The sequence below is a fragment of the Ostrea edulis genome, chromosome 6 (genome assembly GCF_947568905.1).
Source record: "Ostrea edulis chromosome 6, xbOstEdul1.1, whole genome shotgun sequence".
Taxonomy (NCBI): Eukaryota; Metazoa; Mollusca; class Bivalvia; order Ostreida; family Ostreidae; genus Ostrea; species Ostrea edulis.
The window spans coordinates 11105861-11177949 of record NC_079169.1 but is presented as its reverse complement, the minus strand read 5'-3'; the positions used below and the strand labels follow the sequence as shown (position 1 = coordinate 11177949).

General features: G+C 36.9%; 7 protein-coding genes across 11 annotated transcripts in view; 5 read left to right on the top strand and 2 right to left on the bottom strand.

Moving 5' to 3' along the window:
* Positions 1-19051, top strand: part of LOC125683884 (signal transducing adapter molecule 2-like) — a 21058-nt gene extending 2007 nt beyond the window's left edge. Inside the window, exons 2-15 of one of the 4 annotated variants that reach the window (XM_048925387.2) lie at positions 769-850; positions 3814-3889; positions 5533-5631; positions 8122-8207; positions 8381-8447; positions 9365-9431; positions 10976-11097; positions 11612-11697; positions 12902-12996; positions 13381-13460; positions 13670-13815; positions 14035-14179; positions 15605-15849; positions 17298-19051. In XM_048925387.2, the coding sequence (XP_048781344.1) occupies positions 769-850; positions 3814-3889; positions 5533-5631; positions 8122-8207; positions 8381-8447; positions 9365-9431; positions 10976-11097; positions 11612-11697; positions 12902-12996; positions 13381-13460; positions 13670-13815; positions 14035-14179; positions 15605-15849; positions 17298-17496 (1595 nt within the window). In that variant the 3' untranslated portion in view covers positions 17497-19051. Of the gene's footprint in view, positions 1-768; positions 851-1094; positions 1166-3813; positions 3890-5532; positions 5632-8121; positions 8208-8380; positions 8448-9355; positions 9432-10975; positions 11098-11611; positions 11698-12901; positions 12997-13380; positions 13461-13669; positions 13816-14034; positions 14180-15604; positions 15850-17297 lie in introns of those variants that run through there. The other 3 variants (XM_048925386.2, XM_056141533.1, XM_056141534.1) reach the window with 3 other exon arrangements.
* A 1897-nt stretch (positions 19052-20948) lies between these two features.
* On the top strand, positions 20949-23215 carry LOC125645519 (AAC-rich mRNA clone AAC4 protein-like). Its single transcript, XM_048871069.2, has 3 exons — positions 20949-21756; positions 21945-22107; positions 22381-23215. Exons 1-3 carry the CDS (start codon positions 21634-21636, stop codon positions 22569-22571), a joined length of 477 nt encoding a protein of 158 aa, XP_048727026.2. The 5' UTR covers positions 20949-21633; the 3' UTR covers positions 22572-23215.
* Positions 23216-23348: 133 nt separating this feature from the next.
* On the top strand, positions 23349-25639 carry LOC125646616 (acetylcholine receptor subunit alpha-like). The gene has a single exon (XM_048873019.2). It carries the CDS (start codon positions 24324-24326, stop codon positions 25557-25559), a length of 1236 nt encoding a protein of 411 aa, XP_048728976.1. The 5' UTR covers positions 23349-24323; the 3' UTR covers positions 25560-25639.
* Positions 25640-31825: 6186 nt separating this feature from the next.
* LOC125646897 (glucoside xylosyltransferase 2-like) lies at positions 31826-62829 on the bottom strand. 2 transcript variants are annotated; one of them, XM_048873498.2, is made up of 8 exons: positions 62772-62829; positions 43954-44178; positions 43126-43291; positions 37000-37128; positions 34564-34756; positions 34247-34396; positions 33198-33370; positions 31826-32328 (listed from the first exon to the last, which is right to left on the bottom strand). In XM_048873498.2, exons 2-8 carry the CDS (start codon positions 44151-44153, stop codon positions 32185-32187), a joined length of 1155 nt encoding a protein of 384 aa, XP_048729455.2. In that variant the 5' UTR covers positions 44154-44178; positions 62772-62829; the 3' UTR covers positions 31826-32184. The 2 variants fall into 2 exon arrangements, with proteins under 2 accessions (XP_048729455.2, XP_048729454.2); XM_048873497.2 differs by lacking the exon at positions 62772-62829 and adding an exon at positions 49911-50090.
* Positions 47352-49124, top strand: LOC125651811 (uncharacterized). The gene is made up of 5 exons (XM_048880590.2): positions 47352-47607; positions 47842-47976; positions 48125-48200; positions 48374-48438; positions 48535-49124. Exons 1-5 carry the CDS (start codon positions 47392-47394, stop codon positions 48709-48711), a joined length of 669 nt encoding a protein of 222 aa, XP_048736547.2. The 5' UTR covers positions 47352-47391; the 3' UTR covers positions 48712-49124.
* Positions 50316-51667, top strand: LOC130047194 (uncharacterized). Its single transcript, XM_056141794.1, has 2 exons — positions 50316-50747; positions 51317-51667. The coding sequence occupies exons 1-2, from the start codon at positions 50316-50318 to the stop codon at positions 51665-51667; spliced, it is 783 nt and encodes a 260-aa protein (XP_055997769.1).
* A 3894-nt stretch (positions 62830-66723) lies between the features above and the next one.
* LOC125647888 (alpha-1,3-mannosyl-glycoprotein 4-beta-N-acetylglucosaminyltransferase C-like) lies at positions 66724-70998 on the bottom strand. The gene is made up of 2 exons (XM_048874723.2): positions 70900-70998; positions 66724-68997 (listed from the first exon to the last, which is right to left on the bottom strand). The coding sequence occupies exons 1-2, from the start codon at positions 70991-70993 to the stop codon at positions 67841-67843; spliced, it is 1251 nt and encodes a 416-aa protein (XP_048730680.2). The 5' UTR covers positions 70994-70998; the 3' UTR covers positions 66724-67840.
* Between the last annotated feature and the right edge of the window lie 1091 nt (positions 70999-72089).

Sequence of the window (72089 nt, the reverse complement as noted above, 5' to 3'; positions counted from 1 at the left end):
CACACATCAACAAAGAATAAATGTCGTAAAACATCACTTCCGACAGCGACTTATTTATTAGAACTAAAAATGGAGATTTTTGTAATCACGCGGTTTAAAATTGCTCACAAACTCTTTACAGTTATTTTTGTCAGTTAAGAATAAGATATCTTATGGTTTAAACTAATGTTTCTTGTTTATTTTTTCAACACGACCAGTCGGACTAGTAAATCGATATTTTACCCGACCTGACCTATCATTTAGTAGACTCGGTCGGTCGGACGTGCCTTAGTGTCAAACCCTGACACCTTAAAATGCACTTGTTGAAAAATAAAGCTGAAAAATGCAAGAAGAGAATAAGTATTTTGCATTTTCTTCATCAGTACTGTATGAAATTACTTAAATTTTCAGAACATGCTATCTTCAAATTCTGAAGATGCTTAGCAATTGTACATTTCACTACCCTTTTCTCTAACTTTCGTATTTGTGACAATGAAACAATGTGATTTTGTAATAATACAACAATTAATGAATAGTTCATTGGCATATAAATACATGTCCCATAGAAACATTGACCAGGACAGCTTTAATGTGTGGTAAAGCATCTGGATAGTAGTTTAGAGAATTTTCCTCCGACACTACCGCTTCTCAAACAGATTTTCTTCTCTCATATACTACAACTTTAAAAAAAAAAAATAGAGGGATCGGGAATATTGTTTTAAAAGTCAATTTAACAAATTAGTGGCATATAATCATAATTTAGAAAGTTTTAATCAATTACAATTTCAGAGAAGGCAACCAGTGAAATGAATACAGAGGAGAACTGGGGTGTTATAATGGACATAGTCGATAAAGTCAACACAAGCAGTGGGTAAGTTGATAGTTATAATGGACATAAAGTCAACACAATGAGTGGTTAAGTTGATAGTTATAATGGACGCAAAGTCAACACAAGCAGTGGGTAAGCTGATAGTTATAATGGACACAAAGTCAACACAAGCAGTGGATAAGCTGATAGTTATAATGGACATAAAGTCAACACAAGCAGTGGGTAAGCTGATAGTTATAATGGACATAAAGTCAACACAAGCAGTGGGTAAGCTGATAGTTATAATGGACATAAAGTCAACACAAGCAGTGGATAAGCTGATAGTTATAATGGACATAAAGTCGACACAAGCAGTGGGTAAGCTGATAGTTATAATGGACACAGTCAATAAAGTCGACACAATGAGTGAGTAAACTGATAGTTTAGAGAGTAGAGTAGCAGTTTGTCATTTTCATTCTTACAATAAAATGGTAGAAGCATACATATAATCATTGTCTTTGTTAATGATGAATAACAAATGTAGGCTGTCTCCAGAAGAAAACTGTACATGAGCATAATTATTTCAATAAATGTACTTCATCTTCCTGTTGACAGTTTCATAGCACAGTGGATTTTATGATTTGTTTGGGACAATTTCATATTGCACACAAATTTCCTTTACTGAACCTTTCATTACAGAACAGGAAGCTGAAAGACCTGCTAACTGAATTGTATAGATCAGATGTGTTGGACGTATGTCTTTGAGAGAGACAATATGATGTCATATCATTTGTTTTCAATATAATAGCTTCTTTGTTTACAAAGAGGTCCTTCTGCAGATGACACTTTAAGTGTATTGAGCAGTCCATCCAGTTGCTCTATATATTTCAATAAAAACATGTTATGTTAGGAAATTACGTTGATTAGAAGTCATTTGTTTGTAATGTATCTTCAGTGAGGAGCAGTCCATCCAGTTGCTCTATATATTTCAATAAAAACATGTTATGTTAGGAAATTACGTTGATTAGAAGTCATTTGTTTGTAATGTATCTTCAGTCAGGAGCAGTCCATCCAGTTGCTCTATATATTTCAATAAAAACATGTTATGTTAGGAAATTACGTTGATTAGAAGTCATTTGTTTGTAATGTATCTTCAGTGAGGAGCAGTCCATCCAGTTGCTCTATATATTTCAATAAAAACATGTTATGTTAGGAAATTACGTTGATTAGAAGTCGTTTGTTTGTAATGTATCTTCAGTCAGGAAGCCGATTGGTTGATTAGAAGTCATTTGTTTGTAATGTATCTTCAGTCAGGAAGCTGATTGGTTGATTAAAAGTCATTTGTTTGTAATGTATCTTCAGTCAGGAAGCCGATTGGTCCTTTTGTTGTTATCTGTTGCATTAGATATGTATTGAAAAATATACATTCATGTAAGTGCAAGAATCATCTTGATTGTCAATCTATTTATAACCCAAGGAACTGTCGTGATTCTAGGCCAAGATCAAATGAATAGGTCAAGGTTAGGTATTTACTGTGGGAAATCATTGTCTAGACCACTCTTTTGTATTAAACAGAGAAATGTTTTGCTCCCATGCTTAGTGTTGATTATGACCAATTATTGTGTATGATTCTCAACCAAGGTAGAGGTGAAGGTTAAAGGTTAGAATTTTTCATTTCTTTCAGAACTTTGTAATGCAGGGATTGTAGAGGTCCATACTTAATCCTTCAGCTGATAATTAAAAGTTTCTACTTAATAACATCCTCTCTCCTATTTTAAATGTGTCCCACAAAGATGTTAGTCTTTATAGGACAGCCATAGTTAAAGGGGCATGGACACGATTTGAGATGAAATTTTTCAAATTTTATTTTTCCATTTTTATTGTTAACAATGCTTAACTAAAGTATTTCTAATGGTCAACCAAAATTTGATTATCAGTTTTTTAGTTACAATTGAGATATATCACTCACAATTCTTTGTTATGTAAACAAGGCTCGTGCCCATGTTTTTGTTTACATATATAGATTACTTAATAGAAAATAGCATGTTTAAAACAAAATGAGATGTGCTAAACGCTAGAAACTATTTAACTGTGCTCAGAATTAAAATGTAAATTGAAAAATCTGCTTTAAACGAACTTTTACTAGTATATTTAACCTACATGTATGTAAACAAAAACATGGCTCAAGCCTTGTTTACATAACAAAGAATTGTGAGCTCTGTATCTCCCATGTACATTGTACCTCTGCAACTGACATTCAAATTTTTGCTCATCATTACAGATACCTTAGTTAAGCATTCTAAACGTTAAAAATGGAAAAATAGAATTTGAAAATTTTCAGCTCTGCCTAAAATAGTGTCCATGTCCCTTTTAAGCATCTCTTCTTCTTGAAATTTACTTTAAATATGCATGTAGGAAGTTGTTTTCAGCTTGAAATTAAGTTAATGGCTTAAAAAGAACACAGATTGGTTGATTTGATGTAAGTATTGCCTATGGACACTGGTTATTTTTGATTGGTTGATTTGATGTAAGCATTGCCTATGGACACTGGTTATTTTTGATTGGTTGATTTGATGTAAGCATTGCCTATGGACACTGGTTATTTTTGATTGGTTGATTTGATGTAAGCATTGTCTATGGACATTGGTTATTTTTGATTGGTTGATTTGATGTAAGCATTGCCTATGGACACTGGTTATTTTTGATTGGTTGATTTGATGTAAGCATTGTCTATGGACATTGGTTATTTTTGATTGGTTGATTTGATGTAACAATGGTTATTTTTGATTGGTTGATTTGATGTAAACATTGCCTATGGACGCTGGTTATTTTTGATTGGTTGATTTGATGTAAGCATTGCCTATGGACACTGGTTATTTTTGATTGGTTGATTTGATGTAACAATGGTTATTTTTGATTGGTTGATTTGATGTAACAATGGTTATTTTTGCAGTGATTTTGTATAGTGATTCAGGTGACTGTGCAGAGTAAAATGTGTAATACATGTAATTTTTTTTCTATTGTAGATCAAAAGATTGTTTGCGATCCATAGCTAAAAGATTGAATCATCGTGTACCCTTTGTTGCAATGCAGGCATTAACAGTAAGAAACAACCTCAATGTATCTACATAGTCACCCTATTGTAATCAAATAATGATCTGTATAATCTTACTGTCAGGAAATGTAACCAGACAAGTAATAATGGGTATATTCCTACTGTAATTGAAAGTAAACAGAATTCCAGTGCTGTACAGCCGACTCTCTATAAACCACTACCTTTCGTTCTTTTGAATTTATGGTGTTATAACGAATTTGGCGATGTATTGAATTTACGCCATCTCGGTGAGAAAGACTAGTACTATTCTTGTATATGTAAAAGGAGTTATCTTTCCTTTACGTACAAACTTAATGTAAAAATATCACGTAATTTTTTCCCCACATTTTCTAACATGATTAAAAGTTTTATCAATGATACAGCTTCTTTTCAAAACAATACACGTACAAGACACATATAGACAGTATGTTCCAAGCTATTTAAAAACCTTGTCCAGTGTCAGTATTTAGCACACTGCATGGCTGTTTCCTGGCAGGTGAGCTTTTATTAGCTGGATGAATATTGAGTATTTCATCCTTTGCAGCCAAAATATCACCTATCATCTGCTTTTTTTATGGACTTTTCCCATAAAATGGTAGAATGATCGGTGATTTCTTGTTGTGTACATTTCGGATGGTTTCCATGGTATGTAATAATTTGCTTATTTTCTTTAAAAAGTCAACAGAAACCTCTTTTGTGGCGAAGCCATAGCTAAACTGAAATATTTTTCGACGAGGTAAAAACAATAAGACTACGGTTCATATTAAGTGATTATCTTGTTTATTTAATACTGGGTACCTTCTGCCCAGGTGTACGCCAGGGATCGATATTGACCAATTTTCCACATCACTGATAACGTGCACCCATGGTGGTTTATCGAGATCATTAACAGTTTGAAATAGACTTTTGTAATAAAAACAACGTGGCAAATGGTGATAGCAAATTTGACGTTTTAACGAGAATTTTAAGTAATAGGAAAAACATTCTTAGAAAAATGAGGCTTTGTAACAAAAATGGCAATGAATTGAGTGGCAATAATTTGAGAATTAACTTTAGTTTATACAGGTATTACATATAGAACTTTTAATTATTTTAGATTTAAAAAATTTTTGTAAGAGCATTTTTAGGTCCTGGAAATTATCCTCAAGTATCATATATTATTATAATAATGTAATGATCAAATATCATTTTACATCATATCGTATATTATATAATTATTAAATGTCATATAACAATAAAAATGTCTTCTTTCACAGTAGCACTGATATTATTCAAAACTATGCATGACCATTGCGAAGTTTGTATCATTAGATGTGGTTGATATCATTGTTTAATACGTCTAAGAAATATCAACTCAGTTGCAGCAAAACACTCTTGTAAAGAACATGATTATAATGAATTCATGCTTTTTGCAGAGTGATATTTATTCCCCTATGAGGGAAAAATAGAGAGAATTTTGTTTTTGATATAATGAAGTTTGGTTTTTAATAACATTTTTTTTTTTTTGCTGGCCCTGGAGGTTCGCTATAACCATATTTTACTGTATATTTGTCCTCATTGAGACAGCATAATCTGGGGTTAGATATAATTAATTGTCCTCCTTGGCTGCCTTGTCTCTGATGGGTGTTAATATGATTTTGTTTTGTTGTAGCTTTTGGATGCCTGTGTTAACAACTGTGGTAGACCTTTCCATTTAGAGATTTCATCCAGAGATTTCATCTCAGAATGTCGAACCCTGATCAATCAAAAAGTAGGTTACAGTATGTTGGAATTCAGCTTGGGAATAAGCATGTACACCATCAAGCTCTCCTGGGAGTATTGCATATATCCATAAAATATGAATATATTCGCAACTCACTTGTGATGAATCATGAAATAAGATCATTTTTGGGTTTGTTTTTGTTTTTTTTAAATAAGACTCCACTCACTATATGTTAGTCTGCATAATATGCTTATGTTTTGATGCAATGTTAAGAACATTGTTTTGGCTTGTTCCAAGCTTATCAGAAGTGGTATATAAACCAAATGCTCCTATATAGGTATCACATCTGTGCCTGCATTGACTTGTGAAGCATTGTTCTGACCAATAAGGATTTTTGTCTCTTGAAGGTCTTTTTGCTTTTCACAAGTGGTGTAAAAATCTGCAGTTTATGCTTTGACTGCTGAACTGTAGATCATGGATTTGAGTCCAGCTGAGTAGCTCATTAGGTTAGCACGTTAACTGCTGAACTGTAGATCGTGGATTTGAGTCCAGCTGAGTAGCTCATTAGGTTAACACGTCGACTGCTGAACTGTAGATCGTGGATTCGAGTCCAGCAGGGATTTTAAATTATTTTCTTTGCTTTCTACTAAAACTGCATTTTTTGACTAAATAAAGTAAATTTGAAAATTTTCAATTTCAAAATATTGGTATACATATCCTTCTCTTTTCATCCACATCAAAATTTCTCTGGCGTAGCATTCCTCCTTAAGATAGAGATTTCATATTTGGTGAACTGAGAAGTGAAAGCTCCGTGATCGATAAAGGTCACGGTCTAAGAATGAGTTGAAAAAACAGATTGAATCAGGACCCTAATAAAAAAAATTGTAAAATAAAACCAATAATAGCTTTAAAAATTTGTAGAGTTTCATTATTTATATTCTTCATACTGTTTATAAAGCAAAAAAGATCTGTAGATTAACAGAACACCAGAAATCGAATATGTAAATCGAATATGTAAATAGGATTTTTTGTTTACATACATTAGTTCTTTTTCTACTTAGTTTAGTGATTTATTTTTCCATTTATTCCATTCAGTTTACATTTATTAGAAAAGACATGACAATTTAAAGCAAGATCTAAAACCCCCACTTTGATTTTTCTTCTTCATCAAACGTGAGTCATACAAAGTAGATGTAGACAGTTGAAGCAGGTAGCCCTGCCCACTAAGTGACTGACAGCTCTGAAGCAGGTAGCCCTGCCCACTAAGTGACTGACAGCTCTGAAGCAGGTAGCCCTGCCCACTAAGCGACTGACAGCTCTCTCTAATTTATTTGTATAAGGTAATGACTTGATTTCCACTCGGCATGTTATCATTTATGATTTGTTACCACAGCTGGGGTGTAAATTTATAGTTTATTTGAGTCTGTGATCAACGTTTTATGAATGAAAGAAAACCTGATAAACAGCATTCAGAATACCAAAAATGGTAGTGAACTATTATCATGTTGTAATTCTGAATCTAGGTCATTTTGAGCAAATTAAGAATAACAACTGATTTGTTTCGAGATTCTTTTTTTTTTTTTTTTTTTTTTTTTCTGATTCAAAACTTTTTTTTTATTATTTATTATTTTTTATTTCACAAACATTGACATAAGACAGAAGAACATTTGCCATTTTTTTCTAACCACTTTCACACACTTTCATACTCACACTCATACATTTGTTGGTAAGTGCTTGCATTTTTAATATAATTGTAAGAGAAAAATGATAACAATACAGAGCTTGAGTAAATAGATAAAAGTACATGTGGCTTCAAAAGTAGGGGGAAAAAAAACATTGCTTGAAATAGCAAAATTATGATTTTTTTTTAAGTTGTCAAAAAGTGTTTTCCATACATGCCAGGTATTTTAAAATTTTTGTATTTCTAAATTCTGATACGCAATACATTTTTCAACCTTGTATTTGTTGTATAGATAGAACAATAGTTCCAAGAATCTTGGCAATTTGGTTTTTTTCAAACAAGAAAAAATATATTGTTTTGTATAAAGGATAAGGAAGTTTACAATTCTGTTGCCTTTCGACAATGGGAGTTCACCTAATAAAATATTAAGTACATTAAAACCTATTCTTTTGGAAGTTGTTTCGAGATTCTTGCAGAAAACACATTTACCAGAAATAAAAAGCATGTCTTACAATTTTAGGGACCAGATAGAACCCTTTTCGTATGTATTTCTTTGCCCCAGTTAAAATGTGTCCAGCAGGATATATTTGTCCCATTAAGTCAGCTCTAGTTTGTTTAGGAAATGCTATATTAAGCCTTATTTTTGCTGCAGTTTTATTTTTGCTGAGAGATAAATCCATGAACTGCAGTGAAAATTAGGTATTACCACTACATTTGAGTAAGGAAATTAAAATCTTAAGTTGGAAATTCAAAAGTTGGGAAAATAGATTGAATTTAGAAACATGAAAATAACTTTCTGATATTGAAGCTGTGTAAAATATCTGTCCAAAATGTACATGGAGATCCTCTTTTGACAGGCTCACCCAAAAGTAGCTCAAAAATTGAAATCAATGATCAAGAAATGGGCTGAATCTAAAGAATTTAAAGAGGAACCTACATTGAGGTATGTGGTCTAATGAATTGATTACCTATTCCTGTTATAGACCAATGATAATAAGTTATAAAAACTGAATACCATGTGCAATTTCAAAAAAGAATTTTTTCTGAACCATATTTTATACATTGTAGTATGTTTGATCTTTGTTTTGATGAATTTCCCCCCCATTTTCTTCACAGTTTGATTCCATCATTTTATAGCAGTTTGAAATCAGAGGGAGTGGATTTCAATGACCCAGATGGCCCTGTAAGTTTCAACTATTGTTTTTATATACATGTATATATTTTTTTGTGTCGCCTGCGTTACGCAGTGGCGACATATAGGGATCACTATCCATCGTCTTGTGTCGTCGTCGTCACAAAAAATTTCTGTCACAGTTTTCTCAAGAACCACATGGGGCAACTCCCTGATATTTGGCACAGAGCATCAGTGTGGCCAACTGTATTGTGTAAGACATTTTCGAATCTGTCGCTTATCAACTTCCTGTTTGCCGGGACTTAGAATTTTTTACAGCAAAAAAATTTCTGTCACAGTTTTCTCAAGAACCACATGGGGCAACTCCCTGATATTTGGCACAGAGCATCACTGTGGCCAACTGTATTGTGTAAGACATTTTCGAATCTGTCGCTTATCAACTTCCTGTTTGCCGGGACTTAGAATTTTTTACAGCAAAAAAATTTCTGTCACAGTTTTCTCAAGAACCACATGGGGCAACTCCCTGATATTTGGCACAGAGCATCACTGTGGCCAACTGTATTGTGTAAGACATTTTCGAATCTGTCGCTTATCAACTTCCTGTTTGCCGGGACTTAGAATTTTTTACAGCAAAAAAATTTCTGTCACAGTTTTCTCAAGAACCACATGGGGCAACTCCCTGATATTTGGCACAGAGCATCAGTGTGGCCAACTGTATTGTGTAAGACATTTTCGAATCTGTTGCTTATCAACTTCCTGTTTAGTGACAAAAACCATTTCAATAATTTACTTTTTCAACATTATACGTGATATATTACATATAGAATGAACTAGCAGGCGACACATGTCTTCCGGGGAAGACTTAATACTGCGTTTTTGCATGTAAATATCTATTTCTCTCAGTATCAGCTACCAGTGGAATTGAACCATCGTGTTAATTTGATTGATTTTCTTCTGAGGTCAAAAAGACCACACAGCTGAGCAGTAATCCTGATGTTGTCAATAACCAACAAGAGGAGGACGACATAGCTAAAGGTTTGTAGTATCACGACCATATAAAGAAAAATGTAGTTATACAGCAAAATGTGCAACATAGTACCATGATCGTATAAAGAACAATGTAGTTTTACAGCAAAATGTGCAACATAGTACCACGACCATATAAAGAAAAATGTAGTTATACAGCAAAATGTGCAACATAGTACCACGACCGTATAAAGAAAAATGTAGTTATACAGCAAAATGTGCAACATAGTACCACGACCATATAGAGAAAAATGTAGTTATACAGCAAAATGTGCAACATAGTACCACGACCGTATAAAGAACAATGTAGTTTTACAGCAAAATATGCAACATAGTACCACGACCATATAAAGAAAGATGTAGTTATACAGCAAAATGTGCAACATAGTATCACGACCATATAAAGAAAAATGTAGTTATACAGCAAAATGTGCAACATAGTACCACGACCGTATAAAGAAAAATGTAGTTATACAGCCAAATGTGCAACATAGTACCACGACCATATAAAGTAAAATGTAGTTATACAGCAAAATGTGCAACGTAGTACCACGACCATATAAAGAAAAATGTAGTTATACAGCAAACTAGGCAGCATACACTTTACTTATACATGTATATTAAATGTATGGATAAAATCAGGTACGGTATATGTACATACATGTGAAATGCATGTCAGCACACGCACAGATACCTTACGTTTCTTAACATACACAAATAGACTTACCTTTTCACTGTTTTTTTCTTTGATATCTCTACGTATTGTAATGATAGCCATTTTCTCATGAATGCACTGCAGTTGTAAACAAGGTGTGTATGAATCTTAATGAATTCAGTATGTCCATTTCCACAGCTGACAATTCTTACAGAAATGATTGTAGAATAGAATCTTCATGAACAGTATGCTGGTGTATGATCATGTATTTTTAAAAATAGCATTTATTTCTTAAGTATCACAGTTGTTTTCAACTTTTGTGAATTCAGAAATGTATGTTGCACATTTTGCTGTGTACGGTAAATCCCGAAATTTGAATGGAACTTTATGTTGTGAGACCAACACTTGTTGATTTATTCTTAATGAGCTGTGTTCACTCTACTAAACAAATAAAAGCCTGATCTTTAGTTTTACATGAACATGTGAATATGTTTCTCATCATGATAAACAGTGAAGTGGAAAGCCATAGTCTTTTTCACAAAAAAAATCTCAAGACTACTAAATATGTAAATTTAGAAACACTGTAATTTCTTTATTTTCCATCTCTTGCAAGTTTTCAGAATGAATACATGAAGTACATCCATTGATAATAAAACTTGTATAGTTCAAAAACAGAACATTTTTATGGTAATCGTAAGATATTTTGTGAAAAGGGCTACTGGATTATATGCAAAACACAGTAATGAGAGGGTCAAATTACACTCGATTACTAATGGAAATATGACTGTGATTTGACTGTTGCTAATATTTGTTTGAACGATCAAATGATAAAAAGGATTCAGTTTTAAAAGGACTAAATTTTTGTCCGTTTTCACTTCATTGTATTTTTTTTAAACAGCCATAGCTCTTTCACTAAGGGAGAATGAGAAATCGAGCGTCAAGACCACCAATTTGTATCCTGCAGGGTTTAATTCCTCACCTATTTATGCCACAAGCAGTAAACCCAAGGAAGTTCGGAAGGTGAGTGTTTAATCTGGAGGCTGGTCAGCTGGTCTCATACACAGAGGTGCCATACAGAAATGTTAATGTGCATGTTTTTGTAGAACTTGTAAAATAAAAAAATAGTAAAAATAATAGAATGAAATTGATGCTTTTTCAGAAGTACATGCACTGAGCATTTTCTTTTTGACAGACCCATCATTAAACATACATACAGAGTATGTGTATGTAGCAAATGATTTGACATGTTTGAAACTACAGAAACACCAGATATACTGTGTCTGTTGTGTGGATACCATGTCTGTTGTGTTGTAGGTTGGAGCTTTATGACTTATAAACAACGTCTGTTGTGTTGTAGGTTGGAGTCTTTATGACTTATAAACAAGTCTGTTGTGTTGTAGGTTCGAGCTCTTTATGACTTATAAACAATGTCTGTTGTGTTGTAGGTTTGAGTCTTTACGACTTATAAACAATGACTGTTGTGTTGTAGGTTTGAGCTCTTTATGACTTATAAACAATGTCTGTTGTGTTGTAGGTTCGAGCTCTTTATGACTTTGAAGCAGCAGAGGATAATGAACTGACGTTTAAGTCGGGAGAATTTATCAGTGTTACTGATGACAGGTATGTGAATTGATTAACTGATTCAGGGTCTTCATTAACATGTGAGTTCTGCAGTTATTATGCAATTATCTAATTATAATGAATTCTTGATTGTTGTGCAGTGTCCTCCCATTTCTTATTTTGAACATAAGATTTATAAAAAAGGATTTCAATAAAGTGTCAACAGAGTTCACTTAATAATTACCTAATTATCTCAATATTGTGGTGACCCCTCCCACGTAGATTTCCTATGGGAACCCTGGTTTTCTCTGACATCAATGACCCCTTCACACCAATATCCAAGTCAATGAGAAACATTCATTAAAGTTATAGAACTTGTTTTTCAATTATCATAATGTAGATAAAGTTTTGTTGTTGTTTTTTATAATTATCACACGATTAGTCCTCTTTATTTTGCCATTGTTATCAGCAATTGTTCATTTTGTTAGTGTTAACAGACTACATGTATTTACTTTTCAGTATCAAAATTTGTGTTCATGAAAACATCTGTCACAGTGTCCTGCACTTTACTGTGTACATGGTGTGGTTTTGTGACATGACAGTTGTCCTGACACTTTACTGTGTACATGGTGTGGTTTTGTGACATGACAGTTGTCCTGACACTTTACTGTGTACATGGTGTGGTTTTGTGACATGACAGTTGTCCTGACACTTTACTGTGTACATGGTGTGGTTTTGTGACATGTCATACCTGTGCTGGCACTTTACTGTGTACATGGTGTGGTTTTGTGACATGACATATCTGTCCTGGCACTTTACTGTGTACATGGTGTGGTTTTGTGACATGACAGTTGTCCTGACACTTTACTGTGTACATGGTGTGGTTTTGTGACATGACAGTTGTCCTGACACTTTACTGTGTACATGGTGTGGTTTTGTGACATGTCATACCTGTGCTGACACTTTACTGTGTACATGGTGTGGTTTTGTGACATGTCATACCTGTGCTGACACTTTACTGTGTACATGGTGTGGTTTTGTGACATGACAGTTGTCCTGACACTTTACTGTGTACATGGTGTGGTTTTGTGACATGACATATCTGTCCTGGCACTTTACTGTGTACATGGTGTGGTTTTGTGACATGTCATACCTGTGCTGGCACTTTACTGTGTACATGGTGTGGTTTTGTGACATGACATACCTGTCCTAACACTTTACTGTGTACATGGTGTGGTTTTGTGATCTCTCTCATTTGTTGTAGTGATGCTAACTGGTGGAAAGGCTTTAATCATCGAGGAGAGGGGTTGTTCCCTGCCAACTTTGTTACCTCAGACCTGACAGTGGAACCTGAGGAATGTAAGAAACCAAAGGAGATTCAAAATCGGAAAAACAACCGATAATGGATTCTATAGATATAAATGTTGAAACAAGTTAATAACGAGAGATTGTATTGTTTCGTTCATTGCAGATCTTAATTGGGGTCTCTTATATATATTAGAAAAAAGTGAAATCTGTTTGTGTTACGTGTATATGTCACTTTGGATTTATGATCTGGTCTTCTCAAGTACAATCTACTAGGCTTCAAAGAGATATTAATAAAGTTCGCTGAAATGAAGGTGGATTAATAGCAAAACATTCAAGTAAAGGTTCTTGGTGAAATATTTTTTTGTTACTATGTAACTAGTGTCCACCCTCAGCTCACTGGTCAATGCTGTAATCTAGTTTATCATTTGATTCCAGCTAAAGCAGAAAAGGCTGTTTCATTTAAAGAAGAAGTCCAAGTTTTGGATTTCGAATCAGATGATGTAACGATTGATGAGGTAATGTTGATTATCTGCAATTTTATTGACTCATTTGATGATGCAAAAGCTCAAATATACATGTAAATGATGTGAATGTACTAGCAGAACTTCTGATATCAACATCAATTTTCAGAAGAAAAGTCCACAAGCTTGGGGGATTTTTATTTTGTTTTGTTTTTTCTTCAGAGACAACAGATTTTCTGTTATTTTGTTTGTGTATTTTTCAGAGTAAGATCGACGAGGTCTTGCAGTTGATACAGAATTCTGACCCAACAGGTGAAACACAAACCGATTCCACTGAAATGTTACGATTAGAGAACCAGTGTTCTAGAATGGCCCCTTTAATCGACACAGAACTGGAGAAAATTGACAAGTGAGTTTATACTTGCCATTTTTTAAACACCTTTGTATTTGAGTTCTTTCCGTATCATTAGTCTTACAACACAACTAGAGCGGTAGAATCACGACAATCTTAAAGGTAAAGGTATGTTGTCGGCAATGACACATATCCTTAAATATAATTGTAAGAAAATGCAGGTGTTTTTCTGACAGAGTTTATGGAACATGTTTAATCTGTTTGCATCTTTACCAGAAAACATGCCGGTTTGTGTGAATTAAATTCTAAAGTGGTTGAAGCTATGCAGATGTACCACAATCTAATGAAGGAGACTCCAGCTCCTTACGGTTACAAAGCTCAACACACTGCACCTTCAATGAGTTACAACTTCCCCAGTCAGGTACAATTCATGTTTTCCTACAAAATAGCTTCATTATAATTTTTAAGCTCACCTGAACCGAAGGTTCAAGTGAGCTTTTCTGATCACATTTTGTCCGTCGTCCGTCTGTAAACTTTTCACATTTTCGACTTCTTCTCCAGAACCACTGGGCCAAATTCAACCAAACTTGCCACAAAGCATCCTTGGGTGAAGGGAATTCAGATTTCTTCAAATGAAGGGCCATGCCCTTTTCCAAGGGGAGATAATTAAGAATATGTGAAATTTTGGTGGCATATTGTAAAAATCTTCTTCTCAAGAACCACTGAGCCAGAAAAACTGAGATTTACATGAAAGCTTCCTGATATAGTGCAGATTCTAAATTGTTAACATCATGGCCCCCGGGGGTTGGATGGGGCCACAATAGGGGATCAAAGTTTTACATACAAATATATAGGAAAAATCTTTAAAAATCTTCGTTTCAAGAACCACTGAGCCAGAAAAGCTGAGATTTATATGAAAGCTTTCTTATATAGTGCAGATTCTAAATTGTTCAAATCCCTGCCCCCAGGGATCGGATGGGGCCACAAGGGGAGGGGGGTCAAAGTTTTACATACAAATATATAGGGACATTCTTTAAAAATCTTCTTCTCAAGAACCACTGAGCCAGAAAAGCTGATATTTACATGAAAGCTTCCTGATATAGTGCAAATTCAAGCTTGTTAAAATGATGGCCCCCGGGGGTAGAATGGGGCCACAATAGGGGTTCAAAGTTTTACATACAAATATATAGAGAATATCTTTAAAAATCTTCTTCTCAAGAACCACTGAGCCAGAAAAGCTGATATTTACATGAAAAGCTTCCTAACATAGAGTAGAGTTAAGTTTGTTCAAATCATGGCCCCCTGTGGTAGGATGGGGCCACAATAGGGGATCAAAGTTTTACATACAAATATATAGGAAAAATCGTTAAAAATTTTCTTCTCAAGAACCACTGAGCCAGAAAAGCTGATATCTACATGAAAGCTTTCTGACATAGTGCAGATTCAAATTTGTTCAAATTATGGCCCCTGGGGGTAGGATGGGGCCACAAGGGGGAATCCAATGTTTGCATACAAATATATAGGAAAAATCTTTAAATATCTTCTTCTCAAGAACCATTGGGCCAAAGAAGTTCACATTTACATGAAAGCTTTCTGACATAGTGTAGATTCAAGTTTGCAAAAACTATGTCCTCCAGGGGTAGGTTGGGGCCATAATAAGGACTAAGGTTTTATATGCAAATATATATAGAAAGTCTTCTGATATGGACCAAGGTGACTCAAGTGAGCGATGTGGCCTATGGGTCTCTTGTTGTGTAGATAGAGATCTTACATGAAATTGAAATCTTTTTGTTTTGGTGTAAATCCAAGTCATTTTAATGTTGTTGGAATATTCTGTTTTCTACAGTCAGTATATAATGGCCAACCCCAGTTTCAGTCAGTCCCTGGTCAGATTCCACCTGTTTCGGTTCCTCAAGGACCAATGCCAGTCAGCCAGATGTCAATACCCCAGGTGCCGATGCCTCAGAATCCTGGCATGATGCCAGCTAATGTTCAGATGCCTCAGAATCAGATGAACTCGTCAGTTCCACCACAGATGACAATGAATCCACAAGGTTACATGCAACAAGCACCAAGCAGTCAATCCTACAGGTGATTAGACTGAAATAGTTCAACTCACTATGTACAGTAAAACACGGTTATATAGCGAACCTCCAGGGCCAGTGAAAAACAGTTTGTTATTACCAAACTTCATTATAGTTTTACAGTAAAACATGGGTATAGCAAACTTCCAGGGCCAACAAACAAAAAACAAAAAAACCAGTTCAATGTAAGGGCTGTTCCAGAAATGATCAAATGGGGGGGTCGGGCGGCAAACAATATTTTTTTGCATGGGTGGTCGTATTTTTCCATATTTTAATTGGTCCGTGGTTGGACTGTTAAAAAAATATTTATTATGGGTGGTGGGTAGTTTCTATTGTTTTAATTTGTGCCATGTGGGTGTTGAGTTTTCAGAATATTTTTATTGTCGCTCTTGTCGTGTTGGTTACAAAACGTCGGAGGGAAAATTGAAAACGAGCTTTCGAAATGCTGCTTTCGAAATCGGAAATCGGAAGTAACATAGAACTATTCGAGTTGTCGCTCTTTGCAGCGCATAACTTTCCATAACGGCACTCTTCAAATTAGAGGCGCGTTTAGTAGGGTCCCTTTGGACGTGATGGCGGCGAACTCTGTTCTGTAGATTATTACAGTTTACAGTGCATCGATTTTGGGAATATTTTGAAACCAACAGGTATTCCGTTTTCTAATAAAAATAGGCAAACCTTAGTTGATTTATACGAGGGTACCGATGCGTTATATTTATCAGTCGGTGTGATGGTGATATAGAGGCCTCCGGGCGCGGGCTCCATTAGAAGACGAACGATTCGTAGAAAAACATATCCATACCCATTTCATGATAATAGCATCGTTTGAACTCCCAATCTTTCCAACATTCCCGCCATAGATGCCTTTCATTGTTGCTGTGACATCGTTTCTTCAGAACTACTGTGATACAATGTCGCACAGGCATTACCGCATCATTGACTAGAATGTTTGTCCCGAAAACCTCGCGAGATTTGTACCGTTTTCATTTTTAAAAATATTTTTGTGGTGGGTCTGGTTAGTTTTTTTTTTTTTTTTAGATGGGTCATTGTAAAATGAGTTTATTAATTTGATGGGTCATGGGGTAATTTTTTATTTTTTTTTTATGGGTGCTTGGTATATACAAAAGGTGCCTCCCAACCCCCCCATATATTTATTTCTGGAATAGCCCTAACCAAACTTTGTTATATATATACAATACAATATTTGCGATTTTCCTCCCTAGAGGGATAAATTTCTCTGTGCAATAAGTGAAAATCCGATATATGCATGTTTGTTATAAGCATGTTTTATTGTACATGTAACAAAAGAATCCCCCCCCCCCCCCCCCAAATAACAAATCAATGAACGATGTAACTAAATGTATATGCTTTCAAGAATTATGAAAACTAGAGACTTGAATATCACTGGTGAATTTTATGTTTCGTTATTGAATTGTGCATATTTCTTTTCAACAGTGTGTCGGATTCAAACATGAACACTTATCCACCAGATCAATCCCAGAATGCAATACCGCCATCCCACAATCCATCAATGCCACAGCAAGTGTCCTCCACGCCGAGTGGGGTTCCCCAGCAGAACTTTCAGTATACTATGTCACAGGTGGACGGCAGACAGTTTTACCACCCCCCTCCCCAACAACAGCCCCTCTTATGAAATCAATGATATTGTTTTGTTATTGAATTCTTCTATTGTTATCGATGTATTACATGTGTGTATATATATATTGCTGTAAGCATGACACAAAGACTAAATGTTTACAGGCAATTAAGTTATAGCATGTATTCGTCCGTGCATTACGACAGAAGTAACTGTTGAAAAATAACTACATTTTCGTTGTTTGCAATTAAGTTGTGGCTTATTCTTGTCCATGCATTACTTATGATATAACAGTAGAGAGCCAACTACATTAAAAAATTTGTTGTTGGCAGTAAACATGTATCAAGTCATTTTATATCAAGGAATCATCTCTGGGTTTTTTAACATACTTTGTGGTGTTTTATGACACTAGTGAGATATGTTTTAAGAGTTCACTTGTACTTGGTGTTTAATTGTTAGATAACTGCCATTTGTTATCATACATGTAGATCAGGAAGTATACCCAAATTTACGCTATTAAGCTTGCAAGATATTGTTTAGTAGCTACGGTAGGCAAAATGTTTTTGTTACATGTATGTCAGAAAAAAAATAGGATTTATATTGTGCTATCAGTAAAGCAGATGGTATTGCAAACAGAAATTTTAAAAGTGTTCATTGCCACAGAGACACAGGTTGATCTACTTCAGCAATGTTTCATGTCTGGAATGCAGTAACAATTTATTGATTCCATTAGTCCATTCATTCATTATTATTCATTAATAGATGTTTTTACTTGGGAAATCAATTAAATGATATTTTACTGTACACATATCTGTGTATATCATTGTATGTTGTTCTGTATATAAGGTGGGCGTGACAGATATTGCGCAACCATTGGGACTGTGATATAGATGAGTGATACTTGAGTTAGGATCTTAGATTTCAAAAAAAAAAGAAAAGCTTATGGCATGCAGAGAAACTGATAATGAAATACACCATTTTTAACTTCATGGAAAAATATGTGGAGAGCACAAATAGTATGGTAGTTAACACTCTGTTTCTTGACTAATGGAAAATGTAAATAGTAAATACCTATACTTAGAATATCAGTTTTATCTGGTACTTTACCAGTATTTTTTTTTTTTGTACGGGTCACATTTCGCAGTTTTAGTTAAGCATCTGACTAGTCTTCTAAACAAACATGGAAAATTGTATTAATCTAAATTTGTTGTGTGTCTTTGACATTAAGTTTTAGTTTATTTTCTTGGCTTTAGCTGAAAACTTTGTATTAAAAATTATTACCACTTTGAACATTTTGATGTGAAGTTTTAAAACTGTATTTGTTGATTTGTGTCAGTTGGTTGACACCCAAACTAGTGTTGTGTAAATTTTATTTGCATACTTTGACGCAGCCAACTTGTTTGTCCATGTGTCGGTGATATGCGACTGTGTAAACATAGTCCTCCCACTTGTCACTATGGCCTTTGTGTAACTGTATGGATTTGTGTAACTGTATGGATATTTTAATACCTTGTTGCTTTTTGTTGTAAGTCAGACTTTTGAAGAAGTAAATGTATGACCATCTCTCTGTAATCCGGAACACACAGTGATTAAAGCATAAAAAAAGACTGTACACAGCTATCAGATCTTCTTTGTGAGAATTTGTAATATTGCATTAAGTGTATAAGAGGACACACTTGAGATATCAGGGATCATTGTATATTCCTAAACTGAAATCAAGTGCAGTGGTTTACTCCTCTGTACACTTTTCTACACGCAGTCCGAAGCATCTGTTGAATCGTTGAGGTGTGTTGTGCAGAATCCAACATGATGGAAAAAGTGGAACCAGCAATTAGGACATGTGACTTTTTGTGAATTATCATAAAGGTGGCATTTCTCTGCAACTGCAGTGTTTTTTCCAGAAGCTTGGATATACTTTATATTTATGCCAAAGATTCATCAGGACATTTAAAAGCTTTGCTAGATACACTCTCTTAAAGCAAAATGTACAACAACAAAAAAAGTTGAAAACCGAATTTAAGTAAATTTGAGAAATTGCTCACTGTCGATGCCGATGTGTACTCCAAATGACTAGTCTGTACATATTAGTCTTCATAAAAAAAACAAGTTATGTAAAACTGTATGGACAAGGAAATAAAGAGATCAGATGAGACTCGGTCTTTCTTAAAAGCCTCCACTGTTAGTAGAGACGGATCAATACTTATTAGAAATGGATCAATACTCGAGCTACATTATAACTCTGGGTCTGACCCCACAGGCACCTGACGTTTGGACCCATACTCTCTCTGATCACCCCCACCCATTTTTTCAGTTCCCAATACCAATTAGCACTACAATCAAATTCTAAGTCATTCAGTTTCGAAGCTTTACAGGATTAATATTACATGTACAGAGTAACTTAATAAGGAGAAACTGGCAAAGACAAAGTATACAGACCTTTAAAAGATCAAATCATTTCTAAATACAAATATATCAATACGCAACTCCAAAATATTGAATTTTAAAAGTTAAAAGTCAAGGCTATGTACTGCAGAGTACCTGAAATTCCTAATCGATGGTTATGGATCAATCCATACATAACTTAGAAATCTCATAACCTTTGGAAATTGAACAATTACAGATATTAGTATCTCGCATGTGGTCATCTCAGAAGCTTACAGAAGGTAGAAACTGACTATTCAGAATGACTTATAAGGGTGATCGGTGGGGAAGTAACATATTTTGGATAAATTATTGGTTCTGTATAAAAATCTCATTGTAGAAGGGAGGGGGTATGTACATAAGATTTATACAGGGTATCCACATTTCACGTTTATGGGAACGACTTTTGTCCTCCTAATGTACTTTCTGTCCTCACAACTTCTGTCAAATGGTTAAAAATATACACGTTTTATAATCTCTCTCTCTCTCTCTCTCTCTCTCTCTCTCTGGGACGTCCTCACAATATCTTTAGGAGAGAATACACTCATACGTTGTTGTTTTTGTTTTTTGTTTGTTTGTTGTTTTTTGTAAAAGGCAAAAAGTACTATGTTAGGTATATGGTAGCTATAGGGACACCTTAAGCTCTTTCGATTTTTGAAGAAGAAAAAAATGAGAGCATGCCCACATTCCTAATATTTTTTGATTAAATTTGAAAAGTTTGCTGATGAAAGAAAATCTTTTTGTGGTTCTATAGAAAAAAACAGTTAAAAATTTTACCAAACTCAATGATGAACAAAAATTCATTTACATACTATGCTCTGAAGAGCCATCCATTCTAAATATAACTGGAAAATTTATTTTGAACAATATATATGTACACTGTATTTGTATATAACTATGTGTTATGTAATCACTTCTTTCTTTACTTGTATATGTATATGTACATTATTTGTATGTATTTTCATGCTGCCCCTTGAGGGCCCTTGATTGGAAAATAAATATAGTTAGTTAGTATTGTAAGGACAGAATTCCACTTTTGTCCTCATGACATCCGTCAAATGGTTAAAAATAGTTCTCACTTTACAAGTTTTATCAGCTAGCTCTCTCTCTCTCTCATACAATAAAAACGGGTATTTTCCCTCGGTTTATTTCGCCCACACCCGTCTCTTGGATGTATGCATATGGATGTGGTTCAATATTATTAATTATATAGGCTATTCTAATTAATTATATAGGCTATTCTAATAGGCTGCTATATTTAGTGAGATAAAAATAAACATGACCGCATGACTACAGTATATAAACACTGCGTTTCGCGATATTTCATCATGCACTGAAACGCAAGAGAGTTAATATTAATCGTCAGCAGGAATTTAACATTTTGCAGTCGGACTGATATGATACACAAATTCTTCACAATGGCTCACGAACAAAATCATCACCATTCTGCTCGACATCACAGGCAGGCGCAGGCCTCCCTTCACGGGCCTCTTCCGCCCCACCGTTTTTTCTCAGGTCCGCCACACCAACGGGTCTCTAAATACTCCTGTGTCAAACAAGAGGAGGGTGACTTTGAACTTATTATCGAAGCATGGGGGTTACGAGAAAGTTACACCCCAGTCACAAGTGAAATCTCCCCCCTGTAATCTGTACATTGGGAATCATTTCTGCATTCGAATTTACGACTACTTCGCACTGCAGAAGTCGATACAGAGCAACAGGGATGGAGGTTTATTTCACCTAGATTTCGACCCAGCGGTGCACTTCAAATGTATGAAGCTGTCAGAGGCAGCGGAAAAAATCTGGAGTGTTCCGAACGCTGGGGGAAATTCTGTTATTTCGGAAGTCCTGTCCTTTGAAACGTTTCACAAGAGTTTCCACGCCAAGCTTCTCAAGGTGAGGATATACTTTCATGAATTTATTGTACCATGTAACATTTGAATAAATTATATTAAATGTACTAGATTTTACGGATAAAAATGGCACGCTGTACTCTGATTTTAAAGAATATTTTAAAAAGTCTGGCATGGCATGTTTAAAATTTCATGAAACCCTGTTTTCATTACGAGACATTTCTTTTCCAGACTGAAATGGAGGTGTCTTACTTTCCGGAGGGAGGATCAATAACAGATTATGTGTGTGAAATTTTCGACACAAAAGTGGGTGTGTCTGTCACACGTGCGATGAAGTACCGTGGTGACTTTACACAGGAGGACGCTATGAATCTTTTGATGAAGAAACTCAAAGGTAGGCCTATATTCCTACCAAGTCCATATAAAACAACAAAACAATAAAAACTTTTTGATTGTATCATATCATTAATAATTCTTAGGGAAATATATAACTTTGATTTGCGTGTTCATCTCTGAGAACGATAAATGTGTTCTTATCAAAACACAAATCGTGAAAAAATTGCTTTGCCCCGTAAGAGAATGTAGCTTATGGTAGTAATTTGGGTTACCAATTCTTGTGTTAAAGACTTAATATACACATTAAAATGATTTCCTATATATCACACAGGGGTAAACCAGGCAAACAGAAATACATTAGAGAAATGGAGCAAACAGATATTGCACGTCTGGGTTCAAAACAAGGAAACGGCTAATCTAATCACCAAAGCGTTCCACGACCTTCCTACCGACCTCGTGTCCAACACAGTGGTGGTCATCTCCCGGACCCGCCGGTCAGACTTCATCTTCTACAACCCCTGACAGAAAGGCTTCTCAGGGCTCAACCCAAGCCCAGGATATACCGATATATCTCATTATAGGTGCTCAGGGGTGTACTCACGCACTTCGAAAAGCGATCCAGAATTAGAAACGCATGATTGTCTCTCAGAAGTTTTACACCCACAGTGCAAAATGAAGCTGGTATCCTAGAAAGGACTTCATTCAGCTCAGAATCAAGCACCGAAAACCCCAACAGAACCGTGTCCAAGCACCGAAAACCTCAACAGAACCAAGCACCGAAAACCCCAACAGAACCGTGTCCAAGCACCGAAAACCCCAACAGAACCAAGCACCGAAAACCCCAACAGAACCAAGCACCGAAAACCTCGACAGAACCAAGAACCCCAACAGAACCAAGCACCGAAAACCTCAACAGAACCAAGCACCGAAAACCTCAACAGAACCAAGCACCGAAAACCTCAACAGAACCAAGCACCGAAAACCCCAACAGAACCAAGCACCGAAAACCCCAACAGAACCAAGCACCACCGTGTTCGGAGAAAACCGGAGACATGATCTGCGGAAGACAGGACAGAATATAGGTATACAGCTGCTGTATCAGAAAGCACGTGACTGCACATGTTTCTCTGGTATATTTGTATTTTTAATAAAAGAATACAGTATGACGTCTTGTTTGTCATGTTCAGAATTAAATAGAAATCAACATAATGGGCATCGTGAAACTCTGCCTTAAAAATACGGCGCGATCACACATTTTACCAAACATGATATCACAACTTATAATTCAGTCTTAGGCCTACGCAATATTACCAATCTATTTAGAGAATCTGATATCAATAGGGGTAATACCGGTATTAGACTTTTATTAAATCGAATAGTTGATGTGTACAAGACAACATTTGTAAAACCGTAACCGTCTTCAATATAAAACCGTAACCGTCTTCAATATAAAACTGTAACCGTCTTCAATATAAAACTGTAACCGTCTTCGTGTGTGTGTGTAGAGAAAGAGAGAGTTGAATGAAAAATACTGTTTTTTCTTCAAAAAACACGAAGCAGTCTCAATAACAAACACAGCTGATTCGCTACAGTAGATGGAGGTGAGTTTAATTAAGTACGTTGGCTCCATAGTGAGAACATGCACGGAGTAGCAGCTCGCCAATCATTAACGATATTGTCAAGTACGTAGTTCTAATCGGGGGGAGGGGGGTGGGGGCTCTTCTTTTTTAACGTTCTATTCCGTAATTTATACCATGTATCTGAATTTTAATCAATAAATATAAATAGAAAAAAATTTAAAAAAACCTTTATCTATATATATTATATAGATAGATAAGAGTGTTTTCTACTTGTATCTATTTACTGATTAACATTCAGAGATACCTGTGTTTATACATGCGAAGTAAAATATATTGGATGACTGTCTGTTTTTTGTAGTAGTATTGAATGGTAAGAATGTGAGTTTGAACTAATGAATTGCTGAACCCATGTAGTGAATGAGGACACTCCCTCCATTGGACAGCATCGTTGGATACCCACGACTGAACTCGTCTGAGTAGAAGACGAAATCAGCTGTAGGTATCCGACGATGAGTTGACAGATGAGCGTAGAACACTTAGATTAAGCTAGCTTACAATTAGTTACAGCCCTAGGTAAAGATTTAATCCATGAGCAAGGTATGGACATTCCGTGTAAATTTATGAGCTATTCATTTCTATATTTCATGATTTATTGATTTCCAAGCACATCGTATTCCATAATTCATAGCTAGGAATGACCGGTGTTAGTAACGAACATTCACTCAGGCCACCAATAAAAGACGCAACGATGTTGAATGTTTGGAGTTGTATTTTGATATTTTTACTGCAGAGCTGTTCAACTAGGACTGGGACGTTTTTTGATGTTCGAAGGCTTTTTCAAGAAAAATTGAAAGTAAATGCAGACCGAGCTGACCTAAGACCCGCTTATAATCAGTCCACCCTGATTCAAACACATGTTTATTTACTTATTCAAAACTTTGAAATTCTCGATATTGAAAACAAGCTGGAGATAAACACTTTGTTCTATGTATCCTGGATAGACGACACCGCTAGTTGGGACTACCTCCAATACCCAGTCCCGTATTTCTACATCAAGAAGCAGGAATTTTCTGTTTGGACACCAACACTCATGCTGAAGAATTCAATAGGACACAAATCATACATAGGGAGTTTATCACACGTGCTGGGACAATTCTTTGAAAATTATGGAATGGTATTTATGTTTGGAAAACAACTGTTTAAATCTCACTGTGACATTGATATGACGTACTTCCCTTATGACACTCAAGAGTGCTCGTTTGAAATTACCAGTAAACCCGGGGAAGTCGTCTTTTCTACTGGTGTCTGTGACATGGTTAACTCCAATACACTATGGTCAGTCCTGGAGGTCAATTCACATTATTCAAATTCATCCATAACGTGTTCGATTAAAGCCAAAAGGAAACCCACCTTTCTTATAATGAACCTCATTATACCAACCGTTCTGATCGGATTCCTGAACGTGTTTGTTTTCATTGTCCCGGCAAATGCAGGAGAGAAGCTGCAATATTCCGTAAGCATTCTCCTTTCTTTCAATGTGTACTTGGGAATTCTTGTGGACAACGTGCCAGCGAACTCGGAGAATATGTCTCTGTTGAGTTACTACATCATTTATCAATATGGATTTGGTGTTCTGGCCATACTCTGTACGGCGATTTTACTCCGAACAGTTCACAGTAACGAGAGCAAAGAAATACCCAAACATTTCATTGAAATGGTGAAAATCGTACGAATTCTGATCTGTAAGAGAAGATGTAACCGACCACTTCAGGGTGAGGACGGGGGTTCGAATCCTAACGGAAGCACCCCAGAAATTGACCGCCCGGTCACGTGGAAGTCCGTTTGCGGAGCTTTTGACTTCGTGCTTTTTTGGCTGTTTCTGTTTTTTCAGATCGTTGGCAATTTGTACTTTTTTCTGTCGTTGCAATGAATATAAGCAGTGATGTTGTCGAAAAACGAAATATTGCATGATGTGGGGGTGATTTTTGGAATAAAATGAGAGCAACCATTTACTGTTCTCTTTAATACAACACAAATGTAAGTGTCTGGAATTACACAGCTCTAATTCGACTGAAAAAAAGGCACCAATCAAAATCATTTGGAGATCTCTTTAATCACATTAAACAAGTTAAAGAGATTGATGTATTAAAGCTCTCTAAATGAATTACAGCTCTCTCTAAATGAATTACAGCTCTCTCTATAATGAATTACAGCCCTCTCTAAATGAATTACAGCTCTCTTAATGAATTACAGCTCACTCTAAATGAATTACAGCTCTATTTAAATGAATTACAGCTCTCTTTCAATGAATTACAGCTCTCTCTCAATGAATTACAGCTCTAAATGAATTACAGCTCTAAATGAATTACAGCTCTCTCTAAATGAATTACAGCTCTCTCTAAATGAATTACAACTCTCTCTTAATGAATTACAGCTCTCTCTAAATGAATTACAGCTCTCTCTTAATGAATTACAGCTCTCTCTAAATGAATTACAGCTCTCTCTCAATGAATTACAGCTCTAAATGAATTACAGCTCTAAATGAATTACAGCTCTCTCTAAATGAATTACAGCTCTCTCTAAATGAATTACAACTCTCTCTTAATGAATTACAGCTCTCTCTAAATGAATTACAGCTCTCTCTTAATGAATTACAGCTCTCTCTAAATGAATTACAGCTCTCTCTAAATGAATTACAACTCTCTCTAGATGAAGTACAGCTCTCTCCAAATGAATTACAGCTCTCTCTAAATGAATTACAGCTCTCTCTCTAAATGAATTACAGACCTCTCTGTAATGAATTACAGCTTTCTCTAAATGAATTACAGCTCTAAATGAATTACAGCTCTAAATGAATTACAGCTCTCTCTAAATGAATTACAGCTCTAAATGAATTACAGCTCTCTCTAAATGAACAAGAGGTACTGTGAGCAATGCTCACTAAGAATACCCCCCGCTTACCCCAATCTCCCAAAGGGTGTTGGTAATAGGTATAAACTACCTCTTTTCTGAGTGTAAAAAACAAATGGCATGACAAACCGAACCATATTGCTACTTCGATGTCCAGTGCGCGTGACCTTTGACCTTTTGACCCCAAAATCGATAGGGAACATCTTCATCCCATGGGTAGTCCATATGTGTGATATGGTGACTGTAGGTGGAAAGGATAACGCTTTAGAGCCCGGAAACCACATTGCTACTTCGATGTCCAGTGCGCTTGACCTTTGACCTTTTGACCCCAAAATCAATAGGGAACATCTTCATCCCATGGGTAGTCCATATGTATGATATGGTGACTGTAGGTGGAAAGGATAACGCTTTAGAGCCCGGAAACCATATTGCTACTTCGATGTCCAGTGCGCTTGACCTTTGACCTTTTGACCCCAAAATCAATAGGGAACATCTTCATCCCATGGGTAGTCCATATGTGTGATATGGTGACTGTAGGTGGAAAGGATAACGCTTTAGAGCCCGGAAACCACATTGCTACTTCGATGTCCAGTGCGCTTGACCTTTGACCTTTTGACCCCAAAATCAATAGGGAACATCTTCATCCCATGGGTAGTCCATATGTATGATATGGTGACTGTAGGTGGAAAGGATAACGCTTTAGAACCCGGAAACCATATTGCTACTTCGATGTCCAGTGCGCTTGACCTTTGACCTTTTGACCCCAAAATTGATAAGGAACATCTTCATCCCATGGGTAGTCCATATGTATGATATGGTGACGGTAGGTGGAAAGGATAATGCTTTAGAGTCCGGAAACCATTGCGTCTACAGACGGACGGACGGACGGACAGACAGACGGACAACCCGATTCCAGTATACCCCCCCACAACTTGTTGCGGGGGGTATAATTACAGCTCTCTCTAAATCAATTACAACTCTATATGAATTACAGCTCTCTCCAAATGAATTACAGCTCTCTCCAAATGAATTACAGCTTTCTCTAAATGAATTACAGCTCTCTCTTAATGAATTACAGCTCTCCCTAAATGAATTACATCTCTCTAAATGAATTACAGCTCTCTCTAAATGAATTACAGCTTTCTCTAAATGAATTACAGCTCTCTCTATAATGAATTACAGCTCTCTCTAAATGAATTACATCTCTCTAAATGAATTATAGCTCTCTCTAAATGAATTACAGCTCTCTCTTAATGAATTACAGATCTCTCTAAATGAATTACAGCTCTCTCTATAATGAATTACAGCTCTCTCTAAATGAATTACAGCTCTCTCTAAATGAATTACAACTCTCCTAATGAATTACAACTCTCTCTAAATGAATTACAGCTCTCTCTAAATGAATTACAGCTCTCTCTAAATGAATTACACTCTCTCTAAATGAATTACAGCTCTCTCTATAATGAATTACAGCTCTCTCTAAATGAATTACAGCTCTCTCTAAATGAATTACAACTCTCCTAATGAATTACAACTCTCTCTAAATGAATTACAGCTCTCTCTAAATGAATTACAGCTCTCTCTAAATGAATTACACTCTCTCTTAATGAATTACAGCTCTCTCTAAATGAATTACAGCTCTCTCTCTCTTAATGAACTACAGCTCTCTCTAAATGAATTACAGCTCTCTCTCTCTCTTAATGAACTACAGCTCTCTCTAAATGAATTACAGCTCTCTCTAAATGAATTACAGCTCTCTCTTAATGAATTACAGCTCTCTCGAAATGAATTACAGCTCTCTCGAAATGAATTACAGCTTTCTCTAAATGAATTACAGCTCTCTCTTAATGAATTACAGCTCTCTCTAAATGAATTACATCTCTCTAAATGAATTACAGCTCTCTTTAAATGAATTACAGCTCTCTCTATAATGAATTACAGCTCTCTCTAAATGAATTACATCTCTCTAAATGAATTACAGCTCTCTCTAAATGAATTACAGCTTTCTCTAAATGAATTACAGCTCTCTCTTGATGAATTACAGATCTCTCTAAATGAATTACAGCTCTATTTAAATGAATTACAACTCTCTTAATGAATTACAGCTCTCTCTTAATGAATTACAACTCTCTCTAAATGAATTACAGCTCTCTCTACATGAATTACAGCTCTCTCTAAATGAATTACAGCTCTCTCTCTTAATGAATTACAGCTCTCTCTAAATGAATTACAGCTCTCTCTTAATGAATTACAGCTCTCTCGAAATGAATTACAGCTCTCTCTAAATGAATTACAGCTCTCTCTAAATGAATTACAACTCTCCTAATGAATTACAGCTCTCTCTAAATGAATTACAGCTCTCTCTAAATGAATTACACTCTCTCTTAATGAATTACAGCTCTCTCTAAATGAATTACAGATCTCTCTCTCTTAATGAACTACAGCTTTCTCTAAATGAATTACAGCTCTCTCTAAATGAATTACAACTCTCTCTAAATGAATTACAGCTCTCTCGAAATGAATTACAACTCTCCTAAATGAACTACAGCTCTCTCTAAATGAATTACAGCTCTCTCTCTCTTAATGAACTACAGCTCTCTCTAAATGAATTACAGCTCTCTCTAAATGAATTACAGCTCTCTCTTAATGAATTGCAGCTCTCTCGAAATGAATTACAGCTCTCTCTAAATGAATTACAGCTCTCTCGAAATGAATTACAACTCTCCCTAAATGAATTACATCTCTCTAAATGAATTACAGCTCTCTCTAAATGAATTACAGCTTTCTCTAAATGAATTACAACTCTATATGAATTACAGCTCTCTCCAAATGAATTGCAGCTCTCTCCAAATGAATTACAGCTTTCTCTAAATGAATTACAGCTCTCTCTTAATGAATTACAGCTCTCTCTATAATGAATTACAGCTCTCTCTAAATGAATTACATCTCTCTAAATGAATTATAGCTCTCTCTAAATGAATTACAGCTTTCTCTAAATGAATTACAGCTCTCTCTTAATGAATTACAGATCTCTCTAAATGAATTACAGCTCTCTCTATAATGAATTACAGCTCTCTCTAAATGAATTACAGCTCTCTGTAAATGAATTACAACTCTCCTAATGAATTACAACTCTCTCTAAATGAATTACAGCTCTCTCTAAATGAATTACAGCTCTCTCTAAATGAATTACACTCTCTCTAAATGAATTACAGCTCTCTCTATAATGAATTACAGCTCTCTCTAAATGAATTACAGCTCTCTCTAAATGAATTACAACTCTCCTAATGAATTACAACTCTATATGAATTACAGCTCTCTCTAAATGAATTACAGCTCTCTCTAAATGAATTACACTCTCTCTTAATGAATTACAGCTCTCTCTAAATGAATTACAGCTCTCTCTCTCTTAATGAACTACAGCTCTCTCTAAATGAATTACAGCTCTCTCTCTCTCTTAATGAACTACAGCTCTCTCTAAATGAATTACAGCTCTCTCTAAATGAATTACAGCTCTCTCTAAATGAATTACATCTCTCTAAATGAATTACAGCTATCTCTTAATGAATTACAGCTCTCTCCAAATGAATTACAGCTCTTTCTAACAAGAAGCCCATGGGCCACATCGCTCACCTGAGTCACCTTGGCCCATATCTGAAGACTTTCCATATATATTTGCATGTAAAACCTTAGTCCCTATTATGGCCCAAACTACCCTTTGCAAACTTGAATCTACACTATGTCAGAAAGCTTTCATGTAAATGTCAACTTCTTTGGCCCAATGGTTCTTGAGAAGAAGATTTTTAAAGCTTTTTCCTATATTTGTATGTAAAACTTTGATCCCCCCCCCCCCACTTGTGGCCCCATCCTACCTCCCGGAGGGCATGATTTGAACAAACTTGAATCTGCACTATGTCAGAAAGTTTTCTTGTAAATATCAGCTTTTCTGACTCAATGGTTATTGAGAAAAAGATTTTAACTATATATTTGTATGTAAAATTTTGATCCCCCTTGTGGCCCCGGGCATCCAACCCCCGGAACCCATGATTTGAACAAACTTGAATCTGCATTATGTCAGGAAGCTCTCATGTAAATCTCAGCTTTTCTGGCTTAGTGGTTCTTGAGAAGAAGATTTTTAAAGTTTTTCCCTATACATTTGTGTGTAAAATTTTGATCCCCCCTTGGGGCCCCATCTTATCCCCGGGGGCCATGATTTGAACAAACTTGAATCTGCACTATATCAGAAAGTTTTCATGTAAAAATCAGCTTTTCTGGCTCAATGGTTCTTGAGAAGAAGATTTTTAAAGATTTTTCCTATATATTTGTATGTAAAACTTTGATACCCTATTGCGGCCCCATCCAACCCCAGGGGCCCATGATTTGAACAAACTTGAATCTGCATTATATCAGGAAGCTTTCATGTAAATCTCAGCTTTTCTGGCTTAGTGGTTCTTCAGAAGAAGATTTTTAAAGTGTTTCCCTATATATTTGTATGTAAAACTTTGATCCCCCTTGTGGCCCCATCCTACCACCGGGGGCCATGATTTGAACAAACTTGAATCTGCAATATGTCAGGAAGCTTTCAGGTAAATTTCAGCTCTTCTGGCCCAGTGGTTCTTGAGAAGAAGATTTTTAAATGACCCCACTCTATTTTTGTATTTTTGTGATCATCTCCCCTTTGAAAGGGACATGGCCCTTCATTTGAACAAACTTGAATCCCCTACACCTAAGGATGCGTTTTGGTGAGTTTGGTTGAAATTGGCCTGGTGGTTCATGAGAAGAAGATGAAAATGTGAAAAGTTTACAGACAGACGGACGCCGGACAAAATGTGATCAGAAAAGCTCACTTGAGCCTTCGGCTCAGGTGAGCTAATAAAAATGTTGCTCTCCACAAATAAGATTGAGCACTCTCTGATTCTATTAATTTGCACATTTAATTTTTTGAGAACTATAATCCAATATATATCTTATAGTATGTACCTAAAATACTTGTACATTTAAAGCTCTTTAAATGAATTAACGCCCGCAATAATATAATCAGAGCACATACTAATTCATTTGAAGAGAGCAATATTTCAATTATATAAGGCTTTAATTCAGTGTGATAGAGATTTGATTTATTTAGACTGAGCAGTAATTCTGCATGCAGAAGTATAGATATCTCCAAACGACAAGGGAGGAAGACCGTCGTCACATTCAGTTCAGAAAGACAGTCATAACACACACACACCCCTCCCCCGTGTTAAAGGGGCACTGAAAACAAATACAGAAATGAACATTCATATGTATGTTTTTATCTTATCTTTTAATAAACCATTTCATGATTTACAAGTAATAAATGTTTGTTCATAGAATACACTGATGATGAACCATAAAAATAAAAAAAAAATTACGTGTATATTTTGTATTATTTCTGTGTTTTCTTTAATATATCATTTCATGATTTACAAGTAAAATATGTTTTTTTTTAATAGAATACACTAATAGGAACATGATCACCGTTCTTAATAAAAAAAAAAAACATGCAAGAGTTTATCAAATGCATAAAACTTTTTATAAAACACAATCTTCTTTCCAGTCTATCACAGTAATACATTGTTTAGAGGGAGGACAGAAATCATAATTTGTTTACTAGCAATAACTGTCTATTGATCGGCATGGTTTATAAACTGGGTAACTCTTTTTGAAAATATATGTTTGACAGTTCCACATGGAGTCTTTGATGCCGTCTCCAGATACTTCAAAAGCGTTGGAAGTAAAGACGTTTTCATTTTCTGAAGGAATTCATACTGCAATGATAAAAATAATCTTACAATGCACAAAACACCTCGATCTAATTAATTTCGCTTGTCCTTGCTGAAGTTGCATTGATGAGGTAACCAAGATTTATTTCCCTTCTTTGATCTTTTTGAATTCTTGAGATTTCAAGATTTTTTCAGTTTTATGTTTTAAAGGCATAGGGTCTAAGATATTGGTAAAATTTTGCATGTTCCAAAAAGGTGGTGAAATTAAAGATCATAACTAGAAAATCACAAAAGGTTCTTCAGAATGTTTATAAACACATTGGATACGATAGTAATTACAAAATAATTCCCTGTTCTCATTTGCCTAAACTGGTACCCTGTTGACTTTGCATCTCTTATGTTTGTGTGTAGCCACAAATCAGTGGGGTACCAGTTTAATATATTGTCCTCCAGACAAACATTTCATAGAGGGCTAACACGTCAAAATGACTTCAATTTCAAAGCGCTGCAACTATATTACAAATTTGCTTTTTGGAGGTCTTCTTGCAGAATATTGTGATGTCATTTTTGAGATAAAAGATAGAGCCTATGCCTTTAACTTTATAGTTTTTGAGAGTAGAAGACTTACAGAAGCGTAAAGCTACCAGAGAGTAATATATTGCTTACTCAGAACATTCAGCATTATTCTCTTCACAATGCTAAGAAGTGACAAACACCTATGACCTTGTTTTAATTTAAGGTAGATGTGTGACCTTGAAGAAATGGAGATTTTCCTCCATTATTTGCTACCTATATATGACATACAAAGCTTTTATCATATATTCTAGAACAACTGTGCACGATGGCTTAATCTTCAAAAGTAAATCTATTGACTTTGTTGGCTGGGCATATATCATATTCAATCCAGTACTTACTTCTTTAAATGCTGTATAAACAGCCTTAAATGCTGGCTGTTTATCATTCTGCATGGCGCGTCGATTGCCATGAAGTATATAAGCACCACTTCGATCTGCTCCTTTACATACACTCGTATACATACAATGATCAGGTCTGTAATTCCATTCACATGGGTAAATGTAAAGCTCATCTGTGATAAAGAACAAAATTCTATGACCTCTGTACATTTTAATGTATGTGAATACATGAGTAAAAATAAAGCTCATCTGTGATAAAGAACAAAATTCTATGACCTCAGTACGTTTTAATGTATGTGAATACATGAGTAAAAATAAAGCTCATCTGTGATTAAGAACAAAATTCTATTGACCTCTCTACGTTTTAATGTATGTGAATATATGTGTAGTATAAGAGAGAGGAGAAAATTTGTGGCTGGACCGGGATTCGAACCCGGGACCCCTGCATTACTAGTCAGGTGCTCTAACCACTGAGCTACCCAGTCCAATATCCAAGGTCCGTATGGCCTTGATTACTACATTCCTCCCTCCTTAATTTGTCTTCGTCCTTGAAGACACAAAAAACTCAGATTCTTTTTTGTCCCTGGCAGGACAACCTGCAGTGCAGGGGTGGTCAACGGCACCAAATGTAGTATAAGAGAGGAGAAAATTTGTGGCTGGACCGAGATTCGAACCCAGGACCCCTGTATTCTAGTCAGGTGCTTTAACCACTGAGCTACCCAGTCCAATATCCAAGGTCCGTATGACCCTAATTACTACACTTGTGTAAAAGTAAAGCTCATCTGTGATTAAGAAAAAAATCCTATTGACCTCTCTACATTGTACATAAATACATGAAGACACTAGAAAAAGCTGCATGATTTGAATTTAAAAACATAATTTTGGAATTGAAAATAAATGAATGTAGATATATTCTTTAAATCAAAAGGAAAAAAAATTAAGAAATAAATAAAATAAACAAAAAAGAAAACAAAAAAACAACAAAAAAAACAAACAAACAATTAAGTACCATCACATCAGCATTGTATTTCATTATATATTCTTCTTACCAGGGTGAAAGTGAAAGTAAATGTTGATTAGGTCCTGATCGCCCCAGGTTATTTTCAATTTGTACTCTCTGTAGTATTTCATTACTGATGGAAGCCACGTGGAATTTCTAAGTCTTGTTAAATTCATCAGCATCACGCCAGAATTGACCCCTAGAAATTCATGAGAAAAGTTTTGAAATATTGATGATGACATGTACATTCAACCATGGAATACATGTGCACTTTCTGTCCTATCCTCAGTTAGTGGGGAAATTTCCACAGATCACTGATGTTAAGACAGGTAAATAGTTATAAAATGTCCAAATCATTATTTTTACCTAGCTCCCCATAATATGGGTGTCTGGCAAATCTATTGTACCAGCCAGTTTGTCTGTCCTCACTCTCTGGAGCCAGAGCAATCAGCTGGGTGTTATTGAACCGGGTAAAATGGAACCAGATTTCCTCCAGCGGAGACAGAAATAAAATGTCTGTGTCAACATACAGCACAGAATCCACATTGGTTAAGAGTGACTGTAAAAGAATGAATTCAAATGCAGTATTAAGCTATGAACATCTATTGATTCTGTTTGACTGGGTAGTGACACATAATTATTAACAGAGATTGTTTGAGAATCTGAGTTACAATCTGAGTTACCAGTTTGCCCATTAACAGAGATTGTCTGAGAATCCGAGTTACCAGTTTGCCCAATAACAGAGATTGTCTGAGAATCTGAGTTACCAGTTTGCCCATTAACAGAGATTGTCTGAGAATCCGAGTTACCAGTTTGCCCAATAACAGAGATTGTCTGAGAATCCGAGTTACCAGTTTGCCCATTAACAGAGATTGTCTGAGAATCTGAGTTACCAGTTTGCCCCTTTTTCAAAATATAAAACTCGATTCAGACGTGTGTATTGTACAGAGATTATCAAAATCATGACAAGAGATTCTATTAAAGGGAAAGGCAACCCTAACCACATATTTGCTTTGATGAATAAAGTATCACTTACTGATATCGTAATTGACAGTCTTTAACTACAAAAATCTTTGCTTAACAATTAAATCAATTTTAATCTATCATGTATTTTAAATTACCCGCCACTAAGAGAGTGGCCATTGGAGTTTAATTTATGACGTCACACCGTCTATTCCGGTTTATTTCATCAGCAGCACTGTAAACATGACAAGTCACGAACAGTTAAGTTTGGAGCTGTATGGATTTGAGCCCGTTCTTTCGCAAGAAGAAATTGAGAAAAGAAGGCGTTAAGTCGAGTTGCAGACCAGGCAGACGGTACACATTCTTCATACAAATGTCTCCAACCTCAACTTATCATTACGCAATTGATGGATCCACAGTTTACGTAGTCTTTTCTTTTCAAATAACTTGGTTGAGTCAGGAATTTTGAAAAATAACCTTTTTTCACATCTCCCCTTCGCATAAGTGTAATTAACTGCTTGCAAGGAAGGCATCAACCTATTTATTTGGAAGATCTATCACATGCACATCTTTCAATTGATGATCTCGCAGGTGCTTGGGGTTCACACACCCCCCCCCCTCCCCCCCTCCGAATAAGCTACATGAGTTGATTTAATTAATTTTTTGTTGAAAATATTTCTAATGCATGTCAACAACGTCTTGCATACCCATAAAGTCAAAATTAAGTCCTTTTAAAAAAAATACCCCCACTGGTTATTATAACAGAACTTATATAATAAACAGTGGTATTTTTTTTTAAAAGGCTTATTTTGAATTATTTTGGACTTTATGGGTATGCAAGACGTTGACATGCATTAGAAATATTTTCAAGAAAAAAATAATTAAATCAACTCATGTAGCTTATTCGGAGGGGGGGGGGGGGGGGGGGGGGGTGGGGGTGGGGGGGGGGTGGTGAGGCTGAACCCAAACACCTGTGGAGGATCTTAGAATCTCATCAAAACCGGAACAGACGGTGTGACGTCAAAATTATTGATTTTTGTGGTCTTGAATACAAAAGAGTTACACATCTGGCAGCCTCTATAGAATGCGGGAATTTCAATTTTTGACGTTTTCAAATTAGTACTGAAGCATATCTAGGCCATATACATGTATCAACAGAATTGTATGACAAATCTTTATCATATGATTAATCCTATCATTTATAATGTAAAAATCTTTTGGGTTGCCTTTCCCTTTAAGACATCATAAAGCAAGCAATTTAAGTAACCTTATGTAATGATATCTTAAAATTCCAAATTGTTTTTGGTCCACCAGGAGCCATGGTGACACCTGCCTTGGATTTCTCGAAAAAATTTCAAACTTTTTAAAAAACATTTGAACGGTCAAAATTTGCGTAAAATCTAAGTCCAAGTTTTAAATATAAATTCTTTCAAGAAATACGGGCCAGAGTTCTCCTCTCTCAGAAAATAACACTTCTTCTGGACACAATATGGCTCTACACACCACAGGTGCTTGGGTCATAATATATGAATACACATCTAACCTTATACTTATGTAAATAATCAACTACATATTATGTATAAGGTTAGATGTGTATTCATATATTATGACCCAAGCACCTGTGCTACACACAATCATAGCATGGCAGAATACAAACAATCATATTGAATTTGATGTCAGGACATTATTCACATAATCATGTTGAGTTTGGTGACATGACATGAAATTATTTTGGAGAAAGAAAGTATGCCACACATACAGAAGACAGAGAAATCTTTTAATAGTTTATGTAACCTAGCAACTCTTGGAACATCTGCTCAAAACACCCAGAGTACTTACAGGAATAAATAATCGCTGGGAGGCACATGGTTTAAACAACATTTTCCATTCATTGTTTGAGTCGGGGTAACTGATATCATACAAGTGATATTCAAATTTCTCACTGATGACTCTTGGCCAGGATGCTATCTGTAAATATCAAGAAAACCTGCTGATCAATCGGCAAATTAACATCACATTTATATTGAAGACGAAATGGCTTGTTCCTTTAGTAAGCATCTCACTCGATGAAATATATTATATTCAAACTGACTGGATCGGTTTTGTTCCCTCTGTACTACTGTTGTACTACTGTTATTGTTATCTTCATATTTGTCTAATGTATTTTGTTGAATATTGACACTTTGACAGTTTGTTACTGATGACTGACACTGTGACAGTCTGTTACTGTTACTGACACTGTGACAGTCTGTTACTGATGACTGACACTGTGACAGTCTGTTACTGATGACTGACACTGTGACAGTCTGTTACTGATGACTGACACTGTGACACTCTGTTACTGATGACTGACACTGTGACAGTCTGTTACTGTTACTGACACTGTGACAGTCTGTTACTGTTACTGACACTGTGACAGTCTGTTACTGATGACTGACACTGTGACAGTCTGTTACTGATTACTGACACTGTGACACTCTGTTACTGATGACTGACACTGTGACACTCTGTTACTGATGACTGACACTGTGACAGTATGTTACTGATGACTGATACTGTGACAGTCTGTTACTGTTACTGACACTGTGACAGTCTGTTACTGATGACTGACACTGTGACAGTCTGTTACTGTTACTGACACTGTGACAGTCTGTTAGTAATTACTGACACTATGATAGTCTGTTACTGATGACTGACACTGTGACAGTCTGTTACTGTTACTGACACTGTGACAGCCTGTTACTGTTACTGACACTGTGATGGTCTGTTACTGATGACTGACATTGTGATGGTCTGTTACTGGTGACTGACACTGTGATAGTCTGTTACTGATGACTGACACTGTGACACTCTGTTACTGGTGACTGACACTGTGACACTCTGTTACTGATGACTGACATTGTGATGGTCTGTTACTGGTGACTGACACTGTGACAGTCTGTTACTGATTACTGACACTGTGACAGTCTGTTACTGATGACTGACACTGTGATGGTCTGTTACTGATTACTGACACTGTGACACTCTGTTACTGGTGACTGACACTGTGACACTCTGTTACTGATTACTGACACTGTGACAGTCTGTTACTGATGACTGACACTGTGATGGTCTGTTACTGATTACTGACACTTTGATGGTCTGTTACTGATGACTGACACTGTGACACTCTGTTACTGATGACTGACACTGTGACAGTCTGTTACTGATTACTGACACTGTGACAGTCTGTTATTAATTACTGACACTGTGACACTCTGTTACTGATGACTGACACTGTGACAGTATGTTACTGTTACTGACACTGTGACAGTCTGTTAGTAATTACTGACACTGTGACAGTCTGTTACTGATGACTGACACTTTGATGGTCTGTTACTGATGACTGACACTGTGACAGTCTGTTACTGATGACTGACACTGTGACAGTCTGTTACTGATGACTGACACTGTGACAGTCTGTTACTGATGACTGACACTGTGATGGTCTGTTACTGATGACTGACACTGTGATGGTCTGTTACTGATGACTGACATTGTGATGGTCTGTTACTGATGACTGATACTGTGACAGTCTGTTACTGATGACTGACACTGTGACAGTCTGTTACTGATTACTGACATTGTGATGGTCTGTTACTGATTACTGACACTGTGACAGTCTGTTACTGATGACTGACATTGTGATGGTCTGTTACTGATTACTGACACTGTGACAGTCTGTTACTGATGACTGACATTGTGATGGTCTGTTACTGATTACTGACACTGTGATGGTCTGTTACTGATTACTGACACTTTGATGGTCTGTTACTGATGACTGACACTGTGATGGTCTGTTACTGATTACTGATACTGTGACAGTCTGTTACTGATGACTGACACTGTGACAGTCTGTTACTGATGACTGACATTGTGATGGTCTGTTACTGATGACTGACACTTTGATGGTCTGTTACTGATGACTGACATTGTGATGGTCTGTTACTGATGACTGACACTGTGACAGTCTGTTACTGATGACTGACACTTTGATGGTCTGTTACTGATGACTGACATTGTGATGGTCTGTTACTGATTACTGACACTGTGACAGTCTGTTACTGTTACTGACACTGTGATAGTCTGTTACTGATGACTGACACTGTGACAGTCTGTTACTGATGACTGACACTGTGACAGTCTGTTACTGTTACTGACACTGTGACAGTCTGTTAGTAATTACTGACACTATGATAGTCTGTTACTGATGACTGACACTGTGACAGTCTGTTACTGATGACTGACACTGTGACAGTCTGTTACTGATGACTGACACTGTGACAGTCTGTTACTGATGACTGACACTGTGACACTCTGTTACTGATGACTGACACTGTGACAGTCTGTTACTGTTACTGACACTGTGACAGTCTGTTAGTAATTACTGACACTGTGACAGTCTGTTACTGATGACTGACACTTTGATGGTCTGTTACTGATGACTGACACTGTGACAGTCTGTTACTGATGACTGACACTGTGACAGTCTGTTACTGATGACTGACACTGTGACAGTCTGTTACTGATGACTGACACTGTGATGGTCTGTTACTGATGACTGACATTGTGATGGTCTGTTACTGATGACTGACACTGTGATGGTCTGTTACTGATTACTGACACTTTGATGGTCTGTTACTGATGACTGACACTGTGACAGTCTGTTACTGTTACTGACACTGTGACAGTCTGTTAGTAATTACTGACACTGTGACAGTCTGTTACTGATGACTGACACTTTGATGGTCTGTTACTGATGACTGACACTGTGACAGTCTGTTACTGATGACTGACACTGTGACAGTCTGTTACTGATGACTGACACTGTGACAGTCTGTTACTGATGACTGACACTGTGATGGTCTGTTACTGATGACTGACATTGTGATGGTCTGTTACTGATGACTGACACTGTGATGGTCTGTTACTGATTACTGACACTTTGATGGTCTGTTACTGATGACTGACACTGTGATGGTCTGTTACTGATTACTGATACTGTGACAGTCTGTTACTGATGACTGACACTGTGACAGTCTGTTACTGATGACTGACATTGTGATGGTCTGTTACTGATGACTGACACTTTGATGGTCTGTTACTGATGACTGACATTGTGATGGTCTGTTACTGATTACTGACACTGTGACAGTCTGTTACTGTTACTGACACTGTGATAGTCTGTTACTGATGACTGACACTGTGACAGTCTGTTACTGATGACTGACACTGTGACAGTCTGTTACTGTTACTGACACTGTGACAGTCTGTTAGTAATTACTGACACTATGATAGTCTGTTACTGATGACTGACACTGTGACAGTCTGTTACTGTTACTGACACTGTGACAGCCTGTTACTGTTACTGACACTATGATAGTCTGTTACTGATGACTGACACTGTGACACTCTGTTACTGGTGACTGACACTGTGACACTCTGTTACTGATGACTGACACTGTGACAGTCTGTTACTGTTACTGACACTGTGACAGCCTGTTACTGATTACTGACACTGTGACACTCTGTTACTGATGACTGACATTGTGATGGTCTGTTACTGATGACTGACACTGTGATGGTCTGTTACTGATGACTGACATTGTGATGGTCTGTTACTGATTACTGACACTTTGATGGTCTGTTACTGATGACTGACATTGTGATGGTCTGTTACTGATGACTGACACTGTGACAGTCTGTTACTGATGACTGACACTGTGACAGTCTGTTACTGGTTACTGACACTGTGACAGTCTGTTACTGATGACTGACACTGTGACAGTCTGTTACTGATGACTGACACTGTGATGGTCTGTTACTGATGACTGACACTGTGACAGTCTGTTACTGATTACTGACACTGTGACACTCTGTTACTGATGACTGACATTGTGATGGTCTGTTACTGATGACTGACACTGTGATGGTCTGTTACTGATGACTGACATTGTGATGGTCTGTTACTGATGACTGACACTGTGACAGTCTGTTACTGATGACTGACACTTTGATGGTCTGTTACTGATGACTGACATTGTGATGGTCTGTTACTGATTACTGACACTGTGACAGTCTGTTACTGATGACTGACACTGTGATGGTCTGTTACTGATGACTGACACTGTGACAGTCTGTTACTGATGACTGATACTGTGATGGTCTGTTACTGATGACTGACACTGTGACAGTCTGTTACTGATGACTGACACTGTGACAGTCTGTTACTGTTACTGACACTGTGACAGTCTGTTAGTAATTACTGACACTGTGACAGTCTATTACTGATGACTGACACTGTGATGGTCTGTTACTGATGACTGACACTGTGACAGTCTGTTACTAATGACTGACACTGTGACACTCTGTTACTGATGACTGACACTGTGACAGTCTGTTAGTAATTACTGACACTGTGACAGTCTGTTACTGATTACTGACACTGTGACACTCTGTTACTGTTACTGACACTGTGACAGTCTGTTACTGTTACTGACACTGTGATGGTCTATTACTGATGACTGACACTGTGACACTCTGTTACTGATGACTGACACTGTGACAGTCTGTTACTGTTACTGACACTGTGACAGTCTGTTACTGTTACTGACACTGTGACAGTCTGTTACTGATGACTGACACTGTGACAGTCTGTTATTGGTTACTGACATTAATTTGCCTGCGATAGCTTTTGAATGATTAATGAAAATGGGACCCATCATAACATGAATATTTAAGCTGGAATTCTTTTCAACATAATCTTGCTATGATTGCTCATATGTGAGGTGTTGGTGTAGAATAATGAGACTTTAATATTGCTGGATAACAAACTAAATAATGATAATAATCCCACAGCCCTGTCAAATTACAACGATGTCATTAGATGCTTGTGTAGTGAAATACAAATACAGGCAACTCTCGATAACTCAAAGTTTGAGGGACCTTGATAAAACTTAGAGAAATCTAGAGTTCGAAATTCGGAAATTGAAGGTCCAACCATATGGTTCAGATTTTACAGTAACTGGAAATCTTTATCAACAAGATCATATCGTTTTGACATGTTTTCCTTCATATTTGTCAGGTACTTTGATATCAAAATAAAAAACCTTATTTTGCATTAATAAAAACATTTCAAAGTTTATGTATTTATTTGTTCTTTAATCATGCTAAGACAGGCATACAAAAGTTCCCATGAAGCTTTACTATCACTAACTAAACAGAGCACAATGTTATGTTGCTTTACACAAAACAAAAATTCTAACGAATGAGTAAAATTATGTTTTAGAGTAACTTTACACAAAGAACAAACTCAAGAAATTTAACAGTTTGTAGATTTCTAAATTAAAGTCTAAAACTTACTCTCTTGTTGTCAAGTCAAAAGAAATTATAGATTTTATTCATAGTGGGATTATATAAAAAAACATTTCTTTTATTATAGTTGGATTATATAAATTTTAATCATCACAAGATCCCTGTGTAAGGTGTAAACTGACCAATTAGCCAATTATATACTCAAGTGTGTCACCTCCACAAAGAAGCACAGGTGAAGTTTCACCTAATATGTAAACACCTAATTACCACAGCCACACTATCCTCCAGCATTCAACAAAATCCAGGTAAGGTCCAAGCAGAAATTATTACATGCTTGGGTAATGGTGGGTATATGCTACCCCACTTCTCGAGATCTAGAATGAAATGTGTTTTACGGGACCCAACTTCACCCTCAGAGATCAAGATTTTTGAGAAATCAATAGTTCGAGAGATCGATAGTAAATTTGCTTTGTTATATAGAGATAAAAATAAAGACCATGATTTCACTTCGAGAGATTGAAATATGAGCCATCGAGAATCACCTGTACATAGTTTAATAGGTCCCATTTTCTAATTTTATGTAATTTGAGTAACTAATTTAAAAACCATCACCTGTTGTTGAAGCGAGGAATGCAACTCCTGCTCAGAAAAGATGTGGATGATGATGAAAGATTTGGTGAAGAGGATGGCAGACTTGATAAGGATGATGGACTCGTTGCCACGGTCACCACATACAACAACAGCAAGATGGATACTCTCTCTCCATCTTCTCTCTTTCCTTCAATAAAGTTAGCTTCACTGTTATCTCACGTGAACACCATAAAGTAGTGTGAACATTTATACATTTAGCTTCACTATCATCTCACGAGAACATCATAAAGTAGTGTGAACATTTATACATTTAGCTTCACTATCATCTCACGTGAACATCATAAAGTAGTGTGAACATTTATACATTTAGCTTCACTATCATCTCACGTGAACATCATAAAGTAGTGTGAACATTTATACATTTAGCTTCACTATCATCTCACGTGAACATCATAAAGTAGTGTGAACATTTATACATTTAGCTTCACTATCATCTCACGTGAACATCATGAACAAGTAAAGTGAACAGTTATTCAATCTTTTTTTGAAGATACTGTGCTTCTGAATTTTGAACTGTATAGACTGAAAAGATCATACATTTCAGTGAGAGAGGTGTTTCTTTTAAGCAATACAACCTGAAGATACTGTAAAAACATGTATATGTAATAGAGATTAATAATATGTGCATTGTTTTCAAACTGGCAAACAAATATATACTAAATATTTTTGTTTTACATTACTGTTTCTTTCTCTGCAACTGAATTTTTGAAAAAAGAAAAGTTGACAAATTTTTTTTTAAAAAGATTGACATTCCATCACAATATAGACATTTTTGAAATAATAAGGTACTTTTCTAGTTCAGCGCGACGCAGCTTTTCCTCTGCACTAATCTCTTGGATTTCTTCTGACTGGTTTCCGACACTTGTGTCATCTTCTGAGGGCGGCTCGTGTACTGAATCATCAGACTGGTGGTGGATCAGGTAGAACATGCACACAGAGACCAGGACAATGACTGTCAAGCCAAACTTAAAGATCATACTCCACCTCATCCAGCATTTCTTGATTGGACCTCAACTGTCAAAAGTGAAACCCTGTTATCTCGAACTTGTACATATATGTACTTATGTTTCCAAGAAAAAACTTGTAAAATCTGAAAAATGGCCATTTTATGTCAAAATACCAATTTATAATGGTGGTAAAATGTCCTATTTCTGATGTAATAATTAGAAACGATTCAGTACCTTCTCAATTCAGGGTTGGCAAAAAAGTGGTCAATATGAGTATTGACCAGGCTGGTGGTCAATACTGGTTAAAACCGGTCAATACTGGTTAATACTGGTCAATTGAAAATTATTTGGTCAATATAGTCTGTGTTATTTATTTTAAATGTTTAAGTGACCACTTTGGTAAATACTGTAATTCATAACATTGCACGTCTATCAGTTTATAATATACTTATAAGTCATAATATTAAATAAATAATGTGCAAATGACTGTTGAATTGGGGAAGATGTAAAAGTTTCTGTTCAAATTCCTTAGTTTAACAAGAACTACCTATAAGTATTGTTTCATCAATCTTCATTTTAACTGTTGAATAAACATTTGAGAGGGTGGGTTGGTGATGTTTTCATAACAATAACAGGCACATTGGTCATCTCTGGTCCCAGCCTATGCTTCTTAACACCTGTCAACTCTGCTTCCTGTGCTCAGGTAATGTCCAGCTACCTTTTATTCTTAATCTGTCCAGGTACATGTATTAAGAGGTATGTCTCTAATCCTCAAGCTATGCTATAGAACTGTGACCCTCTGGTAGGTACCGAAGATACTTCGGTCAGTTTCAGCAAACCAAATATATTAAACTTATGAAATTACATTTGATTATCTAATGAAAAATATTAATCAACAATTGATCCCTATAATGAAAAGACCTAATTTATCTTTGCAAGAAATGTACAAAAGTAGGAAAATGGACAATTTAAATAACAACTGACCAGTATTGACCACTTGGGGAGTATTTAACCGCCCAACCCTGTCTCAATTTGATTGGATTTTCGATACTTTAATCTCGATTCGATGATTTTCCATTCGATACAATAGCATGTACCAAATTCTTCATAATGCTAAGATTTTTTATGTTTCATTGTATTTATTGCTCTCTGCAAATAAATTCTACATAATGTAAAAACGTTTAACATAAAGCAACACTCTTATCACTTGTCCTAAAGCCAAAATGTTGCCATACCCAGGATTTATACATTGGGGTGCATCTTTCAACTCGACTGCTTCCATTTTGATACAGCAAAGTTTACTCATATGTTGATTGGGCAATTTTCAATTCCATTGGCTAATCAGAAACTGGGTTATCAAAAGCAATGTGTGCTATGATTTTAGAACATGTTCGATGGATCTCAGACAAAACAGTTGCACTGGTCAGAAATCTATAGGTCACAAAGATGTTTTGTTTAAGAAGAACGCGAGCCATCATTGTCATTCAATGCTAAATGACATCTTTTTGTCTACGGCTGGTAATGTCCTATATAATTGTGAACAATTCTCGTATTTCACAGAAAAAATCCTCAAATACATCGGTACAGGGCATATGTGTTGCCAACAAACCGGAATAAACAAATCTGTGCAAATAACTTACATAAAATGGGGTGCGTTGAGTTTTGAAAAAAAAAAAAAACCCTGACAGGCTGTTATGGCGGCAACAGGTGATATCAACAAGAAATGCTAAATACATTGATTGAAATGACTCAACATTACTTTTGTGACACTTATATTGTGACAACTAATGCATTGGTTGAAATAAAGATGAGATGAAAACATCTGTAATTATTGTATTGTTCTATACAATGTGGCAGGGTTCTTCATAAGCGTTTTTACTGTGTGACACAGTAAAATTTTTGCCCAACACGGTACCAATGTGTGTGGAACAGTACATAACACAGTTAAAAAAAAACAACCAACACAACCTGTCCCTGGTTTAAATCACAACTCCGATTACATCAGCCAATTAACTGGTCCCCTATTGTGACATCGCTTCTCGCAAGACCAGTTAACGTATACCTGGGAAAGGGGACATGTTGAAAATTGATTAAAAGCAAGTAAACATTGATTTCCTTGTGACAGTTTTGTGCATTACTGTTAAATGTTTGAAAGTCTTGTGCATTACTGTTAAATGTTTAAAAACAACTTGTCTATTGTGTAAATCCAGGCACATCTGAGTCGAAAGGTCGGTCAAAGCATAAACCATCATGGACTCTGGCATTTACACATTTTCCAGAATCAAAACAGGAATGCTTGCAAAGCAGGCAATGAAATTAAGGGGAAATACTCGCTAAATGCGAGTTAAAAATTGAAATTGCGAGTAAAAAATCACAAGTGATCGCAACTTTTTGTGAGTGAGAAAAACCCGATCTTTTCCCCAGATTTCCTTGGTTTATTGGCTGTACTTAGAAGTTTACTATAATTTTGTCTTGTGCCGAGAAACACTTTACAGAATGAATTTTCAAGTATTGAAAAAGTAAACTTGGATCGAATAAATAACTAAGACCAAGGTCATCTCAGTCAGTGATGTTGAAGATGGCTTACTTCAAGCACACTTCGGGCATCTCAGTGACATCTGATTTAGATAGCAAGCATGTTGATTTCGTCCGTGTCTACATGAAACAACAAATGACAGTGTTAGTGTCACCGTTTCACGCGGTGTCCTTCTGTACTCTATAGTCAAATACTTCGAGTTCGCGGGGTTTTCTTTTCAACCATCTTCGCTAGCCAAGGGTTTTTGGTCCACTCCGCTCCCAGAGCGGAGTGGACCGAAAACCCTTGGCTAGCGAAGATGCTTTTCAACTAGAATTTTTTAGATGAAATTTCCAAAAGTTTAGAAAATACAGTTTGAATTGGCGCAAACGGTCTTCAAGATTTCAATCTACATGATGTTGTAAATTGGTGGTAGATCTCTGTACAGCGAGTACGCCACACAAGTGTACCCTCACCATGCACCATGTATGTTGTCTGATAATTCATTAAAGGGAACGTATGGTCAAAAATTTAATTTTGATATGTGAAAACTGGTACCTTTTAGACAACAAAACCTAGCATAGAAAAAATAATTGCTGCTGATAACAAGATATAATCTGTCATTTACACTGAAAATTCAGCTGTATGGGAGAATCTCTTATCATGGCGGCTGATGACGTACATGCGGCAATTCATTACCGTTGCTGTGCCTATAGGGATAGCATTAATGGTTGCAGAGTAACACACTTTCCAATATCTATAATAATGCCTGAGTGTCAAGCGAAATTTTGCACTGTGGTTAGAGGAAAAGGAATATCTACCTTTAGCATCCCCAATCCCCCAAAAAATTATGAACTTTGTGCAAGATGGATCCATAACCTAGGAAATGCAAAATTAAATCCAAAAACATTTGTTTTTTCAAGAGATAAAATTGTATGTGAACGGCATTTTGAGAAAGATTGTTTTAAAGAGGATATAAGGGTAAGTACCAAATATATTTTGCTTTTTTTCTCAGTAAATATTAATGATTCTAAATGTATAAATAATCAGTGTTTATTTACAACCTTAAAAACTTTAACTTATGATCATTTTCTAATTTGATTTAATTCAATTCATTTTGATATCCTTATCCAGTGAACATTTTTGTACTGGCTAGAGATGAAGGATAAACACTGTATTCTACTTATTCTTTAAGTTAAATTGATTTTTATTTAGGCTAAAATAATGGGATACACACCAAAGAGAAAACTATTAAAAGAAGATGCACTGCCTACAATATTTGATGACAGCAAGCCCAAGAAAATAAGGGAAAGTAGTTCAAAAAGATATGAGAAAAAGGAAAAGCAGGAGGTAATACTTTCATAAATCATTTACAGCACTTCACTTTCACAATTTGTATTAAACCATTTCTTTAATGGCAATGTACAAGTAAAGATATGAAGTACAATACATGTATATATAATTAAAGGTCATTTAAAGTATTTTTCATTTTTTTAAGCTAATCAATCGTCTTCTGGAAAACACATGTACAGAACCTTGTGACCAACCTGGACCATCAACATCTAAGGAAACGGGTAATTTGATGCATTGCTCTATTAACTGATTAACAGAGTTTTACAACCAGGGTCATTTCAATTCCCCTTGTGCCGTTAATCTTTCAAGTCTTGACATTTACGCGGCAATTAATGCAGAGGGGTAGTGATAATCAACTGATTTGTTCTGTATACAATCCTTCTTTTGTAAACAGATGTACCAATAAATCAAAGAAAGAGAAAACTACCAGGAAAAATAAAATCCTCCAAAAAAATAAAGGTAAAAATTGTTGTGTGAAATACATGTACCTTTAATAATGAAAATTCATTTCTTTAATTTATGAAGTAATTTTGATGTTATCATATATATTTTCAGCTCAATGAAGACATGGATATCCCAGTTTTTATCCATACTGAAGATAAATCAACTTCCTGCAACATAGAGATCGAATTGCCCAATCATTGTTCAGCATGTGTGCTAAGGATTGATCCAACGATCTCATGTCAGATCATGCTTATTTCAAAACTCCAACTCTCACATCTACACCTATGAAAAAGCCTGTCACAGATTCCTTACAACATGTACATTCTCTGCGACTTGAAAGAATGTCACAATGTCCACAAGAGCACCAATTTTTATCATTTCTTCTGTCATTTTCATCAATCCATTCCAAATCACTAGTGTTTTCATTTGAAGCTGCCAATAATTCCTCTTCATTAAACTCGGGCTCATATTGATATCCTTTGCAGTCAGACATGACCAGCTGCTTTCACTCGGAGGCAATTGCCCGGTATACGTCATAAGCAGATGGGATTGTGGGAAATATCTTAAAGAGCGATAACTTTATCTTGCAAAATGGCAGCCTCCAGCAGCTGATGTTTAGCTCTATTTATGAGCTGATTTCTACACAACTGATTACAATCAGATAAAAATAACCAGTGGGATTAATTACCAACTATAAAGTATTTAAGATGTAAAATTTTTTTTTTATACCATACGTTCCCTTTAAATTTTAAATGAAAGAATTCGCAATCTTATTTTTATTATTACATTTTAAAGGAGATTTTAAAAGATTTTCCCTCTATTTTGATAAAGAGACATGCTTGTTTTCTTAAATTCAAGTAAAACAGCAATCGATTGAAAAATGCTACTAAAAGCTCAATTTTGCTAGTTGGAAAATAGTCCACTAGCTAAAATTTGCTAGTAGTGAAAAAAGTTAATTTTGATCCCTGCAAAGAGAAGTCGATGAAGGCGCTACGCCTCTCGACTTCTCTAAACTAAAGAGAATAAGTTGAGAGCAACATTGAATTGAGCTTGCAGATCTTGATCTTGATAGGTTACGGTGATATCTCTCTCGACGTTGTTACACCGCGCGAGCGTCAAGTAGCCAAAAAAAAAAAAAGAAAAAAAAAAAAAAGAATTTACATGGAGCCACTCTTCACTATGTCAGCGAAAGTGACTACTGGTTCTTTGGAGGCTTAATAAATAATAGGCTTGCAGATAAATTTGCAAATCCGAGAAACGTGATGGACAAAATGATGAAATGACGTACATCTGTGAACCGGTGTATCCCCCTTCCCTTCGGAGCAGGCCAAACACTTTCCGATCGCTGGACGCCCGACCGAGAGCGAAAATATTTAAAATGGTTCGCACTAAAGTCTAAACTGGAAGAAGATACTTTTAACCGCTGAGCAGTGTTATAATGCATGATATACAAGCATATGGTGTGGTTTAAATAAAATATCAAATACCTGGAGTTCAATCAATCTTCATCTGAATTAAAAACTGGAATCTAATCAGTAACGTATAACTGCTAGATGCTTCCTTGGTCTAAAATTTATGGCACAAATGGCCCAACTCAAAACTAGAAATGGTCGTTGAAGACTAAAATTAAAATATTTCGATCCGGAGTTCCGGATTATTCTGCGCACCTGTTACAGAGATATGAAGTAAACCCAGGCATATATCTTTGTTTTTCGGCCGGGGGGGGGGGGGGGGGGGGGCAGCAGAAAGCAGAAGAAAAATTTGGAAGTTGAATTCTCAAAAAAATCTGGACAAGATCTTTTTTCCTACCAAACATTGTGGGGTTGGGTGGGTTAGGATGGTAAAGTCTTCAATGCTCATACTTTGCTAAATACCAAGGTAAAGAAACCATCATGGTCCAGCAAGGAATAGGAGAATGTAACAACAACGGAGAGAGACTATGCACTTTCTGCCAAGAAAACGACCTAGTAATTGGTGGAACTATATTCATGCACAAAGACATCCATAAGACAACATGGAACTCACCAGATGGTCATACAAAGAACCAAATTGACCATATCATCATCAACAAGATATGGAGAAGTAGTCTTCTCGATGTGGTTGCAAAACAAGGGGCTGATGTGGGAAGTGACCACTCTTCAGTACTGGCAAAAATCAAGTTAAAACTGAGGAAATCAAAGAAAAAATATCAAAGACCACCTCCAATCAACATCCAAAAACTCAAAGATACAAAAACCCTGAGATCTTTTCAATTAAAAATCCAGAACAAGTTTTCAACACTTATGGAACATCCTGATGAAATCGATATGGAAACTTTTAATAAAGTAATATGTTTTACGGCGTGACCGTGTTTGAGGGCGAAACAAACAAGTTTTGGTATTAGTATCTATATCCAAAACAGACCAAAAACAACCCGAAGTTAGCAGGATTTGATCCGCCTATATATTGAACGCGGGAAATATAACGCAACTGATTTAAACAGTACATTGTGACGTCATATTCAGCATCGTATTTTAGCAAATTTACAAACTTAGCGTCTGAACCACAACAAACATGGCGTTAATGGTGGAGTGATTATATATGATAAAGAAAATAAGATTTACATGCTTTTAGGAATTTTTGTAACATCTCAGAACGACGTGAACTAGGGTAGACGAGATTCAAAATGGAGAAATACATGTCCACGCGATAGTATTCGAATCGACGCCATTAGTACCAAAATTTTCAAGTTCCATAGGTATGGTTTAATTTTTCATTGTTTTCCTATATTTTCCTTTTAAACATCTACATGTATATACGTGTTACCTATAGGGAGAGCTCCGCTCTCACGGCCCTTCGGGCCGTGAGAGGGCTTCGCCCTCTATTAATAGAAAATAGTCAATAAATACCAAAGAGAAAGAAAAAAGAAGAATGGATTTCAGATAAAACATGGAAACTAGTAGAAGAACGAAAAGAGAAGAAAAGTAAAATCTTGTCCACAAAATCCAAGAGGCAAAAGGACCAACTCCAGGCAGACTATCGGGCTATTGACAGGGAAGTAAAGAGGAATGCAAGAGCTGACAGAAAGGCATACACTGAAAAGCTAGCTTATGAGGCAGAACAAGCAGCTTCTAAACAAGACATGCAGACCCTCTATCGAATTACAAAAACATTAGCAGGCAAATTTCAGTCATCAGAGCTACCAATTAAAGACAAACAGGGAAATGTACTATCAAAAGAAGAAGACATACTGAAACGCTGGTAGGAACATTTTGAAGAAGTGTTTAATATGAAAGACCCAGAGAACGAGGCAATAATAATACCATTAGATATTGGTACTGATCCACCAAGTATAGAAGAGGTAAAAAAGGCAATCGCTGAACTTAAAAATGGAAAAGCTGCAGGCATTGATCAGATACATGCAGAGCTTCTCAAGGCCGAAGAATTCTGGACACCTACAATTTTGACAAATATTTTACAGAAGATCTGGGAATCAGAAGAAACACCATTCTTCTGGAAAACCGGCCTTATAGTTAAATTACCAAAGAAAGGAGACCTCTCAAACTGTAACAACTATAGACGAATAATGTTGCTTTCCGTTACCATGAAGGTTCTAAGCAGAGTGATGCTGGACAGAATTGCAGAAGTAACAGATCCCTTACTGCGTCAAGAGCAAACAGGCTTTAGGAAAGGGAAGTCGTGCGCTGATCAGATATTCGCTCTCAGACAAATTCTAGAACAAAGCAATGAATGGAACTCCCCATTATATATCAATTTCATCGACTTCACCAAAGCTTTTGATAGTGTTAATCGCCTAGCCCTAGAAAGAATCCTTCGTCATTATGGAATCCCAGATAAAATCATCTCCATCATCAAGATGCAATACACTGAACTTAATGCCAGAGTTATCTGTGAATCTACCCTATCAGAGGAGTTTAAATTGACGACAGGAGTGAAACAGGGATGTCTGCTCTCTCTTACTCTTTACCTTCTGCATCGACTGGATTATGCGAAAAACAACTTGAAGCAAACGAACAGGAATTACTTGGGGTATGACAGAAATACTTGAAGACTTGATTTTGCGGACGATATTGCACTGTTATCTCACCGTTCATCGAGACATGCAAGAAAAAAACCACCCAGCTCGCAAAAACAGCTGAAACAATTGGCCTTCATATAAACACCTCCAAAACTAAGATCATGAAGGTCAATACCATATCAGAGGAACCTATCTCCTTAAATGGCACAAACATAGAAGATGTCACCAACTTCCCATACCTAGGAAGTAAGATCACCACTGATGGGGATTCAGAGGCAGATGTACAAGCTCGCATTTCTAAAGCCACAGGAGTGTGTGCTGCTCTGCGGAACATTTGGAGGTCAACAAAGTTTAGAACCAACACCAAAATTAAGATCTTCAAGAGCAACGTGCTTGGGGTCCTACTATATGGTGCTGAATCTTGGAAAGTAACCAAGTCTATTTCCAACAAACTGGATGTATTTCAGACCCGATGTCTCCGCAGAATATTGCGCATCTTCTGGCCTAACACCATCTCAAATGACGAACTGTACAAAAGGACAAACACCACTCCTCTATCCCAGACGATCAGAAAGAGAAAATGGCTGTGGATAGGACATGTATGCAGAATGTACCCAAATTCCATCCCAAGGGTTGCTTTGAAATGGTCACCAACTGGGAAGACCAAGAGAGACCTGGAGAAGATCGGTGGGGAAAGAAATGAAAGATAACAACTGGAGTTGGGGACAGGTCCAGAAATGGGCAAAAGACAGACCAACATGGAAGTCTCTGGTGACGGCCTTATGTGCTGACCAGCACGAAGAGGACTAAGTAAGTAAGTTTGCTAAATACATGTAGTTTCTATTTACGAGTTTCAAATTCGCATTCTTCTCATTCACAACGAATGTTACTTTAGATGGTTTAGGGGGTAGGACCCCCACCCCCGCCCCGGCTTTTTTTTTTTTAGTGATAACTATGCATCAAAGCAGGAAGGAACCAGAATTTCAGTCTGAAATGCATCAAAATGAATTATTTTGAATCAATAAATCAAGTTTATTCTTTTTGTTTAAATTCTACAAAGGATGTGGTGACTGTAAATGAAAGGAAGAAGGAACAAGAATTTCAGTCGAAAATGCATTAATATGCACCATTCTGAATCAATCTTTTTGAAATTTTCCCGGGGGAGGACACCCGGAACACCCCCTCCCATGCTCCCCCCCTTCGGACCCCCCCCCCCCCCCCCGCAGTAAGATCTAGATCCGCCACTGTAGTGGGAAGGGGCAGTGTCACCGAATATCTTTTTATTTAAAGCTGTATGACCCGATGTTCATGTATTATTTTTGTACATAATTACTTTAAAGCAGATTCATTACTTTATAAAGTTATTAACTTTCCCTTAATTACATGCTTGAAAACATCTGCATGTAAAAGAAAACAGTGCGAATATTATTTAGAAAGTAAATATGGTGGCTACATATATAAAACATCCCAGAATAGACGTCTATAAATAGACCCACGCGCGTCAGGGGAATCCCAACATGATGTATTAACTCATACGCAACTGTCTAGTTTAAAGGCTGAAAGAGCTTAAAACAACGAATTACTAAGAGGTATTTGATATTTTTATTTCTATTAAACTTATGGTACGGTACTGTTATAACAAAATACACAGCTTTACACAGAAAAGACCACCGATGATCTGAAAGTTTGAACTGGTCACGTGACTGTCACTTGAAATGGCAGAGTGACGCGGTTATTTGTAAACATCGATTTAAAATCAAATTATTTGGGTTAAAACAGGTGAAATAATTTATGATAGGTCGTACAGTCTCATAACTACATACGTGCGATGATTTAATAGCGTTTTTACGAGATGGAAAAAAATATTGTAATTCGGACCATACAGCTTTAAAGTATAAAATAACAAATACCAGAGTCATTGTTAAAAAAATCTTTGTTATATAAACAAGGCTTGTAGTTTCGTTTAAAGCGATTTTAAAGTTAATTATTATGGAGCGCCAAATTAACATAAACTCAAATAATTGAAGATGTCTTAAATTATTTCAAGATATCATCAATTCATTTGATGCGCGCGACAATTTAATTAAAGATCTCTTCAAATAATTAATGATATCTTCAATTCTGAATTATTGCTCGCATTAATTGAATTGATGATATCATTAATTCTTCAGCTGAATTGATGCGCGCTTTAATTGACTTAATGATTTCTTCAAATGAATTAATGATATCAGGGGATGCTTACTCCTCCTAGGCACCTGATCCCACCTCTGGTGTGTCCTGGGGTCCGTGTTTGTCTAACTATCTATTTTGTATTGCTTATAGGAGTTATGAGATTGATCACTGTTCGTTATCTTCACCTTGCATCAACAATTGAATTGATGCGCGTTACAATTCAATTGAAGAGAGCAATAATTGAATTGATGCGTGCATTAATTCATTTGATGAGAGCAACAATTGATTTAATTCGCGCATTATTTCAATAGAACAGAACGATAACACGTATTGGCAGTCTTTGTCATGGCTTTACTTAATAAAAACGTATTTTCAATTCAACGACAATGTTCATATTAATACAAAACATCAGTATGTATAAATCCATGATCTACAACGACTTTTGGATAGTTATGTTGTAGCATCAATAGTCCATCCATGTTTCGGTCAATCAATCAATAATTCACTCAATATTTTCAATCAATCAATATTTCAATCCACCAATGTGTCAATCAATCAATCAATATTTCAATTCACCAATGTGTCAATCAATCAATATTTTCAATCAATCAATCAATATTTCATTCCACCAATGTGTCAATCAATCAATATATCAATCAATCATTTCAATCAATCAATCATTTCAATTTGTCAATCAATCAATATCAATCATGCAATGTCAATAAGCCTAATTATTAGCCACGGACCTGGAATGAAACAAAATCTGTGGCAGGCTTAGCAAAATTCGGCCAAATGTCTTCATGTATGTATGAGAAATATTTACGTACATGAAGACATCCGCCACGAGCGGGCAAAATTTTGCTCGAGCCATGACAGGGAGACTGCTTATCAAATAGCCGTGTGGTTAAGGAAATATTCGAGCGTTTCTTTGGATGATGCTAAGCAATCCATCCCGGATGGTGTTTAAAAACGTAACCTGAGCAATATCCGACAAATGCGTACCGTCTCTATAAAACGTGGAAGAACATTGTTGAAGTCCTGGGTATTTTATGTATGCGCCATTGCGTGCTATTACAAATGGCGCTAAAGATTTGTTGATACGCTTACGTGCTTTATCGGCTGCAATATTTGAGAACATATGTCTATAGTAACGCCTGGGGAGAATTTGGGACCATATGAATCGAGTTTGTGGAAGAAAAGTTTGTAAATTTGCAAAAGTTAATTTCATGAACTTTTGCAATCTAGCCAAGGGCATTGTACCAATACTGTTACCCCCGCCATGAATTAATATAACGTCAGGTTTGCCCCTTTTTTGAACAATACTTTTAACTATTGGCTCCACCTCCTCCCACACCATACCGCTCTTACCGGACCAAAAAATTGAGATATTGTGCTGTAGTAGATCCATATGCTGGTTTCCGAAATGCTTTTCTGCGTGGCGGGCAGCATGATTAATAATGGAAGAGCCAATGATCCAGACAGTAGTACGGGAACCTACAAACTTGGGTATTCAATTAGAACACGAAATGTTGCAGGTATACTAAAAAATTTAAACTTTAGGCTCTGATATAGGAATTAAATGCGTCAGATTTCCATCTGCCTCTAGCCTTAATTTCATCTTCGGGGATTCCTTGTAAAAACAAATGGGTAGTTCCACCTATTCTGAATGAATGAGACTTAAAAATAGAGGTATCTAAACCGATAAATTCAATAGACCTGTGCAATAATGATGTAAATTGATATCTAGTGAGCGGTTTGGCGTTAAGGTGGCAGAAAAATGGGCCACGTGATTGGGGTCTAATGGACAAAAAGTTGTGCAAGTGCTTGAACAATGAATCTGTTTGGGAGTTCAGTGGAATGTGCAAAGTAGAACCCTTATTGTATTGATCCGTTTTTGAACCAGTTATAAACAACGAAATATGTTCATCGCCTATTGATACGTCATTGTACAACAGTGTAGGAGTGGCATGACTAGTGAAGGTAATTTCGCCAACCCGCAACAATGCAAAAAATGCCAACTGAAAAGCGGTGGAAAACATAGTGGCTTCGTATGAGCTTGAACAAACTACAGGCAGGATAGGTATTAACTGGTTCAGTATAGGAAGAGTGATAGGGGAACGGGTATCCTTTGCTGGGTTCAGCCTATGGAATCCCTCTAGCATTTTCCTTACTATGAATGCCCTAGTATTGTCAATACCGCCCTCTAACTGAATTTTGTAACTATTGCCACTTAGGTAACACCTAGCGGTTGAAAACGATACTTTGTTGGCACTCAAGAAAGCAATATAGTTAATAAACTGGTCAACTGGTGGGGGCCAACATAACTGCAATTTATATTTGATACGAAAGTTCAGAAAAGAGTTTAGGGCTTTTTGATAAGTTGATGCTGTGTTTTTTGCTATGGCGGCGTCAAGCAAACAATCTACTTGAGGTCTAAAAGAGTCAATAATGCCGGAGGTATGAGGGCTGGATTCTTGTCTGCATGTGGAGCGAGGGTCCTGAATTTTTCCCACTGAAATCGAGAAATAGAGTCTGCAATGGAATTTTTATAGCCCGATATATGAGTGGATTTAATCTGGATGTTGTACTTCAGGCATAACAATATTAGTGGCCTTAAGAGAGACATGACGCGCTGAGACTTACTAGACTGAGAATTTAGTATGTGTACCAAAGCTATGTTGTCGGTGTTTATAAGCAATTTCTTTGCTTTAAAATGATCAGCCCAGACCCAAATAGCTAATAAGATGGGAACTAGCTCTAAAAAAGTAATATCCCGTCGTACCTCGTTACCCCATGAAGATGGCCAGGAAATTACTGCCCAATGATTCTGAAAAATTGCACCTCCGCCGTAGGATCCGCAACTATCGGTAAAGAGGTTAAGGGCCTGGTTAGTAGACCAATGTAATTCTGGAAAGGGGGAATACCCATTGTAATGCTCGAGAAAATTGAGCCAAACATTTGCGTCGTCTCTGATTGCTTGTGTAACTTTGATTAGAAAGTAAAGTTTCCGTATGCCAATGGTGGAGTTATAGAATCTGCGGTTAAATGCCCTGCTGCCTGGAATGGCTTTAGCAAAGAAATTGAGGGAGCCGCATAATGATTGCATTTCTTTAAGGGTAACCTTTTTTAAAGCGACTAACGCATGAAGTTTGGACTGAAGTTCTTTAATCTTATTGTGTGGTATAAAAATGGTCTGTGCTACCGTATCGATTCCCAGACCTAAAAAACACAATCGTGTGGTCGGGCCTTGTGTTTTTTATGGTTTATTGGAACGCCTAATTCCTCACAAGTTGCCTGAAAATTATTGGCAATATCTAAACATTGTGAAGTATTTTGTTTACCAACGAACAAGAAATCGTCAAGGTAATGGGTGAGATTTTGATTGAGTGCCTTTCGGCCTACTAGCCAATGGAGGAATGATGAAAATTTTTCGAATGTTGAACAAGCGATGGCACACCCAAACGGCATACACATATCAAAGTAATATTGGTCTCGAATACACATGCCTAATAAAGCAAAATCTGATGGATGAATTGGCAAAAGTCTGAATGCACTAGACAAGTCCATCTTGCAAAGTAACGCCCCTTTACCCGAGGTTTGTATTAAGGAAATTGCCTGGTCGAATGAAGCATAGTGAACTGAACACAAAATGGGGTCAATATGCTCATTAACGCTAATACCTACAGGTGCCGATAGATTTGAAATTAACCTCCAACCCCCGTCTTTCTTAGGCAAAACGCCTATAGCGTTACAACGGAAATTGGGGAAAGGGGGGTTGGAAAAAGGTCCAGCTATACGTCCTAATGCGATTTCTTTTTCAATAATAGTCAATAACTGATTTGCATGCTCGCTTGCTGATTTGATGTTTTTCGGATGTAGGTAAACTCTAGGACCCGAGTAGTTCAAATAAAATCCGAAAGAGAAACCGTTAAGCAAAAATTGGGCATCTTCGGTATTTGGATATAGTGCTAAATATTTCGCAAGTACTGGGCGCTTAATTGGAGTTGAACCTAGGTTGATTAAATCTCGTCCGCTGTGGTTGAAAAGAATGTTTTGGTTTGTAATTTCGAAAATCGTTACTTTGTGGGGGATAGTTTTGAGCCGTGTTTGGACGAGGGGGAGTTGGGGTAGTAGACTTGGATTGAGGAGAGTTGAATGACCAACAGTGTATGCGGGGATGAGACTTGTTGCAGTGCATACAAACATGTTGGAATGTGCAGTGTGGTTTAAGGCATGAACCTTTAAAATTATAATCGAAACACTTGAATGCAGTTTTTGAGTGATTTGATGAGTAGGAGACCTGTGATTGCATATACATGAGCCATAACTCAGCATCAATGGAACCAAAGGAGATAGTGGGATTTTTTGAGATTTTTAGCCTGAACTGCCTATCGTACTCGAGCCAGTTACAATTTGTTTGGCGGCCATGTGCCATGCGAATGGTATGGATATATTTCAAGATGGCCTGGATGTCGGAAGGGTGCCTAGCGAGATATATACTTGCGAATATTAAAAACGCATCGATCCAGTTATCGATCGTGGCAATTTTAATATGTTTGACCTTGGGTTCTGCAACTAATTGACCCTCTATGATTGAAAATTTGTGCGCATCATGGCCGTTTTCTGATTCTGAATCGAGAAGTTTTGACAAATCAACATATTGTTTTGCCCAAATTTTATCTTTGATGGCTTGAGGGACGTGAACCCCAAGCTCATCAGTGATGCTTATAAGAGGATTTTCACCTGTTATGTAGGGTGTCTCAGGTGCTGCTGGTGGCTGTGTGGATACAGTTGCTTCCGTGATGAGGCTGGGAGGCTGCCTTAGTGGTTGAGCGAGAGGCGTGTCCTCTATCTGGTTCTCCACTTGGGGTTGGGTTGTCGAACGGGGTTGAGTCTGGGCAATAATTGCAGGGGTCGAAGTCCGTGTGGGCAATGAACGAAGTGCAGGGTGTTGTGCCGGTCTGGCATAAGGTGATTTGGAAGGGCGTTTCGTACGTCGCAACATTTTCGCAAATTATATATTCAATTATTGCTCTCTTCAATTGAATTAATGATATCTTTAATTCATTTGAAGAGAGCAACTATATAATTAAAGATATCTTCAATTCAACATATCCACAATTGAATTAATGATCTCTTTAATTGAATTGTTGCTCTCTTTAAAAGAATTGATGCGCGCATTAATTCCTTATACAAAAGCATTGTAAATAATTAAAGATATCTTCAACTGAATTAAAGAGATCATCAAATCATTTATACCGAGCTCGAAATTAATTAGTGCGAGCAATATTTCTACGAAATTAATACTCTCATCAATTGAATTGAAGAGAGCAATAATTGAATTAATTCAAATCTATTTTTGCTCTCATTAATTCAATACGTCGGTTTCGAGATACGTCCGAGTTATTTCCCTTTGGAGAACTCTCGTACATAGTAAGGCGCGAAAGAATTTGTTTACACGCGGGGGTGGGACAGATATTCATCACAGCGTAAGTGAATGTACTCAGTAAGTTTTTCACACGCTGTTTGATAACCCGAATTCGATTGATACACAAACAAAGTAAGTGATAAGTATTTAGGGAATAATTAAATACATAGAATTCTTATCCTATCACGTTATTTCGCTGGTAATAAGTACCATATCCAAGATATTTCTTGCAAATATGACATTGTTTGTATGTTTCCACTTCGGTAAAACATTTCTTTCGATAGTATTTAGTATTTCCCACATTTATATATTTAAAGAGAAGCCGCTTTTAATACATTTCATCGTCTTCCTCGTTGGCTGTATATCCACTCTGTCCCACTTAGGCATTAAAAGTTCCACTAAATGCACCTCCTATACAGAAGAGTTCGTATCTCGAAACTGACGTATTGATGCACGCATTAATTCAATTGATGAGAGCAATAATTGAATTGAAGCGCGCATTAATTCATTTGATGAGAGCAATAATTGATTTAATGCGCGCATTAATTCAATTAAAGAGAGCAATAATTGAATTGATGATATCTTCAAATAATTGAAGATATCTTCAATTATTTGAGTTTATGTTAATTTGGCGCTCCATAAATTCTGGACACAAACAGTTTCTAGTGTTTGTCATATAACAAAGAATTGCGAGTCAGTACTGTTTCTCCCTTGTAACTCAACAACTGACATTCAATTTTTTGCTGACGATTAGAAATACTTTATATGGTTAAGAATTGTAAACATTAAATATAGGAAAATAAAATAAATTTTCATCTCAAATCGTGTTCAAGCCCCTTTAAGGCAACTAGAGAAAGTTCCATTTCCGTTACCTCGATTTAATTGCCATTAATCAATAGATACAAAATTAGAGTCGAGCTGATTCTTCACAAAATAAGGCAGACATTTTCAGGTGTCACATGATACACGCAAATCTAGAGGGTGACTGGAAAGTGGGCTAGAATACAAAGGAGAAATCGACATGGATCAAGGCCAAACCTCCACGGGATGACGTAGATGGAGTACAACACCCTGGTGGTTGCCAGTAAACAAAAATATACGAACGGAAAAAAGAAATGCAAGTTTGTTTTCGATGATTTTTTATGATTCATTGATGATTAGTTCATTACTTGGATTTCTCGATTATTTCATCATCAATGAATACATTTTGAAGATTTTGTTGTCCTATTCACAGACGGCGTTTGTGTGGATGGCGTTAAAACAAGGGTACCCTACGCCGCTCCCGATCCCAATCAGTAGCGTGTGTGTCTACTCCTGGCGTCAGTCGCTGCTCTTACTCTCCCTAACATTGACCCCGGCTTAATGCGTTTATTGGCCTTTAAGTGATATTATTCCACTCCTGAATATAAGGGCCTGTGTGAGTTGAGCGACGTTGTATGGGACGTCGACGCTCTTCCTACTTCGATCCCCTGTCCAGCTCGTCCCAATGCTCGCTTTGGGACAAATCTTAACCTGGACTGTATGGTGTCCAATCAAGAACTGGTGCGTTGTTTTGAGCCAGAGAACCACGACAAACCCTAGCAACATGGGGCCTTCCGTTATCTGCTGCAACGCAAGGTTACGCTGATGGATAATATGAAGGACGTGTAGTCTCAAGACCTGATCCTGATATGTTACTGCTGTAAGACTGTCATGGATAACCACGGGAGGTGTTTTCATGCCTTGAGATATCCCTGCCCAAACCATAACAGACCCTCCCCCCGAACCTGTCGCTTTCCGTCACGCAAGCGTCAGAATATCGCTCACCACGGCGTCGATAGACGCGTTGTCGTCCGTCTGACCTGTAAAACGTGAAGCGAGACTCGCCAGTCAACAACACGAGTCTCCAATGGGGCATACGAAACCAATTAGATGCATGTGCAAGCAGCCACTGCTTTCGACATTAGCATCGCCTCTGTGTAAGTGACGGATCAACAGAAGGACGTCCCGACCTTAAATGAAACTCCCGCAATTGATTCCTAACCGTTCTTGGACACACTGGCCGACCATGAGTGCCAACAACTTGGCATGTCGTCTCAGTCGGTAGCAGAGGTGCAGGAGACGTATATGCCTCTATCTTGACGTCGCAACGTAATGCCCTGGGGTCCGCTCAGCTGGAACAGTCATCCAATCTCCCTTAGGTTCTGAGACGCCCAACCAAATGGGATTTTGTTGTCTCATGTACACCATATTGCTGGGCTACAAGACGTTGTGAATTCCTCTGCATTATAAGAGCAATGACCCTGCCCCAATCGACTTTTAAATTCAATCGCGGCATTTGGCTCTACAATCGTTTCGAAAAGAAATGTTGCGTATTATGGTCGATTTGTAATGATTTACCAGCACGTATGGTGCAGGAGTACGTACTGCGTATGCATGCACGCTTTCTTGACAAATCTGCTGAAAGCATCCAGCGTGTAGTGGGTCACGGTCGGCTGACTTTATAACTGAACATTTTTACAGTGCACGGAGGTAGCTCGATCAGTGTCAAATTTAAATTTCGTCCACGTGTCTATAAGTTATTACAAAACCGAACTTGCGTTTCTTTTTTCCGCTGGTGTATTTGTAATCCTGATCTGTCTGGTGTTGTTGGCAGTGAAAGTGCGTGTCCTAATGCATCAGATGGTGCTTAGATAGCCATGAAGCAAGTAATGTTGTAAAACATGTATAGGAAGTTATGATGAAACGTACCTGTAATATTGTAATCCGAGATTCCTCTGACTGTTACCTCCGCTTTTATAGTGCGACATCTGTAGGGCAGACATCGCACATATCACAATATAAAATCGGGGATAAGAGTCAGAGGAATCTCGGCTTTGTCCCCGCAGATGTCACATTAATATAAAAGCGGTGGTAAGAGTCAGAGGAATCTCAGATTAGTTCCCGCAGATGTCACATTAATATAAAAGCGGGGATAAGAGTCAGAGGAATCTCGGATTAGTAATATTGTAGAATATGCACACGGAGTCATGAGGTTGATCGATTGATTGTTTTACGCCTCGTCGAGAATTGTTCACTCATATTGAAACGACACCAGCTGTGCCAGGTATATGCAGTACCACAAAATTAATTTAGACCTATGCACAAGGTCATAGCAGCGAGGGTCCTATAAATAACGTGTCAACGCCTACCACGACACATGACCTCCGTTTTTCACATCTAAATGCTGAGCATTTGGCGAAGGATTAATTAAGTACCACCTATGTTAATAACGTCTTAGGTTTGACGCGGCCATGGCACGAGCGGGGTTTGAACTCACGACCGCTCGGTTACGAAGCGAACACTCTTCCACTGAGCTATCGCGACCGGTTTATTGAGGTTGATGATGTTGTAGAACAGTAAGTAATGAGTAATACTATGACTGATTTTATTTTCTCATATATAAGACAATCGCCCGAGAATAGAGTTTGACAGTCGTATGAATTAACTACTTCAGGCAGTGAGTAAAGTTTGACAGTCGTATGAATTAACTACTTCAGACAGTGAGTAAAGTTTGACAGTCGTATGAATTAACTACTTCAGACAGTGAGTAAAGTTTGACAGTCGAATGAATTAACTACTTCAGGCAGTGAGTAAAGTTTGACAGTCGAATGAATTAACTACTTCAGACAATGAATAAAGTTTGACAGTCAAATGAATTAACTACTTCAGACAGTGAATAAAGTTTGACAGTCGAATGAATTAACTACTTCAGACAGTGAATAAAGTTTGACAGTCGAATGAATTAACTACTTCAGACAGTGAATAAAGTTTGACAGTCGAATGAATTAACTACTTCAGACAGTGAATAAAGTTTGACAGTCGTATGAATTAACTACTTCAGACAGTGAATAAAGTTTGACAGTCGAATGAATTAACTACTTCAGACAGTGAATAAAGTTTGACAGTCGAATGAATTAACTACTTCAGACAGTGAGTAAAGTTTGACAGTCGAATGAATTAACTACTTCAGACAGTGAATAAAGTTTGACAGTCGAATGAATTAACTACTTCAGACAGTGAGTAAAGTTTGACAGTCGAATGAATTAACTACTTCAGACAGTGAATAAAGTTTGACAGTCGAATGAATTAACTACTTCAGGCAGTGAGTAAAGTTTGACAGTCGAATGAATTAACTACTTCAGACAGTGAATAAAGTTTGACAGTCGTATGAATTAACTACTTCAGACAGTGAATAAAGTTTGACAGTCGAATGAATTAACTACTTCAGGCAGTGAGTAAAGTTTGACAGTCGAATGAATTAACTACTTCAGGCAGTGAGTAAAGTTTGACAGTCGAATGAATTAACTACTTCAGACAGTGAATAAAGTTTGACAGTCGAATGAATTAACTACTTCAGGCAGTGAGTAAAGTTTGACAGTCGAATGAATTAACTACTTCAGGCAGTGAGTAAAGTTTGACAGTCGAATGAATTAACTACTTCAGACAGTGAATAAAGTTTGACAGTCGTATGAATTAACTACTTCAGACAGTGAATAAAGTTTGACAGTCGTATGAATTAACTACTTCAGACAGTGAATAAAGTTTGACAGTCGAATGAATTAACTACTTCAGACAGTGAATAAAGTTTGACAGTCGAATGAATTAACTACTTCAGACAGTGAGTAAAGTTTGACAGTCGAATGAATTAACTACTTCAGACAGTGAATAAAGTTTGACAGTCGAATGAATTAACTACTTCAGACAGTGAGTAAAGTTTGACAGTCGAATGAATTAACTACTTCAGGCAGTGAGTAAAGTTTGACAGTCGAATGAATTAACTACTTCAGGCAGTGAGTAAAGTTTGACAGTCGAATGAATTAACTACTTCAGACAGTGAATAAAGTTTGACAGTCGAATGAATTAACTACTTCAGGCAGTGAGTAAAGTTTGACAGTCGAATGAATTAACTACTTCAGGCAGTGAGTAAAGTTTGACAGTCGAATGAATTAACTACTTCAGACAGTGAATAAAGTTTGACAGTCGTATGAATTAACTACTTCAGACAGTGAATAAAGTTTGACAGTCGAATGAATTAACTACTTCAGCCAGTGAGTAAAGTTTGACAGTCGAATGAATTAACTACTTCAGACAGTTGTTGATATTGTGCATGGCTAGTTTTTTATACCAAGTATTATGCCAATGGAGGTATCAGTTGATTTACCGACTTTCCTCGGTGTCATTTTTGTAGTGTTCCCAAGAGAGCATTAATCATAAACCTTAAAAGACATTTCTTTAAACATTTCAGCAAGCAGTAAATGTAAGCATACTTCCCTATTAATGATTTTCTAAGAATCGCGCACATTGGTCCTCCAGTTTTAACCATTCTACCTCTCACCGACTGGCGATTCCCTTCACCGGTAGCAGTGGTTCGTGACCGGGAGGTTGCAAGTTCGAACCCCGCTCATGCCTTAGCTGCGCAATGTAATATACTTCACACAACCCCGTCATGGCTACCGCCTCCAATTCTCGTATTGGTCATCGAACTGTTCATGGTCAGTCACCACAAGAACGTTTCCGGGATCGCGTTCCACCGAGTTCTATACATGTATATAACAATAAGGATTCCACTAAAATGAAACTAGCTACATGCACTTATTACTGTTTTAAAATGTTATTGACTGGCAGCAGTACTTTGGTTTCTCAATTGTTTTCCGACAGCCAAAAATCGCTAGATTAGACATTTTTAGCCGGCCATGTCTCCACCTTTCTGATTTTTACTAGTCTTTTTCCACTTTACACGAGAGTTTCTAGACTTGTCTTATGAATTATACCTATTACGCGAGAACATGGGTACTTAGCCTCAAAAATATGTTGCCACAAAAACGGAAACCAGAAGAAATGTCTTACAGAAGGTGTACAATTAACTGTGGCACACAAGCAATGGGACATTTGTATCCAGATGATGATAAAAGAAAGAAAGAGGACGATGAACATAAACTTCAGACCAAAGGACGGATACCTTAATTCGAGGAGTCCATGAATTATGACAGTACTAGTGATGACGGAAGCCATTCGACAGCGCGAGGTCTTTGAATCCCAAATGGAGATAAGCAAGAAATGGTTGAAGCTGTAAACAATGCACTCGGAAAAGGGAATAAGTGACGATGATGCTAGACAAAAGCCGCGTACATTATGAACACAAAGGATAAGAAACGCTTCTTAGAGAAACATTTCAAACCCTCAAAATTATTTCTCTTCTTGCGTGAAGAGAGATTTCACGAAAAAATCATGCGACATGTGGAGGAATTGATAGAGAGTGAAATAAACGAAGGAAAGGCTACACTAAAGTGACGGTAACATAGTGGGCAGTTACTAGTAAAGGGAGGAACACCCCAACCCCCAATAAAAACTGGGACGAAAAGATGTATCGTAATGACTTCCTTATAAGACATCAGACCCACACATACATGAAGCATATATATTCGAGGTTTGTGGTTGTCTTGTTTTAGAAATAACGTATACAATTCACAAAATACTAGCAATTGTATTGACTTTGGTTATAAAACAGTTTTGAAATAAAAAGAATAGACCATGACAGCTGTGAATTTGTACATTGATTTTTGAAAGAATAATAGAACATTACGGTACAACAGTGATCAGAGCATCTTTTGTTGGATACCTGTCTTCATGGCTGTGTCAGACAACCAAACCTAGTGATTAACGAAATGATAAATTGTAAAAATAATATATTTAATAAATAAAAAATACACATACAACTGAAAGATTCTTCTACATGAAGTTTTTTCTATATGCACATGTACAGTATATACACACACTTTAAAAACATGCATGTGTAGCGGTCAGCCGTATTCGATCGCCGGTGGCCAGTTAGCTCAGTTAGTGGAGCACCCGACTAGAGATTCAGGGGACCCGGGTTCGAATTCGGCGTCTGATCCATTGCATTTTCTCCCTTCCCGATACACTTGGTGCCGCTAAACACCCTTGGACTTGCAGGTGAAAGTCCTGCCAAGGGCAAAAGAATCTGGGTTGTTTGTCTTCAAGGACGACGACAATTTAAGGATGGAGGAATGTAGCGGTCAGCCGGGTTCGATCGCCGGTGGCCACATACCGGTAGCTCAGTTGGTAGAGCACCTGACTGAAGTTCAGGGCCCCGGGTTCGAATCCCGGTCTGGTTCGTTACATTTTCTCCCGTCCTGTTACACATGTATGAGTCACAGCGTACCTTGAGAATAAGTCTGTGTTCGAATGAGAGTGCGTGGTTGTAATCTGTGTGATAAGGAACGAGTTCCATATCATCAGCCACAGTTCGACTTAAGGACGATAGACCTGGGCCCGGATAAAAGTCTACTACATATACAAGCGTCAGATAAAAAAGAAATGTATTGAAGCACAGGTTCTTCCGATATGAAAATGACCGACACAAGTGGATCATGGAGCTCTTTAAGAAATTAGTTTTTCAAAATAAATAAATAGAATAAATATGTGGTGGGATGAATTGTGTTTAAATCGTTATACATATGAAATCACAGAAAGTACGGTGTGAAAGGTGAAGGTAACGAACAGTGATCAATCCCATAACTCCTATAAAGGTGAAGGTAACGAACAGTGATCAATCCCATAACTCCTATAAAGGTGAAGGTAACGAACAGTGATCAATCCCATAACTCCTATAAGCAATACGGTGTGTAGGCTTGTAAGTTTAGTAGATGTTCATTTGTTAGTACTTCAGTTTGTTCAGCAGAGGAGAACGAAACTGCATTCTTCTACTTTACATTCACCACATGCGCAAGAGTATGTGCGAAATCAAACTACGCGCTCTATGAAAGTGTCACTCGTATTTTACGTATAATCACTGGTTTTGGTTCGCTCCGTGATGACCCGAGAGAAATGCATATCACATTTGAGGGAATTGTGTATTCCTGAATTTCTGAATCGAACTCGCCTTCGAACAGCCTGCCCACGAAATGAGTGGGCTCACATTCCTCCCCTCCGGTACCTAGCCCTACCCTAACAATGCCCCATTTCATGATGCCTGTTCTTAGAACGGGATTTCCAGTTGAAACTATAATCCTGCTAATGTTAATAGGCGCAGAATACACTAATTTGTAGTAAGTCTGAGCTCTCATATTTTCAACAACAAAAAATGAATTCTTTTCTATTTCGTGGTATGCGTGTTCTGGCAAAGACCCCGGCGCAGCTGCCATATTGGTGAAAATTTTTGCGGGAGGGTTCTCCCCATGGACATCAAACAAGGTGAAGTTAAACGAATCTTGAAATGTAAAATCCGTCAAGGGCGTAAGTTTCCCTTTCATAGATGAGATTTTCCCAATATGTTGAAAGAGACCTTTGGGGTTTTGTATAGACGATACTTGTTGGTGAAGACCTCTGAAAGTTGACAGCAGTAGATCACCAGGTAACACGTTGAACATGGTCAATAGGTATGTAGCAAAACGTGGCAAAGTCTCGGCGCGGAATAATTTTCCAATGGATCCCAGTCGAGAAAACTCCAAAGTTACCCAGCGAATTTGAAAATGTTTATTTATGAAAGCTTTGATGTCTGTGTAGAAATTCTGGGCTGCGATCACGTCGTCTTCAAGCTGTAGATAATATTGCGAGAGTCCTTTGCTGTACCACTGTAAATACGCAAAATCTATGTTCTGTTTTGATCGCCAAATTCTCCTGGTTTTGGAATCCTCGTCGAAATTCACACTTTCGCCCAGTTCTGGATAAATATTCAATGGACTATGAATCACTTGTAGAAAACCCATATCTATATACCTCGAAAACTTCTCTTTAAGTTGCCGACTTGAATCCAGGTTCCATGTTTTATTAAAATCCGATAAAAAAACAACGAGCGTGATATTTTCTTTATCTCTGTCTGTTGTCGCCTTAATGATGGACTCTATTGTTGTGTAGACATATAGTTTGCCTTCTAGTTTTCTTTTTACCACTGGTATGCCAATAGTTAAATAACCTGAAATACAGAGACGTGGTTTCACAGCTATTTTAAACAAGGGTTGTCAGAAGACAACATATCTCGCCGGGAAGCGTGTCTCTAAGTACCCTATCCTCCTTGGTTCAAAAGATAGAGCAAAGGTTAAAGTTTTGGAAAATTATGTCAAAGTCCAAGGTCACTATGTCAAAAGTATTGGTACCAGATAAATGGACTGGTCATGATTCATCTATATTTGAAATATTAAAGCCCTGTCTTTTTGGTTCAATAGATATAGCAAATGTTCAAGTTTTAGAAAAGTAGGTCAATGTTCAAGGTCACTTGGTCAATATTCTTGGTATCAAAAAGGCCTGGTTCTGCGGAATCTATATGTGAAATATCAAAGCTTATGGCCCTTAGCTCAAAAGATATAGCCAAGATTTAAGTTTTTCCCTAAAGTGTGACGTCACTGTCATGACAATTCCTCCCAGCGAGTTAAAATATAACGAAGCTTAAAATGGCTATATATTGTACATACAATTTATATAAATCATGTACACGTAAAATCGAATAAGACGGTTTGTCGAAAGGAAAAAGATGCAGGTCGATTCTGGATTGCAATTGACTTTGTGTATTTTAAAATACGCAACTAGTTTTTTGAATTATCTCCCCCTAAGGAGCTGTGTCCCAAAATATGATGCCTTTTGTCAGGTTTTGTTGATAGTGGTCGAGTAGTTCCCTAGACATATGCAGGAGAAGTTTTGATCCAAAAAACTGAAAGTCAAAGGTAACTAAACCGTCAAAGTTAAAAGCCCTTTGGTTAAAATCATTTGCCTATAGAATGGCTTACAGACAGACATGAAAAACACAGTGTTCGCGGTAGCCTAGCGGTTAGGACTCCCTTATTGTAACCATGGGGTCCTGGGTTCGATTCTCATTTAATATTTCAATTAGTGAGTATTCCTTTACCCAGCATTAGAAACGAAAATAACGGAACTTTCTTAAATAGCCGTGTTACGGCAAGGCGTTGGTACGATAAAGAACAGTGCCAAGCATAGGTCTAAATTTGTGGCACTTCACACAAAGCTGATGGCGTCTCTATAGGAGAGAACAATTTTCGAATGGGACGTAAAACAACATACCAAAAGCCTTACTTTCACACATACACGTGCATACACAAATATACAAACATGTGTATACACAAACATACATACACGTGTATACACAAATTATATACTGTGATACACGGGCATACACAAGCATATATACACGTCATACACAAACATACATACATACACGTGCATACATAAACATACATACACGTGTATACACAAACATGCATACACAAACACACATACACGTGCACACACAAACATACACACACAAACATGCATACACAAACATACATACATAAACATATATACACGTGCATACTTAAACACACATACACGTACATACTTAAACACACATACACGTGCAAACACATACATACATACACGTGCATACACATACATGCACAAACATACATACAGAAACATACATATATGTGCATACACAAACATACATACACAAACATACACACACAAGCATACATACACGTGCATACACAAGCATACATACACGTGCATACACAAACATACATACACGTGCATATGTAAACATGCATACACATTCATACACAAACACACATACACGTGCATATGTAAACATACATACACGTGCATACACAAACACACATACACGTGCATACAAAAACAAACATACACGTGCACACACAAATATATATACACACGCATACATACGAAAACATACATACACAAACATACATACACAAAGATACACACATGCATACATACATTTAGGTACCAAAAGATACATTGCGAACACGCGTCTACACCTGTGTATATAGTTTCGTGATGCTGCACATATAGTTTGTCAATATACCAATTGAATCCTTTGTGTGTCCAAAGAGCAGAGTATTTTCTGACCATTCTGGTTTGTTCATGGGGGTGAATTTTTCTGGACCCTCTAGCAACATCGGTGGTAAACCTGTTTCCTCCTGAAATTGATAGTAGGTGTGATTACATGGATGGACAAGCTTCAGTGTAATAGCAGAAACGCAATGGACGCAACGTGCGACAGAGTGTGTTTACAAAGTCACTCACGACCACAAATTTCTGATTCAAAACATTTACGGAAATGGTGATCGAAACAACACTTTGTTGCATTTTCACGCACTGTTTAAATTACGTCTATGACGAAGAATTTGATTCATATGGTCTCGTGCATGCTTTAATATGTAGTACAGAATAGTAGGAAGCCTACAGGGATCTTAACACTCACAGAACATGATACCGGTAATGTTAATACTCACATAACATGATACCGGTAATATTAACACTCACAGAACATGATACCGGTAATGTTAACACTCACAGAACATGATACCGGTAATGTTAATACTCACAGAACATGATACCGATAATGTCAACACTCACAGATCATGATACCGGTAATATTAACACTCACAGAACATGATACCGGTAATATTAACACTCACAGAACATGATACCGGTAATGTTAATACTCACATAACATGATACCGGTAATATTAACACTCACAGAACATGATACCGGTAATATTAACACTCACAGAACATGATACCGGTAATATTAACACTCACAGAACATGATACCGGTAATATTAACACTCACAGAACATGATACCGGTAATGTTAATACTCACATAACATGATACCGGTAATATTAACACTCACAGAACATGATACCGGTAATATTAACACTCACAGAACATGATACCGGTAATATTAACACTCACAAAACATGATACCGGTAATATTAACACTCACAGAACATGATACCGGTAATATTAATACTCACATAACATGATACCGGTAATGTTAACACTCACAGAACATGATACCGGTAATATTAACACTCACAGACCATGACACAGGGATCTCAACACTCACAGAACATGATACCGGTAATATTAACACTCACAGACCATGATACCGGTAATGTTAACACTCACAGACCATGATACCGGTAATGTTAACACTCACAGAACATGATACCGGTAATATTAACACTCACAGAACATGATATCGGTA

Coding starts and splice junctions, on each gene's coding strand:
- LOC125645519 (XM_048871069.2), top strand. CDS start 21,634: ATGAAGCTGTCAGAGGCAGCGGAAAAAATCTGGAGTGTTCCGAACGCT. Junction 21,757..21,944: donor TCCACGCCAAGCTTCTCAAG/GTGAGGATATAC, acceptor TTTCTTTTCCAG/ACTGAAATGGAGGTGTCTTA. Junction 22,108..22,380: donor TTTGATGAAGAAACTCAAAG/GTAGGCCTATAT, acceptor TATATCACACAG/GGGTAAACCAGGCAAACAGA.
- LOC125646616 (XM_048873019.2), top strand. CDS start 24,324: ATGACCGGTGTTAGTAACGAACATTCACTCAGGCCACCAATAAAAGAC.
- LOC125646897 (XM_048873498.2), bottom strand. CDS start 44,153: ATGAGGTGGAGTATGATCTTTAAGTTTGGCTTGACAGTCATTGTCCTG. Junction 34,397..34,563: donor CCCATATTATGGGGAGCTAG/GTAAAAATAATG, acceptor ATGAATTTCTAG/GGGTCAATTCTGGCGTGATG. Junction 32,329..33,197: donor TTTATACAGCATTTAAAGAA/GTAAGTACTGGA, acceptor TTATCATTGCAG/TATGAATTCCTTCAGAAAAT.
- LOC125651811 (XM_048880590.2), top strand. CDS start 47,392: ATGCCTGAGTGTCAAGCGAAATTTTGCACTGTGGTTAGAGGAAAAGGA. Junction 47,977..48,124: donor AGAAAAAGGAAAAGCAGGAG/GTAATACTTTCA, acceptor CATTTTTTTAAG/CTAATCAATCGTCTTCTGGA. Junction 48,201..48,373: donor ATCAACATCTAAGGAAACGG/GTAATTTGATGC, acceptor TTTTGTAAACAG/ATGTACCAATAAATCAAAGA.
- LOC130047194 (XM_056141794.1), top strand. CDS start 50,316: ATGGTCCAGCAAGGAATAGGAGAATGTAACAACAACGGAGAGAGACTA. Junction 50,748..51,316: donor ATATGGAAACTTTTAATAAA/GTAATATGTTTT, acceptor TAAATACCAAAG/AGAAAGAAAAAAGAAGAATG.
- LOC125647888 (XM_048874723.2), bottom strand. CDS start 70,993: ATGTTGCTAGAGGGTCCAGAAAAATTCACCCCCATGAACAAACCAGAA. Junction 68,998..70,899: donor ACACACAAAGGATTCAATTG/GTATATTGACAA, acceptor TCTGTATTTCAG/GTTATTTAACTATTGGCATA.